At 41.7% G+C, this 68,778-nt stretch overlaps 14 protein-coding genes across 14 annotated transcripts; 9 read left to right on the top strand and 5 right to left on the bottom strand.

Annotated features, from left to right (window-relative positions):
* Positions 1-14,233: 14,233 nt before the first annotated feature.
* On the top strand, positions 14,234-14,828 carry BCR41DRAFT_159322 (hypothetical protein). Its single transcript, XM_022019644.1, has 2 exons — positions 14,234-14,554; positions 14,674-14,828. Exons 1-2 carry the CDS (start codon positions 14,284-14,286, stop codon positions 14,715-14,717), a joined length of 315 nt encoding a protein of 104 aa, XP_021877994.1. The 5' UTR covers positions 14,234-14,283; the 3' UTR covers positions 14,718-14,828.
* Positions 14,829-22,383: 7,555 nt separating this feature from the next.
* Positions 22,384-23,107, bottom strand: BCR41DRAFT_326404 (cytochrome oxidase c subunit VIb-domain-containing protein). The gene is made up of 3 exons (XM_022021616.1): positions 22,857-23,107; positions 22,695-22,713; positions 22,384-22,539 (listed from the first exon to the last, which is right to left on the bottom strand). Exons 1-3 carry the CDS (start codon positions 23,046-23,048, stop codon positions 22,424-22,426), a joined length of 327 nt encoding a protein of 108 aa, XP_021877993.1. The 5' UTR covers positions 23,049-23,107; the 3' UTR covers positions 22,384-22,423.
* Positions 23,108-23,213: 106 nt separating this feature from the next.
* On the top strand, positions 23,214-24,175 carry BCR41DRAFT_388861 (hypothetical protein; the record flags this gene model as incomplete). The annotated part of the gene is made up of 3 exons (XM_022028053.1): positions 23,214-23,348; positions 23,452-23,662; positions 23,748-24,175. The coding sequence occupies exons 1-3, from the start codon at positions 23,280-23,282 to the stop codon at positions 24,170-24,172; spliced, it is 705 nt and encodes a 234-aa protein (XP_021877992.1). The 5' UTR covers positions 23,214-23,279.
* A 153-nt stretch (positions 24,176-24,328) lies between these two features.
* On the bottom strand, positions 24,329-27,017 carry BCR41DRAFT_388860 (hypothetical protein). Its single transcript, XM_022028052.1, has 2 exons — positions 26,296-27,017; positions 24,329-26,169 (listed from the first exon to the last, which is right to left on the bottom strand). Exons 1-2 carry the CDS (start codon positions 26,995-26,997, stop codon positions 24,412-24,414), a joined length of 2,460 nt encoding a protein of 819 aa, XP_021877991.1. The 5' UTR covers positions 26,998-27,017; the 3' UTR covers positions 24,329-24,411.
* Positions 27,018-31,531: 4,514 nt separating this feature from the next.
* On the top strand, positions 31,532-32,530 carry BCR41DRAFT_388859 (hypothetical protein; the record flags this gene model as incomplete). The annotated part of the gene is made up of 4 exons (XM_022028051.1): positions 31,532-31,831; positions 31,879-31,975; positions 32,070-32,237; positions 32,282-32,530. The coding sequence occupies 4 exons, from the start codon at positions 31,532-31,534 to the stop codon at positions 32,365-32,367; spliced, it is 651 nt and encodes a 216-aa protein (XP_021877990.1). The 3' UTR covers positions 32,368-32,530.
* Positions 32,531-35,475: 2,945 nt separating this feature from the next.
* BCR41DRAFT_310848 (hypothetical protein) lies at positions 35,476-37,161 on the top strand (the record flags this gene model as incomplete). Its single annotated transcript, XM_022021005.1, has 2 exons — positions 35,476-36,132; positions 36,184-37,161. 2 exons carry the CDS (start codon positions 35,476-35,478, stop codon positions 37,159-37,161), a joined length of 1,635 nt encoding a protein of 544 aa, XP_021877989.1.
* A 438-nt stretch (positions 37,162-37,599) lies between these two features.
* BCR41DRAFT_412214 (hypothetical protein) lies at positions 37,600-38,990 on the bottom strand (the record flags this gene model as incomplete). Its single annotated transcript, XM_022029468.1, has 1 exon — positions 37,600-38,990. The coding sequence occupies one exon, from the start codon at positions 38,988-38,990 to the stop codon at positions 37,746-37,748; it is 1,245 nt and encodes a 414-aa protein (XP_021877988.1). The 3' UTR covers positions 37,600-37,745.
* A 2,945-nt stretch (positions 38,991-41,935) lies between these two features.
* BCR41DRAFT_388858 (hypothetical protein) lies at positions 41,936-42,934 on the bottom strand (the record flags this gene model as incomplete). The annotated part of the gene is made up of 4 exons (XM_022028050.1): positions 41,936-42,184; positions 42,229-42,396; positions 42,491-42,587; positions 42,635-42,934. 4 exons carry the CDS (start codon positions 42,932-42,934, stop codon positions 42,099-42,101), a joined length of 651 nt encoding a protein of 216 aa, XP_021877987.1. The 3' UTR covers positions 41,936-42,098.
* Positions 42,935-44,771: 1,837 nt separating this feature from the next.
* BCR41DRAFT_360067 (hypothetical protein) lies at positions 44,772-46,639 on the bottom strand (the record flags this gene model as incomplete). Its single annotated transcript, XM_022025299.1, has 6 exons — positions 44,772-45,030; positions 45,113-45,258; positions 45,345-45,757; positions 45,845-45,931; positions 46,120-46,278; positions 46,482-46,639. The coding sequence occupies 6 exons, from the start codon at positions 46,637-46,639 to the stop codon at positions 44,875-44,877; spliced, it is 1,119 nt and encodes a 372-aa protein (XP_021877986.1). The 3' UTR covers positions 44,772-44,874.
* Positions 46,640-47,680: 1,041 nt separating this feature from the next.
* On the top strand, positions 47,681-50,103 carry BCR41DRAFT_424752 (hypothetical protein; the record flags this gene model as incomplete). The annotated part of the gene is made up of 4 exons (XM_022030485.1): positions 47,681-47,807; positions 48,460-48,570; positions 48,671-49,042; positions 49,455-50,103. 4 exons carry the CDS (start codon positions 47,681-47,683, stop codon positions 49,610-49,612), a joined length of 768 nt encoding a protein of 255 aa, XP_021877985.1. The 3' UTR covers positions 49,613-50,103.
* BCR41DRAFT_159233 (hypothetical protein) lies at positions 49,497-50,371 on the top strand. Its single transcript, XM_022019643.1, has one exon. The coding sequence runs from the start codon at positions 49,776-49,778 to the stop codon at positions 50,235-50,237; it is 462 nt and encodes a 153-aa protein (XP_021877984.1). The 5' UTR covers positions 49,497-49,775; the 3' UTR covers positions 50,238-50,371.
* A 1,362-nt stretch (positions 50,372-51,733) lies between these two features.
* On the top strand, positions 51,734-52,502 carry BCR41DRAFT_360063 (hypothetical protein). Its single transcript, XM_022025298.1, has one exon. The coding sequence runs from the start codon at positions 51,860-51,862 to the stop codon at positions 52,436-52,438; it is 579 nt and encodes a 192-aa protein (XP_021877983.1). The 5' UTR covers positions 51,734-51,859; the 3' UTR covers positions 52,439-52,502.
* A 2,610-nt stretch (positions 52,503-55,112) lies between these two features.
* On the top strand, positions 55,113-56,110 carry BCR41DRAFT_388853 (hypothetical protein). The gene is made up of 2 exons (XM_022028049.1): positions 55,113-55,446; positions 55,617-56,110. Exons 1-2 carry the CDS (start codon positions 55,207-55,209, stop codon positions 55,902-55,904), a joined length of 528 nt encoding a protein of 175 aa, XP_021877982.1. The 5' UTR covers positions 55,113-55,206; the 3' UTR covers positions 55,905-56,110.
* An 8,774-nt stretch (positions 56,111-64,884) lies between these two features.
* On the top strand, positions 64,885-68,145 carry BCR41DRAFT_159137 (hypothetical protein). Its single transcript, XM_022019642.1, has 4 exons — positions 64,885-65,500; positions 65,554-65,634; positions 65,747-66,021; positions 66,152-68,145. The coding sequence occupies exons 1-4, from the start codon at positions 65,341-65,343 to the stop codon at positions 67,964-67,966; spliced, it is 2,331 nt and encodes a 776-aa protein (XP_021877981.1). The 5' UTR covers positions 64,885-65,340; the 3' UTR covers positions 67,967-68,145.
* Positions 68,146-68,778: the final 633 nt, after the last annotated feature.

Here is a 68,778-nt window from a genome sequence, read left to right as displayed (position 1 = left end):
CGGAAAAGAAAACAATATTAGAGACCTTGCGAAACTCACAAATGGAACCTAATTTTGGCTACAATGACTTTTTGAAAAATTTGTGCTTGTAGAGACATTCTACAAAAAATGTAGAACAAAAAGCAATGTAGAGAATTGGTGCCATTGATGGCCTATTTCTCCGATTTGGAAGCGAAGTAAGAATAAAAGTTGGCTAATTTATAAATTTACGTATAAACCCCATGTTATACGTAAAAATTCTAAATTTTGCCTTTGTAGAATGTCTGTAGCCTACAAGAGCAAACTTTATTTCTACAACAAAAAATGTCTCGCAAGGTCTCTATTAAACTACAACCAAAATTGAAGTAGAAGGTGAGTTAAATAAATAAATAAATAAATAAAAATCTGTACAGTGGGGAATAAAGATAGTTTTGTTTTCCTCATAGAAAAAGAAATAATAATAACGAACTGGGACTGTGGCTTCGTCATGGTCGGCGCTTGTCTTGTTAGAAAAATCATGCTTTGCTTCATGACAGCAACATAGAAGGAAACTTTGTCTGTGACAGTGTCAGTAAACGACAACAGAATATTAGTGTTTTTCGCACATGGACTGGAATGGTAAATATAAACATGGAGGTAATAAAAACATAAAAAAAGAAAAAAAGAAAAAAAGAAAAAAAGAAAAAAAGAAAAAAAAAAAAATATAAAACAAAGTGCATCAAATAAATGTCGACCTTCTGCTGAAGAGACGTACTCAATGAACATTTTATGGGGACGAGAGGCTGCTGTCTGTTTATTGGCACCATATAGATTGCGCCCTGTTTTACTACGTTCCCTGTTTTGAAAGCTGATGTGAAGGACATGGAAATGGAGAGATAGCTGAATAACCGGAGACCAAAAGACAATATATTTGCTTTTGCACAGGTCCTTCGCTTTTGTCAAGGTCATCAAGGTTAATGCTCCGTCTGCGGGCCATCGCAGACTCAAATCGATTTTGAGTGGGATCTGTTGCGATTGGCAGTCATTTTTATGGGTTTTTACTACAGCTAAGATTTTTACCCCTTATTATTTAACGAAGATCCCTGGATCGTTCTCGTTACTCACTATCATCCTGGCATCTTTTAGGATCCCCTAACGAATGATGTAATTCCAGCGCAGACTGAAATAGTTTAGGGTATTAGCGAGGATGACAAAACCGAAATATTGAATATAGAGCTCACTCTTCTGTACTTCGGTCTTTCGGTCGTATCCTGAGTTATCGCAAATACTACACGTCCTCGTTCTAGAGACGCTATCAGTAACAACGATGGAGGGTTATAAGTGAAATTAGCTTACATTTGAGGACAGATCCATGTGCGTTTTTTTTTTTTTATCGCTGTTGCGCAAACTACAAATGCATTTTATCTTGAAATCAACGTTTGGTGCTGAGAGGATTAAAGACGAAAGATATTGCAGTGAATGAAAGAAGGTGAGAGGAAGAAGAGAATTTCAACTTTAATAGAGGGCTGATAATGTCTCATTCCTCCCATTCTAGACTAGCACTTGGCCCTTGTTACTCTCTTACAATCTCGGGCAAAGTCATTTCCTGCAGACAACTATAAAATAATAATAAAGTAATAATAATAATAATAATAATAATGACGACGGACGTGTGGAACGTGTTGCGACCATGACATTATAAAAAATATATAGGTATAATAAATGAAAGCAACGAAAGCAAAGGTCCAAAAGAAAATGGAAGCAAGAGATCAGAGATTTAGGGTGTGCTGTGGAATTTTAGGACAGTAAAACAAAGAGATAACAATTTAAATAAGAATGTCCAGGGATGGCATCCAGAGTGTTATTCTCACCCAGCAGCTACATTAATAAAAGGTATAAAAATATAAAAAAGACTAAGGCATCATTGATCAGCAGACTCTTTCTTGATCCTACTTCCATGGCTTGAATACGGTTCCGAAGAAATGATGAGCACCTAAATGTTCACCTTTGCTTTTATTCTCTCATTCGTGCATACATTCTTAATGAATGAAGCTATTAGGTTTGTGTAATAAGGCACGCAGTATTTTCAAGCCGATGATTTGCAAAACAGTAAAAAGAAAGTATATGTAGTTTTTTTTTTTTCTTTTCCTCAGCAGTCTGCTTGCTTGTAACTGTTTTCGAAAAGGGGAAGAAGGGGTTCTAGGAAGAGAATAATCTCTATATATAGTTCTGGGTGGGTCGCCAGGGCAATAGACTGAAATGGGATCAATAATGCCTAGAAAGAGTACATATACAAACCTTGCACCTCGTCAATGAAACACTGCTATGTTGACATTGTCCGAATCAGATCTTTTCTACAAGTTAATTAACTGTAGCTCGACCGCTCATCAACTCGAGCTACGTTGACGTGTTCTCCTTGAATGAGTCATTCATCACTCGCACTTTTTTTTTTTATTCAATAGTTTTAAACCTACTACAGAGACATCATTTTACGTGATGAAGCTATGCAGACATGAACTTCGCTTGACACTCTGTCTTCATACTGGCGCCCAATATGAAGCATTGATTTCCCCCCTGTTACCCCTTCGAGGATAATGTTAGTTCCTTGTACCTTTTTCTCTTATTTATCTCTTTTAATTTGCTATTTATTTTATTATTTCCTTATTCGTCTTGAAGAGAATCCAATGGATTCCGTCAACACAAGTTGCTTTAAGCGGGGTTTAATACAGAGCAATAAGTTAAAAACAACAGATATCTCGTCTTGTGTGGTGCTGGCAGAGACAAGTGTGGTACTCAACGAAATAAGCCAAAGGTAATAATGAATCGCTTGTAATTTAGTTGAATGGAAGGTTATCTCCAATCGAAACAACACAACATTGGATGTAGCGTGAGCAGTTTCCACATGCAGAGAGAGCACATTTTTCACCAAGATGAAAAAATAAAGATAAAAAAATATTGAACACTATTAAGTTGGGTTGAACACAGGCAAATACCTCCAAGACATCAAAAAGCGGGTAAGCATACAGCAAGTGTATTCCTATTTTGTATGACGGCTTATTAGCAAACACCCTTTTGGGTTTATTCTTTATTCTAAATGCAATGCCGCCCTGCTTATTAATATCTTTAGTAGCGCGACCTGCATGAAATAACATGTGCAAATCTACATTCACTGCACATGCTGTATTTGAATCGGTAGTCATTGATCGATTCACTTGCTGCTGCCACTGTTGTCAACGGCATTCCTTCATTCAAAGCTTCTGTCTCTAAGAGTGCCTCTGCTGATAGGACTTGACGATAAATAGCCTGGTTTGAGGTTACTTTGGACTTGAATGCCATTGGTGATGCTGTCACAATCTGTTTCGATGCCTCATATGTGGCCAAAGGAAGGGATTGCTCTTTTATTTCTCCTCGTTGCATCAGAAGCTTCCTGTTGACTTCACTCAACCCAGTTACATCTTGAATACAAGTGCTGTTAACATTAAGAGCTGTTTGTTTGGTGCTCCATTTCAGGCGATACTGGTATTGACCGTCCTCCTTCACAATCTGCCACATCCGAACAGAAGCATCTCTTGATCCTGTGACCAAAAAGTGGCCTTCTTCAAGGGCATTCCATGCAAGCGTTCTAACATATTCGCCTTCTGATAACATTTTAATCAAACATTCGCCTGTCTGTGAATCCCACACTCGCACTGTCGTGTCTTCACTAGCCGAGGCAAAGTAATTTCCATCAGGGGAATAAGCCATCTCAGTAATCAAATTGGTATGCCCTTCAAGCGTATGCAGTACTTCTCCCGATTTCATGTCTAGCACATTAATTTGCCCATTTATACACGCATCAGTCATCCGTTGGCTACATGGCGAAAACGGGCCTTTTCCTCCATAATATCCAAACTGAGTTATGTAGCAAAGGTCGCCTGTTTCTGTGTCCCGTACTTGCAGCTCGTTGGAGTTATTGCTGCGATAAACCAATAGCTTCCGGCTGTCGGGGGTGTATCCAATGTAATAGCCGATCTTTTCTTCCTTTACTTCATATTGAAGATCCCCTGAATGAGATGACCAGACTTTGGTATTACCCCCTTTATCATACGTGGCAATTTGATGGCCATTGGGCGAGAATATCACAGACGCTACATTTGTATCGTGCCCCTGTAGAATGCGGATGAGCTCTCCCGTCCGTGTGTCCCACATAGTCACCTTTCCAGATCCATGGTCGCAGGCGATTTGGTGACCGATGGGCGAGAAATCGACAGTGTAGATGTTATCGGTTTGTTCACCTTGCAGTTCCAAGGTGTGGGCTACTTGACCTGTTTGAGTGTTCCAAAGGTAGGTGCACGGAGAACGGTGACAAGAAGCAAGTAACTGACTGTCTGGTGTATATTTGATGTCATATGCGTAGCCACCATGACTTTGTAATACATGGATAGAGTGTCCTGTTCGTGTATCCCACACTCATACTGTCCCATATTCACCTAATGAAGCTATTTACTTCCCGTCCGGCGAACTCCTAACACGGTTGATTGGTGTCGAATGGCCATGTGAGTCATGATTAGATTGCTGTGGTCGAGTATCCCAAAGACGTATCGTTTTGTCAAGGCCGAAAGATGCAACTTGATGGCTGCTTGGCGAATATGCCAAACAGCATAAAAAGGCAGAATGCCCATAGAAGGCATTCGTAAGCTCTCCTGATCTCGTGTCCCAAAGCCGTACTGTATTGTCTTCACTGCAGGTGGCCACCTGTTCTCCATTTGGTGAATACTTTAAGTCCATAATTTCACCAGAATGTCCTTCAAGAGTATGGGTGAGTTTCCCTGTTTGCATATTCCATTCATATACAACCTCCGAAGCGAAGGAAAGGGCATGTTTTCCGTCAAGCGAGTATTGAACACCTAGGACGTCGTCGTCATGGCTCAGGATCAGCTTTTCTTGGCCAGATGCGGCATCCCACATATGCAGGCAACAATCTTCGTCACAACGAGCTATAATATCCTGGCCATTAGGTGAATAGACAATTTGCTGGATCCCAGAGTCATGGTTCATCAGGATTAGCTGCTGTCCTGTTTTTGCGGGCCTCAGCCGTAGTGTATTGTCATCACCACCAGTTGCAATCTGCGATCAATCAGGCGAATATGCCACGCTTCTCACCGCGTCGGTATGGCCCTCAAATATGTGTTTGAGCACGCCCGACTGAGTGTCCCAGACTCGCACTGAGGCATCATCGCTAGCTGTGGCAAGATCGTTTCCGCTCGGGAGTACTCCGCGCACAGGACAGGTGCTGTGTGACCTACCAACCTATGAACTAATGCTCCTGACGGGGCATCCCAAATTAGGACTGCAGTTTGCTCATTGCCCCATGAGATGATGCGTTGGCTGTCTGGTGAGTATATAAGGTAGTCGCCGAGCTCATCGTCGTCCAGAGTGAAAAGCTTTTCCCACGTTGATGTATCATAGACGTTGATTGAACACTTGTATGATTCATCACTGATGATTGCAGCGAGTGTCTTGCCATCAGGCGAATAAGACCCTCCATATACCTCACTGATTGCTTCGAGAAGTGGCCATTCTCCGAATTGTACATCTGTCATCTTCGCTCCGCTCAGGTCCGCTTCACGAAGCCAACAGTTTCGTAAAATGGCCTTCCTCAGATCTGCTCCCTGTAGCTGAGCATACTCAAAGACCCCATGGCTAAGATCTGCTCCTGGAATCTGGATGCCTCTTAAGTCTGCTCCGATGAATGACTCACCTGCTCGAACCAAGATTGTCATCGCATTAGCTGCTGCTATCCACCATTTGTTGTCACTCTTCGAGAGTATACAGTTGCTGCTTAAACACTGGCTCGAGACGGACGCGGTCTTCTAGGGATTGAAGGATAGATGGCTCATCTACGAAGCTTCTCCATACCAAGGGTGAGCTTTCATCGACGTCAATTAGGTTGGCCTCTTGCTCGCCTTCCTCGATGTCCATAGCTTCGAAACTATAGGCTGAACTAATACTGTGTCGACGAGAAGGCAATATTCTTGCTTCCGCTCCCCCATCGCTCGTAAAGGTGTTCATTGCCTTCTGCGGCTCAAAAATTGCCTGTGCCAGGCTGTACTCCAGGATAGATCGGTGGATAAAGCGGTGCCGATTGCCCGTACGAGTGAGCGGAGAAGCTTCACGTAGGAGGTTCTTCCCATCATCTTTGCTAAAATACTCTTCCTTCCATGTACCTTTATCTTTGAATGGTGAGTAGCCCACAACTGGATTACCGTCTTGATACTTGTAGATTGCTATGGCTAGCTCGGCCAGGTACCTGATCCCGTTCTGTGCAAAACCTTCATCCAATAGTTTGTGAAACATTCTTCTGTCTTCCGGCGCTAATATCCCGCTCAGTCGCTTCTTGCCTCGTTCAAGCCATAGCTCAACGAACCGGTCATACAACGTGACCCGCTTGACCTTCGTGTTGGAATTGTCTTGATTTGGATCAACCATCCGTGGAAGTACTTCTAGCGACATCGACAGCATGAATGGGTTCTTCACAAGTTCCTGTAGACTAGGGACCATTTTGAGAGCACGCTGGTACACCTCCACAGGCCACAGTGGATCCATAGCTGCGACATAATGCTTGATGTAGTCCTCGATCTGAGTCTCGGAGAATGGTACAATCACAGCCTCTTGAAACAGTCTAGCATCTGTTTGGTGATTACGGTCCATAGGTTGGAAACGATCTCGGTAGTCTAACCCAAGGTACTCACTGCGGCAACTGACCACCATCTGGGCCTTCCACTCGCCAGGTTGATTCAGTTGGTTGGCAACATACAGATTGTTGGTCTGCATACTCTCATCGTATCCATCACAGATCAAGACAAATGACCGATTCATCTTCAGCTCCTTGATCTGCGTGTCTGTGAAATCATAGTCTCGCAGCTGCTTTGTAACCAGATCCTTCTCTGGCTTATCAATGGCTGGAAGATTGATATACAATGGAATCCGTCCACGCCTCTTTTGATATGTCTCCCAGAGTGTGCGCTCCAGAGTGCGATTGAATGTGGACTTGCCCGCCCCTGAGTTACCTTGGACGAGTAGCACTTTCTGATCGCTGTTTAGGAACTCTTTTACCTTTTCCATCAGCAAGAACAGCTTATCATCGCTTGCTTGAGGATTTGCTTTGGCATATAGTTGGATGTAGAATCCTTGATCATTTCCAACCTCCATCCGCTGCCTCTTTAGTTGGCGTAGACTATTCTCGACACCAGGCTTCTTCTGTACACGGTCAAGTAGCTTTGAGGATGTAGGCGGAGGGAGTGTACCAATGAAGGGGTACTGGATCAATGCCCCTTTGAGACAATTCCTGTATACCTCTTGCTTCTTGAGGTCTCCATCTATTTCTAGCTCATTTAAGAGAGTGCTTGTACCTGAAAATAAAAGAAGAAAAGAAGAAAAAGAAGAAAACAGGGTATGTGTGGAGTATTAGAATTAATTATTATACACTGAGTGATCCCGAGGATTCCAAACATGTCCATAGGAAGGAAAGAAAATACATACATTGTAGTCCATCCAATGATAGCGAAGATAGTTTCCTTAGGATATGTACGATCCACTGCTTGATATCTACATGACAGCCCCACTCCTGGTCATTCTTGTAGATCTCTCCAAGTAGTATGATGGCATCCTGCCGAGCATCCATAGTCCACTGTGTGCCACCTGCAATCTGTCCTAATCTCTGACATAGTCCCCATTGGAATGCTGCGTCATTTCGGCAGGGTGCTTCACACACAAGGGTCTTGAATTTAATGAGCTCGCCTGTCTGGAGTAGTGCATCCGCTCCACGAAGTGCTGGGTACCATGCTGACTTGCGACTAAAGCTGAGTCCTTCTTCCATACACTGTTTGAATGTTGCTCCACTCGTATATAGTGAGGCTATACCTGTGTACATTTGTAGACCCGTGGCAACGATATCTGTTACATATGGAAGCTCTTTATGGATGCTGCTTATCTCGCCTATGAAGGCATTCAGATCCATGGCTTTAACTGCGCTGACTGCTCCAAATGCTCCTCGGAGTATATCTGATGTCCGTCGAAGCATGGCTTGCATTGCTGTTTCATCATCTGGAATATACAGTAGAGCTTGGAACCCATAGGCTGCTTGATAGACTAGATGTGGCTCAGAGCTGTCTTTCAGCCCTTGGAGATATGCTGCAAGTGGCTCATGGAGTTGTTCTCGCCTCAACCCCTTGACTTGGTTGTTGACCATGGCATCAAGCACATCTGACACTGTAGCTGACAGTCGGTAAAGATGGTCGGTAGATTGTCCATGTGTGCCTTGTAGGCGGGAACTGAGGGTGTTGAGGATTGAGACAAGGTCATCCGAGTCGAGGTATCCAGAAGGTGCACTCTGCATCAGCTGGGCTAGTCCTTCCAGCAAATGAGTCTCCAACATGACGTTCTGCTTGATTCCATTGACCAAACCCATAAGCAATGTCCTGAATTGGACTCGGTCCAGAACTGGAGCCAGAGATATAACCTCCGCGACAGTAGTCTCGGTCTTGGCGTTGTCATCGATGAACATCTCAATCACATCCGATACCAGTTTATGCAGTCGCTCTTGTTCATCCTGATCGTTTGATATGAACTGGCGCCATTCATCCTCATGGTCATTCAGGTCCGTTGTTGGGATAGGAGCATTAGGAAGCAAACTAAGACAATATACAAGCTGGTGGACACTATTCAAGTTTGCATCAGCATCCGGCAAGCTATATCTGATGACTGTTGGAGGAATGTTTTGATTGAATATGTCCTTTGAGATAGTTGCTATGGTATGCACTGGCATAGGTTGTGCTGCTTTTGCCACCTTAGTCAGACTGCGACTATTGGTGCTGTTGACTCTGCATTTGATGGTATTATTGATATTGTCGTTGTTGCTGTTGTTGTTACTGCTCTGTTTGATGTAACCCCATTTTTCAGCTTTTTTCTCACGACCTTGAGCAACATCTGGGTGACCTAGCTGTTCAAATAAGCGAGCGAGTTCATAGCAGGCTGAAGCAACACCTTGACGCAATGCCATATCCTCACTAGAAGCTGAAGATGGTGGAGAGGTTGAAGAACTGAGTGACTTTTTTGCAGGTCGTTGGATTCGAGACAGCACAGAATCAGCATCAAGACATAATTCCATCACTATATCGCTGTCGTCGTCTAAGGTACGAGCGCCCTTCATATAGAAATCGAAAAGTCTTAAAGCCTGTGCCGGCAAGAGTGCACTCCGGGATGGAGTACTGGTCGTACCAAACATTGTTTCCTTTTTTTCCTTTTGGACTGTAGGTTCCAATTCAAATGTTTTAGATGAAAAATGCCTGTGTTTATTTGGGTGGGAAAATGTTTTTTTTGTTCATGCGTCCTCTGCATGTATGACTGTCATTAAGACCCAAACCTAAAAGTGGCGGGATTGTGACGTGAGGGAAGAAAGAAAAAATGATCTCTTTGAAAAAAAAAAGCCTCCTTAAGAGAAGCTTTGAAAACCAGTGGAGCCTGATTCTCAAAACCTGAGATGAAAATCCTGCCTGTTTGTAGCAGCACAAACATGCCCAATCGACATGACTAATATAGCCATCCATACAGCCTTGGTCACGCCCGAGCTTCTGATAGATTGGTTAGATCATCCAAACAAATGCACAATGTGGCACCGCTGTTACTGCTTTTGCTAACAGTATGTTGAAGAGTATGGATATGAATGACAAATGATAATACGAAAAGCAATGAAGAGGAAGAGGAAGATTAGACTCACCAACATGCCTCAGACTCATGGTGACAGGGGCTCATGAAGCAGATTCTGGAGAGGTGGTCACGTTAGGCGAGCAGCACCGTATGGCTATGTTCTTTCGAACAGTCTCCCAACCTCCCTTCCCGTCTTTTTGCTCCCCCTCTTCTCCCCCCTTTTTTGTCTTCATAAGACGGGCGTTAAAAGGCCCGCGAAGTTCAAGAGCTCCGTTTCCCGCAAATTGAAAAACTAATCCCCTTGAGCACGTGGATAATTGGGCGAAGCCTTATTTGTGTTCATCTCTTCCCATTGGTCATGTTGTCTTTGATTGTGTTCACAAAAGGAGTGTTGTGGTATGTGGTATTGGTGTTATGAGCAACGTGTTTTGACTGGAGATGGTGAGGTGAACAAAGAGACAGGGGATTGAAAGAACGTTACATTACTGACCTATTGGATACAGTTCAAGGGAGTGTGTCCGTTGTATTAAATATTGATTCCCATCTCTCTTCTTTTCTTTCCTTTCCTTCTGCTGTAAACAGATCTTGATTAAGTAAAAAGGGATGTGGTCAACCTTTTTCCCAGTCCATACTGAACCCCTTTTTCAAGCTTTTTTTTGATCTACGCGACGATTGGCCCGATCCAAGAATTCCCGCATACATCTTGCAACATCCCCTTTATTTGTTGTAATCGGACGGTGCGCTGATTTTTTAAAAAAGTCGGTGTGCTAACTAAATAAATGCACAATGCAAAACGCACCTAGTTCCAACATCAGCATGAACTAATCAGCAACTCTTATTTTTCTCTTTTCCTCTTTTTCGTCTTCCCTATTTTTTCATTCTCTTATACCCTCACTTGCCTACCTCTTTCTTTCTCCTTGTCTCCTGAATTTTTAAAAATATCCACAGAGGCAGTTGTGACAACAACAGCAGTAATAGCGGTCAATCAGTCCTTTTGAAACACAACTGGACGAAGTATGGCTCTACGAATGTTTTATAAACAGAAAAGCTTGTAGCGTCGTTATTAAAGTTCTCTCGCGCATTATTATTATTATTTTTTTTGGTTGCCATGCGGTGCTACACTTCCGAGGATGAATAGCATGGATTTGAGAGTAAATGATCAAGAATCCAGGGAATAAAACAATGCCATGCGCCCTTTGATCTTTTGTAAATAAAAAGACGAGCAGTGTCCTCTTCAGATGATCTATTGCTGTTCTATTTACTGTCGTCAAACGGTCATTGTTTCTGTGCGACAATGAAAGTCAAGGCAAAAAGTGCGAAAGTGAAAGGGTTCGTTGCCACGCCAACAGCTTGATGGTTAGTATAATGAAAGAAGACAACGGGGTAGGCAAATGAATAAAGATGTGCTCAGATGACTATCTCTTCCGGACCTGTGGCATCCAAAACAATGTCTAAGTTTTTTATTTTTATTTTTGCTTTTTGTTTTATTGTTGCAAGGCATTTCCCTAATTGATAATTCTTTGCTTTTATTTTTTTTGGCTTTTTTTTGTTTACACCTGCCTATCCTTTACATTCACATCCACGCATAATTCACATCTAATTCGCCCCTTGTTCCTTGACACGGTCTGTTCAACAACTCTCTCCTCTTCCTCTTCTTTCTCTTCTTCCTCTTCTTCCTCTTCTTCCTCTTCTTCCTCTTCTCCAGGCACATTCGTCTCAAACCTACACCTGAACACGGATTGTAAACAACACAAAGACAAGTTCTCCCCGACTTTGCAACTTCTCTTTTTTATTTTTTTTTATTTTATTCTATTTTATTTTTTATACACAAATATATAAAAAAAAGCTTGCAGTCACTCCATTCACATTCATTCACTCCATTTCCATTAGTCACACTCCATTTGTTTCCAATGCCCATCCCATTTTCTACAACGCAGAGCCCTATCCCAGTAGTCAACAGTAGTTCTTCTGGTGGTAACCGCAATGCCAACAGTTCAGGTGTCAACTCCGACAGAAATATTAATGGTAGTAATGCTGAGGGGAACCATAATGTCAGCTCCAACCATCTTCCAAACCAACTAGGTCTGAATAACGGCCCTAGTGTCCTCCGGCGTTGGAGCAGGCTGCAGCGTCGATCTCCCTTTGATACTTCATCCACACATCATCATCACTCGCCGCGGACGCGCTATTACCCTGTTACACCATCGAGTCATCCCAATAGTCGTGCAGAGCGTCTGAATCAGTCTCAGCTGCTCTATTCCCACCGTCACCCATCTGTTTCTGGATCACTGATCTTAAACCAGCAAACCTTTGATGCTCCAATATCCTCATCATTATACCAAGAACCACGGTTAGGGCCCCATGACCACAACATCGCTACTAGCCGACAAAATGCAGAAGATACATCTTCTCTCACTTCTTCGTCATCACCAGTCTCAGCAACTGTGACGATGGTCTCAACATTGCCATCAATACCCCCCACACTACCCTTGACAATAGCAGCAGCAACAACCACAACATTGGTATCATCATCACCTTCACATTCACTGTCTCCCCCTAGCGAGCGCTCAACAACATCGATATCAAGAGCAACTGCACCTTCTCCTGACTCCTTTCCTCCTCCTCATCAGCTGCAGCAACAAGCATATCACCAGACATTTGCTCCTTCTATAATGTCAATGAGCAGTTCTGATCCCGCCACAAATATTTCCACCTTTCTTGCTTCTGGTGGTAATGCAGTACTCAGTAGTCACCAGCAAACACTGTCTCCAGCCCACATTAGTCTTGCAAGTCAGCGACTGTCACAGCTTCCGTCTCAGAGAAGTTCCGTTAGCACCAGTATGCTCACATCTACACCAATGCAGCGATCCTTGACAAACAATCCTGTTATGGACTCGCTTTCCAACTCTACTCTCTCTAGCATTGCAACTGTGACACCAGATTCGGATTCTATATCCATCTCTGTCTCTTCTTCATCCCCAATAGCATCTGTCCGTATGCCCTCACTCTCCATTCCCAGCCCGCCTTTGAGCGCCACCTCCTCCAGATTTTCAAGTCAGACGTCTGTGTCTATGGCCGTTGATCGTGGTAACGCTTCCAACTTTAATTCAAATAGCGCTCCACGTGGATCAATTAGAAGAGGAAGACTAACGCCACCAAATGAAGCACGGTATGAGGTCGATGAACGCATCCATTTTCGACAGCTGAATAGCATGTATTTTTCGACCTCGAATAGACTATCTCGCCATGACGAAGGCCAAGCCATGAGAGCATCTGTTATGTTCCCACATGGGCTTCGGCATCAAAGAAGGCGTTTGGATACCCAAAGCGACCCTTCAGACCAAGAGGACGAATACATACTAGAGGACGAAATGGATGGTATAGACTATGGACCTTCACAATCCTCTAGCTCCGCGCTTACCACTCGAGGAGATGGATTTGCATCTCTGATGCTTCACACACATCCTCACCGTCCTTCATTAATTCGGGAAGAAGAGAACGAAGACGATGAAAACGATGATTCTTATAACAATAGCGACGAGGATGACGATGATGACGATGACGATGATGACGATGATGACGATGATGGTATCGAGCAAGTCATAGAAAATAGGCAGCGACGTGGAGCAGGTGTGGCTTCTATGGACTCGGATATGATAGCCCCCTCGTCATACACCTCTCGTCTAGAGCGCCCACGACATGCTCAACTCTCGCCACGCTCTGCTGCAGCTCTCACGTCAATGCTCTCTGCTAACGGCCGATCAATGCATCCGCATCCAGCCATCCATTCATCTGTTGCCTCGGGTTTGCTTACGCTCTCGCAAATTATTCAACATGAATACGATAGCAACCCTTATTTCCGCAGACCTCTGACTTCACCGTCTCCCGTCATTAGGGACGATAGCAACAGCAACATTGGAGTCGGATTTTCATCACTGCACCGAAGCTCGATGCATCATACACCACCCAGTAATGGGCAACCAGGGTCAGTTAGTTCCAGGATTAGTACTACCACCACTACCATTACCACAACATCTAATAGAGGCACAGCTGATTTGAGACGTTCGTTCCCAACTCCAACTTTTAATTTGGTGACTCGTTATAACGGCAGCAACCAATTGTACCCTCAGGGGGGCACAGCCGCGAGTCCGGGAGTAGCGCTTGACCATAGAACCTGCAGGGAAGCTGTATCTAATGAGAACATAGAGGCTCAAGGTGATGTCTGGCCATTGAAGTTTAACATGTATTATGCTGATGGTGGTGAATTTAATGCTGCACATTCAGTCGAGAATGTGCTCAAGAATGACTCCTCTGTTTATTGGTAAGATTCGTCTCTTTGAGTCCACCGCATACTAGCCTTTTTACGTCCCTGTACAAAAGGATAAAGAAAAAACTAATTGAAAAAAAAAAAAAAAAAAAAAAAAAAAAAAAAAAAAAAAAAAAAAAAACTCTTCCAGTTCCCGAAGACCTACGAATATCAACATATGCCTCAAATTGGCCGAGCCCCACAGGTCATTTGTCTTGACTCAATTCCAAGCTAAGGCCCCAACCACAGGCTTCACAGCACCTTGTAAGGAGGGGCTTATTTTTATTAGCCATGAACCCATTCCACTGGAAAAGACTACCTTCTTTGATAACATGACGCGAGATCGATATGAGGAATATATGAAGGGTATCAATGATAGTGATGGTTCAGCGTATCGAAAAATACTCCAGACTCATGGAGCTGATGCAGATGCATTGATCCCAGCAGCGTTCTTTCAAATGGATGGGCCAGATGAAACATGCACATTAGATCTAACCCCGACTCGGTCTGGTCGGTATGTGTTGATCAAGCTATTGAGGTCACGATGTTCAAATGGACTGCAACGACCCGAGAACATTGATCTACAATACCTTGGCCTCATTGGTAAAAAAAAAAAAAAAAGAACAAAGCTGACATTATTGTCAATTTGTAAGCATGCATTGAAACAAAAACTAATAATACAAAAAAAAAAAAAAAAAAATTTAAACGCTTTGTTAACCTAGGTTTCACTGGTGCTCGCTCCTTTGCTCTTGCCAGTTTTCTGTAATTGAAAGCGTTCATAAACATTCTTAAAGTATTTTATTACCACCACTGCCGTATCTTTATCATATCTTAATCATATCTTTGTCATATCTTTATCATATATTTAATACCATCATTCTAATTATCCCCCTCTTCAAAAAGCGATGGCCACAACCATAGCTTTCTCTATGTTTAAATTTGCATTTTTATCATGACTTTTTTTTTTATTATTTTACGGCTAAACATGTCTTGCATCTATTATTAAATAGTATATACAATACAAATGAATGACATCTCTCTTTGGCCACTTATCCATCAAATGATGATGGGCCCTATCCTTGCTGTATTTTGAAATGCTTTATGATTTAGCGGTCTAAGCGCCTTGCTTTTTTTTATATTTATTTATTGTAGTTACCTTAATTGTTACATGTGATTTCACCAAAGCCCAGTGCTTTTTTTTTTCTTTTTCATCAGTGACTTTAGTTGGTGTAATGTACAGTTACTGCTGATGTATCAATAATAGTATGGTGGCAAATATACTACTATATCGACGGTATACCACATCAGAAACCACCAACGGTGAAAATCTTCCAAGTAGCACTGAAAAAAAAAAAAAGTTTCCCAGGCTAAACATGAAAAATAAAATAAAAACTGAAATGGAAATGGAAAATAAACGCAAAAAAAAAAAAAAAAAAATGGCCCCAAAGACAAAAGAGGAGACACAGCTAGTCCAAAAGTAAAAAAGTGCGAAAGTGAAAGTGTCTTTTGTAAGCTTACATTCGGAGACATACTCGTGTCGGGACAAAGATTGGGAAATAGAGAAATCAGAACAATCAATCCTGGTTACTTTAATCAACCCTATTATTCCATCCAAACTTTATTTTGCGATACTATCCAAGTGCTGCGCCCAAATCTCTTTTTAAATCCCGTGCTTCAATCTTTCATCAAGAAATTGGCTATTACCTTCAGACAGATGCTAAACACTATGCTCACGGCTTCATTCGTGTTCATCATCAGCTATTCCAGACCCAAATGCCGTTCCTGATAATACTACCCATTCAAGTACTGTAAATACATGAGTATTCCAAAAAGAAAAAAAAAAGAAAACGCATCGCTTAAGGGGGGGGGGAAGAAGTTATATTGTATGCATGCATTCTTTCATTCTTCCTTCACGTCACACAATCCACTTGGGACCAATAAAAACGTTATCGTTCCGGGCATTATCGTTTCAAACATTTCGTCTTTCTCTCTTCTCTCACACCAAAGGAAATAAAAAGAAAGTGACAGACAATGCTCGGCATAACGAATACTCCATCCCGGAGTGCACTCTTGCCGGCACAGGCTTTAAGACTTTTCGATTTCTATATGAAGGGCGCTCGTACCTTAGACGACGACAGCGATATAGTGATGGAATTATGTCTTGATGCTGATTCTGTGCTGTCTCGAATCCAACGACCTGCAAAAAAGTCACTCAGTTCTTCAACCTCTCCACCATCTTCAGCTTCTAGTGAGGATATGGCATTGCGTCAAGGTGTTGCTTCAGCCTGCTATGAACTCGCTCGCTTATTTGAACAGCTAGGTCACCCAGATGTTGCTCAAGGTCGTGAGAAAAAAGCTGAAAAATGGGGTTACATCAAACAGAGCAGTAACAACAACAGCAACAACGACAATATCAATAATACCATCAAATGCAGAGTCAACAGCACCAATAGTCGCAGTCTGACTAAGGTGGCAAAAGCAGCACAACCTATGCCAGTGCATACCATAGCAACTATCTCAAAGGACATATTCAATCAAAACATTCCTCCAACAGTCATCAGATATAGCTTGCCGGATGCTGATGCAAACTTGAATAGTGTCCACCAGCTTGTATATTGTCTTAGTTTGCTTCCTAATGCTCCTATCCCAACAACGGACCTGAATGACCATGAGGATGAATGGCGCCAGTTCATATCAAACGATCAGGATGAACAAGAGCGACTGCATAAACTGGTATCGGATGTGATTGAGATGTTCATCGATGACAACGCCAAGACCGAGACTACTGTCGCGGAGGTTATATCTCTGGCTCCAGTTCTGGACCGAGTCCAATTCAGGACATTGCTTATGGGTTTGGTCAATGGAATCAAGCAGAACGTCATGTTGGAGACTCATTTGCTGGAAGGACTAGCCCAGCTGATGCAGAGTGCACCTTCTGGATACCTCGACTCGGATGACCTTGTCTCAATCCTCAACACCCTCAGTTCCCGCCTACAAGGCACACATGGACAATCTACCGACCATCTTTACCGACTGTCAGCTACAGTGTCAGATGTGCTTGATGCCATGGTCAACAACCAAGTCAAGGGGTTGAGGCGAGAACAACTCCATGAGCCACTTGCAGCATATCTCCAAGGGCTGAAAGACAGCTCTGAGCCACATCTAGTCTATCAAGCAGCCTATGGGTTCCAAGCTCTACTGTATATTCCAGATGATGAAACAGCAATGCAAGCCATGCTTCGACGGACATCAGATATACTCCGAGGAGCATTTGGAGCAGTCAGCGCAGTTAAAGCCATGGATCTGAATGCCTTCATAGGCGAGATAAGCAGCATCCATAAAGAGCTTCCATATGTAACAGATATCGTTGCCACGGGTCTACAAATGTACACAGGTATAGCCTCACTATATACGAGTGGAGCAACATTCAAACAGTGTATGGAAGAAGGACTCAGCTTTAGTCGCAAGTCAGCATGGTACCCAGCACTTCGTGGAGCGGATGCACTACTCCAGACAGGCGAGCTCATTAAATTCAAGACCCTTGTGTGTGAAGCACCCTGCCGAAATGACGCAGCATTCCAATGGGGACTATGTCAGAGATTAGGACAGATTGCAGGTGGCACACAGTGGACTATGGATGCTCGGCAGGATGCCATCATACTACTTGGAGAGATCTACAAGAATGACCAGGAGTGGGGCTGTCATGTAGATATCAAGCAGTGGATCGTACATATCCTAAGGAAACTATCTTCGCTATCATTGGATGGACTACAATGTATGTATTTTCTTTCCTTCCTATGGACATGTTTGGAATCCTCGGGATCACTCAGTGTATAATAATTAATTCTAATACTCCACACATACCCTGTTTTCTTCTTTTTCTTCTTTTCTTCTTTTATTTTCAGGTACAAGCACTCTCTTAAATGAGCTAGAAATAGATGGAGACCTCAAGAAGCAAGAGGTATACAGGAATTGTCTCAAAGGGGCATTGATCCAGTACCCCTTCATTGGTACACTCCCTCCGCCTACATCCTCAAAGCTACTTGACCGTGTACAGAAGAAGCCTGGTGTCGAGAATAGTCTACGCCAACTAAAGAGGCAGCGGATGGAGGTTGGAAATGATCAAGGATTCTACATCCAACTATATGCCAAAGCAAATCCTCAAGCAAGCGATGATAAGCTGTTCTTGCTGATGGAAAAGGTAAAAGAGTTCCTAAACAGCGATCAGAAAGTGCTACTCGTCCAAGGTAACTCAGGGGCGGGCAAGTCCACATTCAATCGCACTCTGGAGCGCACACTCTGGGAGACATATCAAAAGAGGCGTGGACGGATTCCATTGTATATCAATCTTCCAGCCATTGATAAGCCAGAGAAGGATCTGGTTACAAAGCAGCTGCGAGACTATGATTTCACAGACACGCAGATCAAGGAGCTGAAGATGAATCGGTCATTTGTCTTGATCTGTGATGGATACGATGAGAGTATGCAGACCAACAATCTGTATGTTGCCAACCAACTGAATCAACCTGGCGAGTGGAAGGCCCAGATGGTGGTCAGTTGCCGCAGTGAGTACCTTGGGTTAGACTACCGAGATCGTTTCCAACCTATGGACCGTAATCACCAAACAGATGCTAGACTGTTTCAAGAGGCTGTGATTGTACCATTCTCCGAGACTCAGATCGAGGACTACATCAAGCATTATGTCGCAGCTATGGATCCACTGTGGCCTGTGGAGGTGTACCAGCGTGCTCTCAAAATGGTCCCTAGTCTACAGGAACTTGTGAAGAACCCATTCATGCTGTCGATGTCGCTAGAAGTACTTCCACGGATGGTTGATCCAAATCAAGACAATTCCAACACGAAGGTCAAGCGGGTCACGTTGTATGACCGGTTCGTTGAGCTATGGCTTGAACGAGGGAAGAAGCGGTTAGGCGAGACATTAAGGCCAGAAGATAGAAGGATGTTCCGGATACTCTCGGACGAAGGGTTTGCACAGAACGGGATCAGGTACCTGGCAGAGCTAGCTATAGCAATTTATAAGCACCAAGATGGCAATCCAGTAGTGGACTACTCACCATTCAAAGATAAAGGTACATGGAAGGAAGAGTACTTTAGCAAAGAGGATGGAAGGAACCTCCTACGCGAGGCTTCTCCGCTGAGCCGTACAGGTAATCAGCACCGGTTTATTCATCGAACTATTCTGGAATATAGTCTGGTACGAGCGATCTTTGAGCCACTGCCAGCAATGAGTGCTCCTACGAGTGATCGAGAAACAAAGGCGGCAACATCAACTTCTCGTCGACGGAGTGTTAGTTCAGCATATAGTTTTGAGGCCGTAGATGTCAAGGAAGACGAGCAAGGAGTCGATTTAGTCAAGGCTGGTGAAGGCTCACCTTTAGTATGGAGGAGCTTTGTGGATGAACCATCAATCCTTCAGTTCCTAGAGGATCGTGTCCGCCTTGAACCGATATTCAAACAGCAGCTGTATACCTATGTAGAGCTTTCGAAGAACGATAGCAAGTGGCGCATAGCAGCAGCTAATGCGATGACAATCTTGGTTCGAGCAGGCGAGTCATTCATCGAAGCAGACTTGCGGGACATTCAGATCCCAGGAGCAGACCTTAGCTATGGTATTTTTGAGTGTGCTCAGTTACAAGGAGCAGATTTAAGGAAGGTCGTTTTACGAAACTGTTGGCTCCGCGAAGCGGATCTGAGTGGTGCGAATATGGCAGGCGTACAGTTTGGTGAATGGCCACTCCTTGAAGGAGGCGGTATGGTATTGAAAGGAATGTACTCACCTGATGGCAAGACACTCGCTGCTGTTATTAGGGATGGGACATATAGGCTTTCAATCATTATGTATGATACATCAACATGGGAGAAGCTTTTGACCCTAAAGAACCGTAGGGCCGATGACAGCCTTATATACTCTCCAGACAGCCGAAATATTGCTTCCTGGGGTGGTCAGCATGAAGTTTTTATATGGGATACAACATCAGGAGTATTAATTCACAAGTTGGTAGGCCATACAAGACAAGTTAACTGTATAGCATATTCACCAAGTGGAAATCATCTTGCCTCGGCCAGCGATGATAACTCAATACGAGTATGGGACGCTCAGTCAGGCATGTTCCTGTTTATGACAACAGGTCATACTAGCGGTGTGAGAAGTCTGGCATATTCGCCTAATGGACTTCAGATTGCAACTAGCGGTGGCAAGGCGATACGGTTGTGGGATGCGACATCAGGGCAGCAACAGATGGTGATGCTAATGGACCGTGAGTTTGGATCTAGGATTGAGCAAATCATATATTCATCTGATGGTCATGAAATAATATCTCGTTGTCACGAGGATCGCTGGCTGTATGTGTGGAACGTTGGGACTGGTCGAAAAATGTGGACCTTAAAGCATGATAATATTGTCCAAGGCGTCCGGTATTCACCTAAAGGAAGGTTCGCTGCTTCATTCGCCTCAGGGAAGGCATACCAATGGGATACACAAAGAGGAAAAGCCATTCATACCTTTGGAGGACATTCCAGTGCGATCAAGGACCTAAAGTATTCACCGAATGGAGAGCAGATAGCCACCTGCAGTAGGGACACTACAGTACGGCTTTGGGATGCGGGGTCAGGGCAGCTCATGAATATCTTTTATGGCCATTCTAATGATATTAATTGCGTGGCATATTCACCAAACAACCATCAGATTGCATCTTTCAGTTTATATGGGACGATACGCCTTTGGGATACTCGGTCACAGCAGTCTAGCCATGGTTCACAGAGTCATTCAAACCCAATCTATCACGTTATTAGCTCGCCAGACGGACGGCAGGTAGCCTCAAGCAGTTATGATGGGATAGTTCGTGTGTGGGATACACAAACAGGACAGTCCATTCATGTCTTACAAAGCAATGGCGGGCGCGCATCCGACATCAAGTATTCACCTGATGGTCAGTTGCTTGCTTCTTGCCATCGTAATTCTTCATGCGTCTATCTTTGGGATGCTCAAACAGGTCAAGTCGTCCATACCTTGGGAATGCAAGGAGAAAAAGCTGATAACATCTACATTTTGGACTTCTCGCCTACCGGTCACCAAATTGCCTGTGGTCATAGATATGGAGACGTTTCCATGTGGGACGCACGGACGGGAAACCTCAATCGCATTCTACAGGGCCATGACAAGCTTGTGAAGTGCGTGGTTTTCTCGCCCGATAGCCGTCAGGTGGCTTCGTATGATAATAGTGGCAGTATTAGAGTCTGGTGCGCTCAATCAGGGGATCTTCAGTATGTAGTGAAGGATAGAACAAGTGATAATTCTTTTATCGTATACACCCCTGACAGTCGAAAGATAATGTATAATCGCGGCAATTACGGTAACAGCTTACAAGTACGGGACGCAGAAACGGGTGGGATATGTTACGAAGCTCAGTTGGAAGGTAGTACAGGAAGTATGGCATTTTCACCAAGTAATCAACAGATGGCCGTTGGATTTGAAAAAGGGTTGGTTGTTGTGATGGATACGGAATCCGGAACAGTTGTACAGTCGCTTGGAGGACATACTGCGTGGATCACTGGTATGGCTTATTCGCCTAATGGAAAATACATTGCCTCCTGTAGTTTGGACAGGACAGTGCGAGTGTGGGATCCAGAGTCAGGCCGGTGTTTGGTTATTATCCCATTCACAGCTGGATATGTTGGAACGCTTGTATGGAGTGTCTCTGAAGAAGGTTACTTTCTAGTCACGGGATGTACGGATGTTTCTGTTCGAATGTGGCAGATTGTACAGGAGAATGATCAATATCAATATCGCCTGAAGTGGAGCACCAGGCAAACGGTCCTTAATGCGAGCAAAATACGTATTCAAGATGTTGATGGATTAGGTGAAGCCAACAGGAAGCTTCTGGAGCAGCGTGGAGCTATAGGCGAACATGCCCCTCCTTTGACCGTATATAATGCGTCCAACCAGATCATGACAGCATCAATGGGATCCAAACCCAAGACAGCCTTCAGTCAAGAAGATCGCTACCAAGACCCATCAGCAGAGGCAATCTTAGAGACAGAATCACTGGGAGAAGGGGTACCATTGACAACATTGATAGCACCAAGTAGATTGATCAGAGACTTCCGGTTCAAGTACAGTGTGTGTAGCGAATGTAGTTTTGCACATGTCATTTCATGTAGGCCTCGCGATTAAGAGGATGGATAAGCAGGATGATATTTAGAATAAGGAAGAAAGTGTAAGGAACGCTTGTTTATATACCGCAATGAGGTTAAGAGATATCAAATTACTTTCTAGGCGTATGATGCACCCAACCAATCTTGACTAAAATCCTGAAAGCAAGCGTTTAAACCGACTGGCGAGGGTGTTTAAGTTTTGGATGGCCGAAATTTCGATGAATTCCATTTTTTTTTTTTTTTTTTTTTTAATACTACACAATATCTATGCCTATGCCTATGCCTATGCTTTATGCTTTATGCTGCCTTTGGTGTTTTCGCCTTTGCAGTTTCAGCAGCACGATCTTCCGCAGCCTTGTGTTGTGCTCTCATACGTTCCAGCATCTCTTTTTGTTCAACTTCCAATACTCGACCTGGAAAAAATATAAAATATAAATAAAAAAAAAATGATGATAATTCAGAGAGTCAGTTTTCCCATTATCAATCCGTGATAGTTTTTTTTTTTTTCTGTATAGGGCATAGCCAATTCAACTGATCTTGTTCCAAATGTTTTGATATTGAACATTACGTTTATTGAAATATTCGACCTAATTAGTAATAAAAAAAGAAAAGAAAAAAAAAAAAGGAGACTAAGTAAGACTGCTCATATCTAGCCATGTTCTTACAGAAAAAAAAAAAAAAAAAAAAAAAAAAGAGAGAGAGAGAGAGAGAAAGAAATCGGTTCTATTACCCAGCTCTTCATGCATGCATCATGATAATTTTTTCTCAAATCCTGACAGATATTAGCAGCTTCTGGAGAAGAAGGGTCCACGACGTTGGATTGGTCTAGACATGCAAAGAATGCATCACGGACCTTCCAGCACTTTTGGCGATCAGCTCTTGAAGGATGTTGTACTTTTTCTTCCTGTTGTTGTTGAGTCATTGGAATCTACTTTTTTTCTTTTCTCTTTCTTTTTTTCCAAACGAAAGTGCGTGAAAAATGAGATAGACAAGGCTGTCCAAGGAAGTCAAAGGATGTGTGACTGCCGATTTGGTACCTGTAGGTTTTCAATCAAAACAGAACAAAATGACAAGCTCATGATTCCAACCTTCACAAACATTGCGGGAGACAAGAGAACAGAAGTAATTTCATAGACGGGAATAGAATATAATAATGACGGACAATAATAATATCGAGGCTTTTATTGCAGAGCGGCTAGCGACTATTAGTCTTGAAGATGAGGTACTTTTTTTTCTTTAATAAGCGGACCAAAAAAAAAAATAAAAAAATAAAGAATATGTACAATATCTTTAATACTCTCTTTTTTTTTTTCCTTTCCCTCAAGGCCATTACAGAGTATTTTGCAAGGATTGTGGAAGAGGAAACAATGGAAGAACCCGAAAAAGTAGAAGCTATCACAGAGTTATTGGCAGATGCTACGGAACAACCCACACAAACCGTAATTGATGAAGTTTTTCAATTTTGGAATAAAATGAAGGAAGCAGAAGCAAAGAAGGCTCAAGAAGAGAAGGAAAAAACACTCAAAGCAGCCAAAGGTAATTGAAAATAAGGAAGAAAAAAAAATCGCACCTCTAGATCAAAAGATTAATAATAATAATAATAATAATAAAACGCGTGTAGAAAAAGAACGGGCTGCTCTCAAGGCAGAGTTTGAGAATCCAAGTGGTCGTGAGGTTCTATCGATGTCCTCACGACATGTTGTCAAGAACATGACCAAAGAAGAACGCAAAAAACGTGAGGCTCTATTAGCTCAATATGCATACGATCTGGATGAAATGGTGGAGGGTGAAGATGGAGAGATGGAAATCCGTTATAAAGATCGATCCGCTAGTAGTTCAGGGCCCAAAACCTCGTCCTCCGATCCTTTACTTATGGCCAATACCAACGCTGACATTGTGAAACAGAAGGAGGCTCAACGAAGGGCAGAGATGAAGAAAGCGAGCGAGAATGAAAAGGAAAGGAACAAATTGGCTTTGGAGAAACAACGGCTGGCACAGGAAAAAGAAAGGCGACGGACACAAAAGCAAGAAAAGCGTAGGATGTAAAATAATAAGTAAATAAATAAATAGATATAAAAAGTAAAATAATTTTCATAGCCGTAGAAGCCGCAGTGGGAGCTTTTACTAATTGACAACATTAGTATACTACATTTTCTTGTTTGAAAAAAAAAAAAAAAAAAAAAAAAAAAAAAAAGATGGGATAAAAATACTGTGAAATATATACTGAAGCGAATTATAGTCGATATTATACAAAGGATGCGGCATTGTTGTTCTTTTTTTTTCGTTCAAGGTGCCCAAGTTTCACGATTAAAATCGACGACCCACGCTGCCTTCTTGACCTGGTTCTCAATCATGTTAACAAAACCCTCGGGCCCACCAGCAAAGACAGTAGTCAGCCCTTCTCCATTTTCTTTCATACCCACACCCTGATCCACCAGGGCTTGGATCTGTTTACGGACATCCATACGGCCTCGTGTGTAGACGACATCTCCTTCATCCCAGTTACCGCCCTCAACCGATTGCTTCTCGGAATGAGCCCCAGATATTTCAATATCCTTGGCGATGTTGTTAGAAGCACACTGGTGGTGACGCATATGGATCTTCTTGGCTACAGCAATGCCAAAGTAGCCAAGAGCAAGCATGGCGATTGTATGAACAAGACCAGGGACTAAGGCATTTGTCCAATGGCAGACAAAGATTGTCCACTTGTCTTTGCTCTTGGTAGTTAGACACCATTGCGGTTGGCCCTCGAACCGGGCAGCACGCATACCATAGTAAAAGGCCATGGGCACAAGAACTAACAATGCACTTGTAAAGAGGTCCAGTAGGGCCAGCCTCTTGGAGACTGCATCCGCATTCGAAGCCTGAAACGTTGGCAAAGCTTGGTCATGGTATGTCATGGCTCTGCTGGGCTTTTCAGAAATGGGATTTATTTCGATTGAGGGTGAAGATGATGGAGACATGGATGAAGGGTCAATCATAACAGCAGCAATTGAAGGATTTCTCTTCATGTCGTCTAGTGTTTCAGCAGTGGGCTTTGCAGAGCTGAATCGCTCCAAACTTTCGCCAGCATTCTCCACTACCACAGACGTCATGATGGGTGCGGGGGCATTGACTGCAGTACGGCCCGAAAGAGCGCGCTTTAGTCTGGTTCCGGTACGCTGGAGGAAATTCTTGCCATCTTTTTTCTTGATTTGGCTTGGAACTTGGATATCGTTCTTGACAACGTAAGCATGGGCACCCATCAGAGTCTTGGGCTTGTCAGGGCGAGAGACAAATATTTGAACATGTAGCCAAGAGGTAAAACGAGGATCGCGTGTGATCTGATGCAAAAATGACCCGTAGGCATGGAGCTCACTGCGGGTGCGAAATGTACAAACCAAGTGAAGCTGCATGCGGAGCGGGTCATTTGAAGCAGCTATTTGGGCAGCAACGGCTTTGATCAAGGCCATAAAGGTTGTGATGGCAGCGCCGGCAACGAAGATGACCATGGTTTCAGACTTGAGATAGTCATGACGACGGTCACCAAAGACACCTTCGACATTGGTATGGATCAGAATGGGTCTGTCATCCGTACCGCAGCGTTCGGAAAGCTTCTTGGTCCAGCTCCATTTGGAGTCATTAAAGACACGCATATACAGGGTCATGGAGTAAGGGTCCTCGGGCCAGTACGAGGCAATAGTGAATGGATGAAAGATCTGGCCCATACCAGGGATCTGAACTGTAATGTAATCACCGGGATAATATGGCTTCATGGGTTCTGGTGATGTAAACTTGACACGGATGATGTCGGCGTCAGTGTTAAGAGCACAGGTGGCCATGGGATCGATTGTACGTGCTTGGATGATCCTAGGGACGAAGCGGTCGATAAGGAAGAGGATGAATCCTGGAAGCATGTAGTACCAAAGCATGTACGAAGGGTAATGCATAATGAGACCAATGAAGAAAACAAAAGTGCCTGCCCGATGGACGTAGACGAAGACTGGATAAACCCATCGACGGAATTGGGGCAGCGCAAAGAAGGACATTATAACGACTCCGATCTAGCGGATCAAGGTGAACACCAATTCGTATATTTTGCAAGGGAAGAAAGTCAGATCAGGATTAATAAGTTGGAGCCCAATACGGAAAAAAAAAAAAAAAAAAAAAAAAAAAAGTGAGATACATACCCATGCAAAGACTCCAGGCATGTTGCGGGTACCACGGGACTTATCAGTGAATGCAATGTCGCTGACAAACTTGCCTTCCATGATCAGCCAGGCGCTATAAAATGCTACATGGATTGTAGACCAGACAAGCATGGAAACACCAAGCCAACGATGGAGAGGGATAATCTCTGGATAAGTAAAGCCGAGGGCATGAAGCATCGACCGACGGAGCACCAGGAAGAGGATGAGGGATGTATCAAGCAGTACAGCTTGAGAACTACCATAGGCGATGGAACGGAGATTGCCCTGGATATAACCATAGGTCTCGACGTACGCATCCCTGCTCAGGACCGTTGTCAGGATGAACCAGTAAATGTTCATTGTGACGACCAGACCGACCAGCCACCAAAACTTGGTCGTGTACCCAAAGTATGAATCATGGCGCTCCCAGAACGAGATGCGCTGCTTCTCTGTTGCAGGAGTGGTGACTTTTGAGATTGAATGCTGGAAATGGTTCGTTGCGCGGAAGTAGTTCCCCCAGATGGTGATGAAGTGACCCAATAGGATAGGTAGCAAACAGACAAGGGACCAGTAAATGTCCATCTCGTTCCAAACAAAATGTGACTTTATCTTTGCTCTCCAGAGAATAAAGTAATCTGCAAATAACCATACTGAGAACACAGCCAGACAGGCGCTGATAATGAGGGTTGAAATAGAGATCATGGTAGTATTTGATTAATCTCTCTGTGAATGAAAATCGTTAAAATTATATACAAATGACTGAGGAGGAAGAGAGAGTTATGGCTATATTTGTACAAGGGTCGTTGCCGAAAAAGAAAGCGAGGTAGAAAAAAAAAAAAAAAAAAAAAAAAAAAAAAGAATACGACCAAAGAGAAGAAACGTAAAGAGGATGCAAGAGCAAAATGAAGAGAGATGTTCATGAGCGCTTTATATTCATTTTCGATAAGAAAAAAAATTAAAATAAAATAATATAAAAGAATATATACATGAACATGCATACAACAAGTAAGTAAGCGAGCAGCCACAGTATTGCAACGCCGCTCTGCCCTTGTCGGACATTGTTGCATTGTCCATACCCTTGCTCAAATCATAAGGTATGAATTATAGACTAGCAAATGCACATGGATGTACGCATGCATGCAGTAACAATTGTTTATGATGATGGCCCTGGACGTGGATAGATTATTGACGCATTATTAACATGTATATTATGTCCCTATCAGATCGGGGTCTAATTTTTTCTTTATTCTATGGCAAACATACTTTTTCAAGAGCAGAGTTTCTGTTTACTTTACTCACTGGACTAGATGTGTTACCATATCCAGGCTAAAGAGCATGGCCCCTCTAGGCCTTTTTCGTTGTAATTGCGGAATGCATTGTTCCAATCGGTTTTTGGCTGCTTTCACTCGAGTACGAGCAATCTGTTAAAAATTTTTTCTTAAAAAACTGATTAAGTCCATCTCTCTCTTTTTTTTTTTTTTAAACTTTTTGCCACGGACTCTTGGATCAATCCATCTTTTCTTTTTTATATTTGTTTGATGGACGAAATCAAAAAAAAAAAAAACTTTTGATAGAATGATCGACCTTTGTCCATGCTAGGTCTTTTTGAGCACGCTTTTAGGAAGGAGATCTCCGAGTAAATGGCTAGCCATAATGTTGTTTACATTTAACAAAAAAAAAAAAAAAAAAAAAACACCGCGCGGGAATCATGAGCCAGAAAGGTATGTCGTCCCTTGCTTCTATTGGTGGTGTAAATGTAGACAATGAATCCTCCTTTTTGCTCTCTTTTATTTTATATACGAGATAAACCATTCTCCGCTTCCACCGGTCGAAGACAATGTCACTTTCTGAACTAACCAATACTGCTTGAAAAATTCAGCTATAGTATATATATATATATACATATATACACTTCCTCTTACTTATCATCTACCGAACAAGCCATCATGTCTACAAAGCAGAAGATAAGCAATAGGGCTTTATATACAAGGATCAAGAGTCAGTGACATGCTTGATAACATTGAACTGTATAACAGACCCTCGTAAGGGTCTCCTAACACAAGGCTTTATTTAAATGAACACTAGCAAAAATAGGTTTAGAAACCCCATCATTGCTTTGGTCGATCGTCCCTCTAGGGCTTCTGTTACGAGGACAGCGCATTTTACCATACTTATGGGTGATCGTAATCTTAAAGGCAATGCTGAGGTGCTTAGGTGTTTATTGGCAACCCTGTATACTGGTAGTTATCAATAGTTAATATAATATGTGTGCAATTCAGCTCAAGGACGTAGAAGTACAAACGCCATCGCCATTTAATACAGAAAACCTCAGCCTGTAATAAAAACTACCCATATACCTTTATCCAAGTTCCTGCCACACTTACCGTACCTTGCAATCCTATTATCTGTCTTTGACAGACCCTAAATAAATATATACAATCACACCACAAAGATTGAAAGTATAATAGAATGTAAACAAAAGATTAGTTTACCTTCGCCTTCACACAGGTCTTTCACTTTCACCAAGGCGGCCAAGGTTAACACTCCGCCTGCAGACCGCCATAGGCTCGATTCGCTTACAGGGGACACTAACTATGCCATTGCAACAGAGAATAAAAGTTTAGGATTAATAAAAATGTATTAGCGATGATGACACAATTGAAATATTGAATATGGAACTCACCCTTCATTGCCTGGACATGTGCTTCAGTTGTGTCCTGAGCGATCACAAATGCCACATGTCCTCGTTTAGGCCCGCTATCAGCAACAGCGATGGAGGGTTAATAAAAAATAATAATATTCATAAAAAGGTAAAACAAATAAAAACAGACCTTGTATTTAAGGGCTGTTTGTCATGGTTGCCACTATTGCACGGAATGCAGATACGAGTCATGTAATTGCAATGCTGCAATCAAATTTTGGTTCTGAGAAGGTCGTTGAAAACAGAAGACAGGAACATGAGAGTAAGCAACTTAAATAAAGGTCTGATAACGTCACAATGACCTCTCGTTACTTTTTTTACGTCTTCAATAGACATTTCATGTTGCGGTTAATTTAAGCAAGACAACTGCTAAAATAAACAGCTATGAAGAGCAAGCACAGGGTTATGGCCATTTCAGTCTTTAGATGGATAAAGAAGAGGGGTTTATTGAGAGCCAACGCTTGGCTCCTCAGCGTCTACTACCGATATCTGTATATCTAAAGGGGAGAATTCAAGCTCCAAATATCTACATTTTGGCCGCAACTCTGCCCGAACAATTGGGCAATTAATGTACAGGATCTATGTTAGCAATAGCGTGATATTTATGGGCTTTACCCCTTATTGTGGAGGAGGCTGTGGTCCAAAGTAGGCTGATAGAGGGGTTGGAGTGGAGGGTTTAGCAGTAACTTAATGATATTTTCTGAACCACTGTGGGGAACAGATTGTTGGTTGGGAGCCTCAGGTCGTCGACTCAAGTAAGCTCCTTGAGCTCGCTTTTTGCATCCTCAACAACAATATCTTTCCGGCCTCAGAGAAATCGCCATATCCATTGTAAGCCCCTTCGGGTTTTAATCGCAAGGCCCAGATCCTGACTATGGAGGCAGGCCTTTGTTTTTGTAAAAGCTCTGAATACTTCTTCAATGGTCTGATTATCCGAATTGAACACATCTAATAGGAGCTGAGCTGGTGATTTTTCGTTTACTTCCATCGCATTAAATATCCCGTGCAGGTAATCATCCTTTGGACGATACATAAAAGGAATTACGATACTAATCAGCTCATGCTGCTGCTTTGACGTAGCAGCTTCAGTAGGCTGTGTTTTTTCTAGCGCTCACCCTCTGTGCTAAAAGTGAGGGATATGAACAAAGATATGGGAGATAACTGCAGGATCCATGGACACTTTGATGTTTAGTTCTGGCATTGGTAGTAAGGTCTTCCAATTATAAATATATAGTATACGAACTTATGGCGGCATTACTTTGGCAGCGGAGATGTCTTACTGGGACTCGTCGCGGATTGGTTGTAGAGAGGCGGCGTGCAAGAAGTGAAGAGAGAGGTGGTTAAGAGAGACAGATCAAGAAGCGAGAGAGAAGCGAGAGAGAAGCGAGAGAGAAGCGAGAGAGAAGCGGAAGAGAAGTGACCAAGTAAGACCAAGAGGTGAAGAAAGAAGCGATAAAGTCCATTCAGCTTTACAGAACATTATTGCAGCGGATCCACTTCTTGGTCCAAAGCCTCATGAAACAAAAACAAAAATACATAAAGGACTATTTTCTTTTTCTACAATCAATGCAATGAGACAGGAGTGAACAAATGGCAATTGCATGCTAATTAAACATTTAGCGATGATGGTGAAGAAGGTTCAGGAAGATTAGACCTGAGTTTAGTGCTTTGATTTCTTTTGCCACCAATGTTAGACGAGAAGTGGATAGGCAACTTGGTATGTAATTTTTTTTTTTTTTTTTTCTTTTTCATCCGCAGTCAATTGTTGTGAGTTGTAATCAAAAATGGCTTGACGGTGTGAAATATCTAATAAACATGGTGCAATGCTGCGATACTGTCTACCTTTTCTATCGCAATCCTAATAATCCTAACAATCCTGACAATCCCGACCACCCTGACAATCCTGACAATCCTGACAATCCTGACAATGCAGTTCCTCAAAGCAGTAAGACAGGCAAGACAATGTGTTTCTCGGGATAGCTTTGTTTAAGGTTGCGACTACGCACATCTACATCTCTGCGTCATAGTGCAGTAAAATATATTCACCCCACTCCGCCCACTCTCTGCTCTCTTTGTTGTCTTGCAATCTTACCAAAACAAGCAAACAAACAAACTCTGTTGGTATGAGAGCACAGACCACGCAGCAAAGAGCTGCAAACGAAAATAAAAATAAAAAGAGCCAGGATGCTGTTGATTGTCAAAGGCAGATGGGATTGTAGCCAGATGGATGCTTGTTGGATATTTCAGAGGATGAAGAGAAATTAAATGGGTTTTCATTCAATAGCATTAGAGGGGAAATGGGACTGCACTTTGTTGAAAAAAGATGAAAAAACCTCCAAATTGCGAAGCGCTTTTCATACGGAAAAAAGGTCCCACAATCGATCGACCATGTCAAAGGTTGGTGACAGATGAAAGAAAGCAAGCCACTAGGTCCTGACAACGTATAAAAAGGCCTCTCTTTCCTTTCTCTTTTGAATCTGTAACGGTGTAACGGCCTCCAAAGCGTTGAGTTAGTGCGCTCGAGAGTACTAGCCAATGTCCAACGGACTCCATTTGCAGCCTGCAGGACGCTGTAGGTTGGATGGCGGGTTGGGCCCTGCGACGGGCGTGTCGGTAGACTGCTCTAGGGTTTATGGACCGGGGGGCGCGCAACCAGACCACCTCCACGTGGTGCGCCCTGGGCTGTCTGCTTCGCGGCAGACAGGCGAAGAGTCTGGTGTCTTTTTGTTATTTATTTATGCACAACTACCCATCAACACTCTACTGCCCATTATGGGTGTCAAAATGGAAATAAAAAAAAGATCTTTCTGGCATCGTCATGTTTATATGGCAATGGTGACTTCATAATGAGAAAGCCGCAGCTTTTATTGTCCTTTCTCTAGAGTCCAAGTCTTTGTCGCAAGGCCAGCATGGGATCTCCTTTTTCTGCCCACTTTCTTAGACCTGCAGAACTGTGTATCGAGCTCGTTGTCTTGTCTCGTTTGTCTTGTCTCGTTTGTCTTGTCTCGTTTGTCTTGTCTTGGCAAGTGCGCCACCAAATTGAAACATCTGCACTCATCAATAACATCTTCAGCCTTGTTCAGGCGATTTTTTCTTAAAGTCATTGAATGGGCGCCCCCATTTCAACAATGCCATCGCAACATGCATCTTCAGCCATTGACCATTTCTGAATTAGTCCAATTACCTGAAAACATGAGCATTCTTGTTGACGAAAAATATTACAGAAATTGTCAACGTGTCTGTAAGGTTTTCCACATTGCTTTGCCATGGCTCTTATCATTATAGTCTTTGATCAAGTACCACGTATCATACCATCTCGACGAATGCCTACCATTGCCAGGGTGTGGCTCTTCAGATCATACAGACCATAGCACTGTCGAGTTTGTTCATCTGACTTACTCATCTAACCAAGTTCCATAGCCCCATACGACAGACTGAATGTTCCTTCAATGACCGAGACTCATAGTTACCCTTGGGATTGGAGCTTTGGAGAGTCCCTATATTATCACCTTGCGTGCGATAAATAAAACTGGTCTGTACTTGCTGCTTTGTATCAGTTTGAAGTAAATGTCTTTGAGCGACACAAGTATCTTTACTCTATTCTGCATATGGCCAAAGACCGTATCACTTCGCAGGCCTCTTAATCCTTAATCAACGGCGCTTGTTGGGGGATACTAGCTCGAAAGTGTCTAAAGTTGCAGAGCTTACATCCCAATCCTCATAGCTGCAGGGCCAACGGTGAAGACGACAGGGCAGTATCTACAGAATGGAGCTCCTTCAATATTCATGTGCATTTCCGTGTCTGAAGGGTTTAAATTTGAAGGGCGTCTTATCAAGCAGTGAAGAGATGGCAGTTATCCTGGGACACACAAAATCGTGGACGATGTTAGGATTAAGCAGGACTTTCTCAGCTTGATTAGATAAACTATCAGAACCGAAAGACCTAGAACATCTAAAAATCCAGCCATGATCGTCGTGGAGCGGAAGGACTTGAAGAAGCGATATGGATTGTAGAGCAATGGCTTAGGATCAACGAACCGAGACCACATAGAAATTCTGCTTGGTAAAAGAATGTGGTGTCTTCGGTAAGAGAAAAAAAAAAAAAAAACTACAATAGAATAAAAAATAGATGCATTTATTGAGCATATCGTGGTCTTTAGTAACCGTCGAGTTTTGGAGGGAAACTGTGTTTGCTCTCCTATAGTCTCTCATGAAGCCCAAGCACGCGATCGCTTAAGTTTTGGGTTATGAATAGCTGAATGGATGTATATAAAACTACTTTGCGTCCGATTCAGATATCTGACAGACAACTTGAGACGAAAGATCAAGAAATGCCTCTCAAGAATGTCTTCAAGATGTCGCCCACGAAGCAACTGCCGCAGTGAAAGGCTTCTGCAAAAGGATCTAGTCTTGAGAGACACACATGAAGCTTTGGAAGGCATATATTTTCTCACTCTTGTCATGCGGTGGCGAAGATTTTAAGAAAAAGGATGCATATGTTACTCAAAAGAGAAATGAGGGAGCCTTGCATTCTGTCCTCATCCATCCAAGTACCACCGACATGGCGGAACATCAATACCAACAATTTCGAAGGGCTGGCATTATTGAGAGAGTTTGTGTCAGAATTGCTTCTACCTTTGCAAACAATGGCAGCTCGTCCTGCCATGTGAGTCTGCAAGACATTCGAGACGTGTTTCCAGATGCACAACGATTCAAACTGGAAGGACTTCCCATTCCATTCCTCATAGACCCTAATGGGAACAGGTGTGTTACTGATTATGGAGCGCTTTAACAATTATCTTTGGAATATAAACGAAAAAACTCAATCTAGCATATTCTGTCTTCTTATCAGAGTCGAGCCACCATGCATTGCATTCTATCCTTACAAGATTCTGGATGTCATTACAGAAGCGCCGCAGTTAGGAAACAGCAATAGCAGCAGCAGCAGCACTGAAGCTAGCAGTACCAACGTCAGCAGCACCAACACCAACACCAACACCAACACCAACACCAACACCAACACCAACACCAACACCAACGCCAACACCAACACCAGCACAAATACCAACACCGACAATACCAACTGCAGCTGCATTAGCAACAGCAATCACAGCACCGCCATCCACTTGCCTACATTGAGAAAGTCAGCAAAGTATGGGCGGGATACTCCTTCACCATTATCAAACTTGATTCAATCTTTCAATTCACTCCTTACTACTCGCAACAATGCACATATCGAGGCGGTCAACTTTAACCTTGTGAAGGTTGCGGATTTGCTCTTGGAGGCCGAAGAGAAGGACGACAAGGTGGCTAATATGCTTTTGGAAACCAAAGAAAAGGACAGCGAGCTGTTTGAACTGAAAGATAAGGTGCTTAGTCTGGTATTGGAAACCAAAGAGAAGGACAGCGAGATGTTTAAACTACAAGAGAAGATGCTTAAACTGCAAGAGGAGATGCTTAAACTGCAAGAGGAGATGCTTAAACTGCAAGAGGAGATGCTTAAACTGCAATTGGAAGCTACGGAGAAGAATGAAGAAATGCAGCATCAAAGCCTCAACAAACTTGCCCTGCTTCTACAGCATGTTGATGCTATTCTCACCCAGAATACCGGACTTCACGAATATCTATTTCCCCGACTATTTATCATTTTACCTGTCGACCACACCAAGTGGGACCCAATGAATGTCTTGAAGAACAAGTTCCGTGTTCATTTCCTATGTGAATGTGGAGACCACGCTACAATGGCAAGCAAGAGTAGTCAGAGTCAACTCCATATTGTCAATCATGATGGGTACGAGATCCGAGACAGCGCGGGATTCTTCCGCAAGTATGGAAAGTACATGTTCATCCTCTTACAGTGGTTCAAGCTAGGAATGTCTTCGTCTGCATCTCTGGCACTATCCCCAGATTCGATAGATGCCGGTATCGATTGTTCAATCGACTATATGGAAGCACTCTCTAAAGAGGACCCAGCTTTGAGCAACATTGCTACAATCGATGACTATGATGGACCGAAAGGATCTGATTTTCAAAATGTGAGGACATTCCTTCGAATCAATGATGAAGGCAGGAAATTCGGGGATTTGTACAGGATCATGACCGAAACAGGCCGGGTCAAATGGGTTTGTCTCGAACACTGTCGCTCGATGTATGAAGAAAAAGGACAGAAGGCATTTATAAATGCAGTGAAAGTGAATAATGGCGAATATAACTGGCATCTTGGTAAAGTAACTATCACATTGGGGTACAGAGAGGGAGCTAAAGAGCTCTTCGATGCACTAACCAGTTCAAGACGAGTTTACGAGTTGGATATCACATTTGGCTGGGATTGGACGGAGATTGATCTTGAAGCATTTGAGAATGCTTTGGCAGTGTCGAGTGTATCGAATCTTCGACTTGGCCTTGTACCGACCGACATAAAAGTATCCACAACGTCTGCGCGATATGAAAGCCTTATTCGCATTATAGAGCTCAGTAATATGAAAACAATCCATATTACTCTAACTCAGGACCACATAAAGCTTCTCAGTTTACGGCCCAGAAGATCGTCATGTCTTCAAAAGCTGACGTATGAGGTGAAGGCTCAATGGATTGGAGTCATTGAATTACAAGGACTTGTAAATTCACTCAAGACTGGCGCGCCATTGACGATTTTGAACTTGCGTGACGGCTCAATCAAGGATGAAGGGGCTCTGGCACTGTCAGAGGTACTCAAGGTTAATACTAGTTTGACGACTTTGGACTTGGGTTACAACTCAGTTGGGGATGTAGGGGCTCAGGCATTGTCAGAGGCACTCAAGGCTAATGCAACACTAGCAACTTTGGACTTGTGGGACAACTCGATCGAAAAGGAAGGAGCTCTGGCATTGTCAGAGGCACTCAAGGTTAATACTAGTTTGGCGACTTTGAACTTGGGTTACAACTCAATTGGGGATGAAGGAGCTCTGGCATTGTCAGAGGCACTCAAGGCTAATGCAACACTAACAACTTTGGACTTGTGGGACAACTCGATCGAAAAGGAAGGCGCTCAGGCATTGTCAGAGACGCTCGAAGTCAATGCAACTTTAACGACCTTGACCTTGGGCAACAACAGAATTCGAAAGGAAGGAGCTCTGGCATTGTCAGAGGCACTCAAGGTTAATACTAATTTGTCGACTTTGGCCTTGGATGGCACCTCGATTGGAAAGGAAGAAGCTCTGGCATTGTCAGAGGCACTCAAGGTTAACACTAGTTTGACGACATTGGACTTGAGCAACAACAGAATTCAAAAGGAAGGAGCTCAGGCATTGTCAGAGGCACTCAAGGCTAATGCAACATTAACGACTTTGATCTTGTGTCACAACTCGATCGAAAAGGAAGAAGCTCTGGCATTGTCAGAAGCACTCAAGGTTAACACTAGTTTGACAACATTGGACTTGAATGAGAGCTCGATCGGAAAGGAAGGAGCTCAGGCATTGTCAGAGGCACTCAAGGCTAATGCAACATTAACGACTTTGAACTTGTGCCACAGCTCGATCGAAAAGGAAGAAGCTCTGGCATTGTCAGAGGCACTCAAAGTTAACACTACTTTGACGACATTGGACTTGTGGTACAACTCAATTGGGGATGAGGGAGCTCTGGCATTGGCAAAGGCACTCAAGATTAACACTAGTTTGACGACATTGGAGTTGGGCAACAACAGAATTCAAAAGGAAGGAGCTCTGGTATTGTCAGAGGCACTCAAGGTTAATACCAGTTTGACGACTTTGAACTTGCGTAGCAACTCAATTGGGGATGAAGGAGCTCTGGCATTGTCAGAGGCGCTCAAGGCCAATGCAACTTTAACAGATTTGACCTTGGGTGGCAACTCGATTGGAAAGGAAGGAGCTCTGGCATTGTCAGAGGCACTCAAGGTTAACACTAGTTTGACGACATTGGCCTTGTGGTACAACTCAATTGGGGATGAAGGAGCTCAGGCATTGTCAGAGGCACTCAAGGTTAACACTAGTTTGACGACATTGAGCTTGAGCAACAACAGAATTCAAAAGGAAGGAGCTCAGGCATTGTCAGAGGCACTCAAGGTTAACACTAGTTTGACGACATTGGCCTTGTGGTACAACTTAATTGGGGAAGCAGATCTGGCAATTTCAGAAGCACTCAAGGAAAACGCAATTTTTACTCAATAAATAAGAGCGTCTTAAGCGTCAAATAAGGGACACTGATGCTGTTGGACATACTCAGGACTGCCTGGCCGACTTTTGGGATACTTGGTTGATTGATGGTTGAAATAGCTCTAGAATAGTTAAAGAAAATAGTTTGGTTTAAATAAAAACCTTGCTTGTAGCAGCCAAGCGACAATCTTTTCTTTGGGCTCCCTCAACTGACTTGATTGAAGTCCCTGTTCTAAGGGAGAACAATTTACCGTCTTTACATTTTGTAACTATGCTCTACGTAGCTTAACATTGGAGAAAGCTTTGTACGAATCTTCCACTGAACTGATATTGATGTGCTGTCATTATAAGGAATGAGCTTTCAAAGGGGAAGAGCTGACATCAAAGGATTAAAAGCCAACGCTGTCATGGCCGCTTGGCCGCTACAAGCAAGCCTTTTATTTAAACCAAACTATTTTCTTTAACTATTCTAGAGCTATTTCAACCATCAACCAATCAAGTATCCCAAAAAAAGATCCAAAGTCGGTCAGTCAGTCCTGGGTGTGCCTAACAGCATCAGTGTCCCTTATTTGACGCTTAAGACGCTCTTATTTATTGAGTTAAAACTGCGTTTTCCTTGAGTGCTTCTGAAATTGTCCAATTGAGTTGGGCTCCAAGTCCAATGTCGTCAAACTAGTGTTAATCTTGAGCGCCTCTGACAATGCCAGAGCTCCTTCATCCACAATTGAGTTGCTACGCAAGTTCAAAGTCGCCAAACTAGTATTAATCTTGAGTGCCTCTGACAATGCCAGAGCTCCTTCCTTTCGAATTCCATTGTTGCCCAAGTCCAATGTCGTCAAACTAGTGTTAATCTTGAGCGCCTCTGACAATGCCAGAGCTCCTTCATCCCCAATTGAGTTGTACCACAAGGCCAATGTCGTCAAACTAGTATTAACCTTGAGTGCCTCTGACAATGCCAGAGCTCCTTCCTTTCGAATTCTGTTGTTGCCCAAGGTCAAGGTCGTTAAAGTTGCATTGACTTCGAGCGTCTCTGACAATGCCTGAGCGCCTTCCTTTTCGATCGAGTTGTCCCACAAGTCCAAAGTTGTTAGTGTTGCATTAGCCTTGAGTGCCTCTGACAATGCCAGAGCTTCTTCCTTTCCAATCGAGGTGCCATCCAAGGCCAAAGTCGACAAATTAGTATTAACCTTGAGTGCCTCTGACAATGCCAGAGCTCCTTCCTTTCGAATTCTGTTGTTGCCCAAGGTCAAGGTCGTTAAAGTTGCATTGACTTCGAGCGTCTCTGACAATGCCTGAGCGCCTTCCTTTTCGATCGAGTTGTCCCACAAGTCCAAAGTTGTTAGTGTTGCATTAGCCTTGAGTGCCTCTGACAATGCCAGAGCTCCTTCATCCCCAATTGAGTTGTAACCCAAGTTCAAAGTCGCCAAACTAGTATTAACCTTGAGTGCCTCTGACAATGCCAGAGCTCCTTCCTTTTCGATCGAGTTGTCCCACAAGTCCAAAGTTGCTAGTGTTGCATTAGCCTTGAGTGCCTCTGACAATGCCTGAGCCCCTACATCCCCAACTGAGTTGTAACCCAAGTCCAAAGTCGTCAAACTAGTATTAACCTTGAGTACCTCTGACAGTGCCAGAGCCCCTTCATCCTTGATTGAGCCGTCACGCAAGTTCAAAATCGTCAATGGCGCGCCAGTCTTGAGTGAATTTACAAGTCCTTGTAATTCAATGACTCCAATCCATTGAGCCTTCACCTCATACGTCAGCTTTTGAAGACATGACGATCTTCTGGGCCGTAAACTGAGAAGCTTTATGTGGTCCTGAGTTAGAGTAATATGGATTGTTTTCATATTACTGAGCTCTATAATGCGAATAAGGCTTTCATATCGCGCAGACGTTGTGGATACTTTTATGTCGGTCGGTACAAGGCCAAGTCGAAGATTCGATACACTCGACACTGCCAAAGCATTCTCAAATGCTTCAAGATCAATCTCCGTCCAATCCCAGCCAAATGTGATATCCAACTCGTAAACTCGTCTTGAACTGGTTAGTGCATCGAAGAGCTCTTTAGCTCCCTCTCTGTACCCCAATGTGATAGTTACTTTACCAAGATGCCAGTTATATTCGCCATTATTCACTTTCACTGCATTTATAAATGCCTTCTGTCCTTTTTCTTCATACATCGAGCGACAGTGTTCGAGACAAACCCATTTGACCCGGCCTGTTTCGGTCATGATCCTGTACAAATCCCCGAATTTCCTGCCTTCATCATTGATTCGAAGGAATGTCCTCACATTTTGAAAATCAGATCCTTTCGGTCCATCATAGTCATCGATTGTAGCAATGTTGCTCAAAGCTGGGTCCTCTTTAGAGAGTGCTTCCATATAGTCGATTGAACAATCGATACCGGCATCTATCGAATCTGGGGATAGTGCCAGAGATGCAGACGAAGACATTCCTAGCTTGAACCACTGTAAGAGGATGAACATGTACTTTCCATACTTGCGGAAGAATCCCGCGCTGTCTCGGATCTCGTACCCATCATGATTGACAATATGGAGTTGACTCTGACTACTCTTGCTTGCCATTGTAGCGTGGTCTCCACATTCACATAGGAAATGAACACGGAACTTGTTCTTCAAGACATTCATTGGGTCCCACTTGGTGTGGTCGACAGGTAAAATGATAAATAGTCGGGGAAATAGATATTCGTGAAGTCCGGTATTCTGGGTGAGAATAGCATCAACATGCTGTAGAAGCAGGGCAAGTTTGTTGAGGCTTTGATGCTGCATTTCTTCATTCTTCTCCGTAGCTTCCAATTGCAGTTTAAGCATCTCCTCTTGCAGTTTAAGCATCTCCTCTTGCAGTTTAAGCATCTCCTCTTGCAGTTTAAGCATCTTCTCTTGTAGTTTAAACATCTCGCTGTCCTTCTCTTTGGTTTCCAATACCAGACTAAGCACCTTATCTTTCAGTTCAAACAGCTCGCTGTCCTTTTCTTTGGTTTCCAAAAGCATATTAGCCACCTTGTCGTCCTTCTCTTCGGCCTCCAAGAGCAAATCCGCAACCTTCACAAGGTTAAAGTTGACCGCCTCGATATGTGCATTGTTGCGAGTAGTAAGGAGTGAATTGAAAGATTGAATCAAGTTTGATAATGGTGAAGGAGTATCCCGCCCATACTTTGCTGACTTTCTCAATGTAGGCAAGTGGATGGCGGTGCTGTGATTGCTGTTGCTAATGCAGCTGCAGTTGGTATTGTCGGTGTTGGTATTTGTGCTGGTGTTGGTGTTGGCGTTGGTGTTGGTGTTGGTGTTGGTGTTGGTGTTGGTGTTGGTGTTGGTGTTGGTGTTGGTGCTGCTGACGTTGGTACTGCTAGCTTCAGTGCTGCTGCTGCTGCTATTGCTGTTTCCTAACTGCGGCGCTTCTGTAATGACATCCAGAATCTTGTAAGGATAGAATGCAATGCATGGTGGCTCGACTCTGATAAGAAGACAGAATATGCTAGATTGAGTTTTTTCGTTTATATTCCAAAGATAATTGTTAAAGCGCTCCATAATCAGTAACACACCTGTTCCCATTAGGGTCTATGAGGAATGGAATGGGAAGTCCTTCCAGTTTGAATCGTTGTGCATCTGGAAACACGTCTCGAATGTCTTGCAGACTCACATGGCAGGACGAGCTGCCATTGTTTGCAAAGGTAGAAGCAATTCTGACACAAACTCTCTCAATAATGCCAGCCCTTCGAAATTGTTGGTATTGATGTTCCGCCATGTCGGTGGTACTTGGATGGATGAGGACAGAATGCAAGGCTCCCTCATTTCTCTTTTGAGTAACATATGCATCCTTTTTCTTAAAATCTTCGCCACCGCATGACAAGAGTGAGAAAATATATGCCTTCCAAAGCTTCATGTGTGTCTCTCAAGACTAGATCCTTTTGCAGAAGCCTTTCACTGCGGCAGTTGCTTCGTGGGCGACATCTTGAAGACATTCTTGAGAGGCATTTCTTGATCTTTCGTCTCAAGTTGTCTGTCAGATATCTGAATCGGACGCAAAGTAGTTTTATATACATCCATTCAGCTATTCATAACCCAAAACTTAAGCGATCGCGTGCTTGGGCTTCATGAGAGACTATAGGAGAGCAAACACAGTTTCCCTCCAAAACTCGACGGTTACTAAAGACCACGATATGCTCAATAAATGCATCTATTTTTTATTCTATTGTAGTTTTTTTTTTTTTTTTCTCTTACCGAAGACACCACATTCTTTTACCAAGCAGAATTTCTATGTGGTCTCGGTTCGTTGATCCTAAGCCATTGCTCTACAATCCATATCGCTTCTTCAAGTCCTTCCGCTCCACGACGATCATGGCTGGATTTTTAGATGTTCTAGGTCTTTCGGTTCTGATAGTTTATCTAATCAAGCTGAGAAAGTCCTGCTTAATCCTAACATCGTCCACGATTTTGTGTGTCCCAGGATAACTGCCATCTCTTCACTGCTTGATAAGACGCCCTTCAAATTTAAACCCTTCAGACACGGAAATGCACATGAATATTGAAGGAGCTCCATTCTGTAGATACTGCCCTGTCGTCTTCACCGTTGGCCCTGCAGCTATGAGGATTGGGATGTAAGCTCTGCAACTTTAGACACTTTCGAGCTAGTATCCCCCAACAAGCGCCGTTGATTAAGGATTAAGAGGCCTGCGAAGTGATACGGTCTTTGGCCATATGCAGAATAGAGTAAAGATACTTGTGTCGCTCAAAGACATTTACTTCAAACTGATACAAAGCAGCAAGTACAGACCAGTTTTATTTATCGCACGCAAGGTGATAATATAGGGACTCTCCAAAGCTCCAATCCCAAGGGTAACTATGAGTCTCGGTCATTGAAGGAACATTCAGTCTGTCGTATGGGGCTATGGAACTTGGTTAGATGAGTAAGTCAGATGAACAAACTCGACAGTGCTATGGTCTGTATGATCTGAAGAGCCACACCCTGGCAATGGTAGGCATTCGTCGAGATGGTATGATACGTGGTACTTGATCAAAGACTATAATGATAAGAGCCATGGCAAAGCAATGTGGAAAACCTTACAGACACGTTGACAATTTCTGTAATATTTTTCGTCAACAAGAATGCTCATGTTTTCAGGTAATTGGACTAATTCAGAAATGGTCAATGGCTGAAGATGCATGTTGCGATGGCATTGTTGAAATGGGGGCGCCCATTCAATGACTTTAAGAAAAAATCGCCTGAACAAGGCTGAAGATGTTATTGATGAGTGCAGATGTTTCAATTTGGTGGCGCACTTGCCAAGACAAGACAAACGAGACAAGACAAACGAGACAAGACAAACGAGACAAGACAACGAGCTCGATACACAGTTCTGCAGGTCTAAGAAAGTGGGCAGAAAAAGGAGATCCCATGCTGGCCTTGCGACAAAGACTTGGACTCTAGAGAAAGGACAATAAAAGCTGCGGCTTTCTCATTATGAAGTCACCATTGCCATATAAACATGACGATGCCAGAAAGATCTTTTTTTTATTTCCATTTTGACACCCATAATGGGCAGTAGAGTGTTGATGGGTAGTTGTGCATAAATAAATAACAAAAAGACACCAGACTCTTCGCCTGTCTGCCGCGAAGCAGACAGCCCAGGGCGCACCACGTGGAGGTGGTCTGGTTGCGCGCCCCCCGGTCCATAAACCCTAGAGCAGTCTACCGACACGCCCGTCGCAGGGCCCAACCCGCCATCCAACCTACAGCGTCCTGCAGGCTGCAAATGGAGTCCGTTGGACATTGGCTAGTACTCTCGAGCGCACTAACTCAACGCTTTGGAGGCCGTTACACCGTTACAGATTCAAAAGAGAAAGGAAAGAGAGGCCTTTTTATACGTTGTCAGGACCTAGTGGCTTGCTTTCTTTCATCTGTCACCAACCTTTGACATGGTCGATCGATTGTGGGACCTTTTTTCCGTATGAAAAGCGCTTCGCAATTTGGAGGTTTTTTCATCTTTTTTCAACAAAGTGCAGTCCCATTTCCCCTCTAATGCTATTGAATGAAAACCCATTTAATTTCTCTTCATCCTCTGAAATATCCAACAAGCATCCATCTGGCTACAATCCCATCTGCCTTTGACAATCAACAGCATCCTGGCTCTTTTTATTTTTATTTTCGTTTGCAGCTCTTTGCTGCGTGGTCTGTGCTCTCATACCAACAGAGTTTGTTTGTTTGCTTGTTTTGGTAAGATTGCAAGACAACAAAGAGAGCAGAGAGTGGGCGGAGTGGGGTGAATATATTTTACTGCACTATGACGCAGAGATGTAGATGTGCGTAGTCGCAACCTTAAACAAAGCTATCCCGAGAAACACATTGTCTTGCCTGTCTTACTGCTTTGAGGAACTGCATTGTCAGGATTGTCAGGATTGTCAGGATTGTCAGGGTGGTCGGGATTGTCAGGATTGTTAGGATTATTAGGATTGCGATAGAAAAGGTAGACAGTATCGCAGCATTGCACCATGTTTATTAGATATTTCACACCGTCAAGCCATTTTTGATTACAACTCACAACAATTGACTGCGGATGAAAAAGAAAAAAAAAAAAAAAAAATTACATACCAAGTTGCCTATCCACTTCTCGTCTAACATTGGTGGCAAAAGAAATCAAAGCACTAAACTCAGGTCTAACCTTCCTGAATCTTCTTCACCATCATCGCTAAATGTTTAATTAGCATGCAATTGCCATTTGTTCACTCCTGTCTCATTGCATTGATTGTAGAAAAAGAAAATAGTCCTTTATGTATTTTTGTTTTTGTTTCATGAGGCTTTGGACCAAGAAGTGGATCCGCTGCAATAATGTTCTGTAAAGCTGAATGGACTTTATCGCTTCTTTCTTCACCTCTTGGTCTTACTTGGTCACTTCTCTTCCGCTTCTCTCAAACTTCTTTACCTGCCTCTCTTGGTCATCTCTCTCTTCACTTATTGCACGCCACCTCTGTATTTGAACTGGTAGTCTTTGGTCGATCTAATTGACCTTATCACTGCTACCGATGGTAGCCCCTCACTCAAAACTACTGTCCCTAAGAGCGCCTCTGTTGATGAATTTTGACAGCAATCCACCTGACTGAGGGCTGCTCTAGGCTTGAATGCCACTGATGATGCCGTCAGAATCTGTTTGGACTCCTCATGTTTGACTAAAGACGGAGATTGCTTGGCTATGGTTCCATGTTGCTCTAAAAGCTTCCTGCTGGTTTCACTCAATCCAGCCACATTTTGAATACAAGCGTTGCTCGCATTAAGAAAACGTCTGTCTGTGTGGCTTGACATGGCGCCAGTAATCCCACGTACTACGAACAAGTGTTACAGGAGCAATAAGGGAGGGTTCGATGGATAAGAAATCCATCCAAAGTGATAGCCCTAAATTAATAAGACTATAATGGCGTATGAACACTCAGTGCCAATTCTGTGGATAATCAGGGGCAAGTATGAACAAAAGGCGATAAAGAACAAAGTCAAATGCACAACCACGGAACTGCCAACAACTCTTGTATCTTAAGGGTATCTAACTGGATCGTGATAGCAATCTTTTCATGCATTTCGTGGCACCATCAAGGTCTCAGAGTCACGTTAATCCATGCGAGCAATCAGTTTATTTGATGACAAGTTGATATAACTACTGATACAAGACTCTAGTTCCTTCTTCATGCTGAAGACCTTGCGGTATTGATGCAGAGCCTCGACTTATATTGGTAATCTTCTGTTCTTCGTAGGCGAGATTTGAGCCTTCATAGAAGTGGTATGAATTTTCATGTTAAAATGTCCTTGTTCTTCCTTCACAGTAGACTCGATGGAATTGTCAAACTCGACACAGACATCCCAGTTGTCCTCCATAATAGTCTGTGCTGTAGGTCACAAAGTTCAGGATCAGAAACAATGTAACAAAGATAGTGTGAGTGAGAGCGGTAAACAATAAACATACCTTAATTGCAAGACAAATCTTCAAATGCACAAGTAACTTGGAAAGATATACATCTCGACGGACATGACACTTGTCCTGGAATACCTTCTGCACTAGATACTCGTTCCTGTCCAATATGCTGACGGTGTAGATCGAGATATCATAACCTGGAATAGAGTAGGCGCATCATCAAACTATATGTTAGTCGATGCCAAGCGCAAGATCCAAATGCAACAGTATCAAGATAACTTACCAAACACAATGACGCATACGATCTTGTAGCCCTTGGCAATTTCGAAGGAACCGGACGAATTGTAGTATCTTTCTAGTAAGGCATCCACGGCATTGCGCCATGTTTTTTCTTTGTCATCATGGTGTTTTGAATGGTTGGTACAGGAAGGGGGACTGATGTTCTCGAAAATTACGTCCACATAATCATCCCTTCCGATGAAGTACGCATCCACATTCGTACCTTTCGACGACTGTGTGCCTCTTGCGAGGGAACGGCGCCAAGCAGAAGGCCCAAAATGGGATTCATTGACGAAACCAGAGCTGATGAGACCTTGTACGCTGGTCTGAAGAGCGAAAAAATCAGGTGAGACCCAAAACGAGGTGTATGTGTTTTCGTCGACATTTGGGTTGAGTCCTGCACGTAGGAGTATCAGTCTATTGATGATGACGGTAAGAACAATAATCAATAACGTACTGCGCACATGTCGAATACGTTATAAATACCAAAGAACGGACCGTTACCTGTAGTAGAGCAGATCGTGAATCCAATCTTCTTGGAAACGTGTCGTTCTCATCTCAGCTATCGTCAGTTCAGTTGATGTCTTAATTCTTTGCCTTGAACCATTTGCTGGCATCGTCTTATAGACGTTGGTCAGCCTCACGTAGTAGGAAATTTTCGGAGATACCAACGTGTCTAAAAACAGCCTCAAGGCTATGAAAATATTGAGACGGAAGCCATGAGTTAGAGATTGTGCGGCAGTCGTATAAACTCAAGATCTAAAGAGGATCCCACTTACTCTTTTGCAAGAGGAATCTCCTCACAGTATCCCTGAACATTACGTGGTGGTGTTCTGGCTCCATCATTGACATCATGCTCTGGGGGTTGATGGCCACCATGCCTTGCAGTAATTGGAGCAATACCCGACTTTGACGTCCTGCTGTGTCTCAGTAGCACTCTGGTTGGTGGGAGAGACACGGATTAGCGCCCTTCAAATATCAAAACAAAAATTTGCCATTTGCCATTTTTAGGCGAACGCAATAGTCGAAATGTCACATTTTTTGTTTTGATATTTGAAGGGCACTATTGTTCCTATAATGAAAGATGTTTAATCAAGGACCTCACAGATCAGTGGGGGCCAAATACAGCACCTGCGCGTACTCTACCCCATTTTCCTTTTGTATCAATGAGCATGCTTCTGAGATAATTTTCGGTCGGTCCACAACAGCCACATCGCTTGCATCACCATGCTTATCTGTGGTCTCAGTACTGTCCAGACTCTCTTCAACGCCGGCATACTCGTCCCTTGACAAAGTCATATTGCTCCTCTCCTTGTTTGTGGTCTGTAAAGATCCAGTGGCGGCCCGCTTTCCCTTTAAATTTGATGACAAGGCCCACATAGACGGACTGGACAAGGCATCCTCCTCTACGAATGGATCAATATAGCTATTCTAGCAAATGCAGAAAGAATTCAGAGGGGCCGGCAATGACTCTAGAAAACTCTCACTCATTTTTTAGAACAATACACAACTTACCTTATTCTGGATGGTATGAGCAATCCGCAATGAGGTCGACGTGGTACCAGGAAATCCTAATCCCGAAGAAATAAACAATCAAAATGAGAAAATAATTGAAGAAGCCAAAGTGGAGGGTTTGGGCAAGGGAGAACACAACGTATCTCAATATAATATTGTGGCATACCCTTGATTTGTTACATGTACAAGTTGAAGTTAGTCTAAGTTTCCATAGACAGAAGAATGGCATTGCTCGAGCATATGAAAACTAAGATCCTTTTACTTACAAACTTGTGAAGGTGTGAAGGGAGAGTCGATCTCCCCAATAATTGCTTTCTCGAGCGCTTCGCGAGGCGAACGCGGAAACCCCTCACAGTTCTTGCTGCCATCCTGATGAGTTTAAACTTTCTAGGCCACATTTGAGATGCCATATGCGCAAGGCACTTCCCACCGTTTTTTTTTTTTTTTTTTTTCAAAACATTTTTTAGATCAGTATGGAGGCTGACTCGGCAACATACCTCAGCATAAAGAAACCAAGATGGAGCTAGAGAATAATAAAGATAGACGCTTGTTTATCTTTAATCTGGGTAGAAGAAGGTGAATTGGGAAATGCGCAGAGGGGCGGAGGCCTTTTAAAGATGGCCGTGGTAGCATCGCGATGACAAAGCTTGATAAATGGATTCTAATGATTTTTCTACTGATTGATTTTTATTGATTGATTTTTGCTGGCTTGTTTTTGCTTGGTTATTGCTAGTTGTTTTATACTGCTGATTGGTCATCCTTGGTATGCAAATCGGGAGGCCGGAACACCGACGTTGCTCCTATGCACCATAACTGTGGCTTCACATGGGTGGCAAGAATCCAATAGCTGGCTGTTTTCTTCTTGTAGGAACTGGACCTGGCCTGCATGAGTTGATGAAAGCTAAAGGGGCAAATTTGCTCGTTCCACGGTCGTTCTCTGTGTGGCTGCTGGGTATGTTTATAACTACACACACCCAAATCACTGGTCTCTTTTTTTTTCTCACTTTTTCTAAGCTTATCACCAACCTAGCGGTGCAGAGAGGATCTGTGCACGCACCAGGCTTGGCGGGTACTAGGACGACAAATTCTTTCTATAATATAATTGTCGTCCTAGCACCTGGCTAAATATCTATCGTGGCATGGCTCCCCTTTTCTTTACACGAAACTATTGGGAACCCCTCTTTCCTAAAAGATATGGCTGGCTTTGACGTCGCAATGATCAAGAAAATGGCATGGTCCAACTTTCTTTAACTTCATTTATGCACTCACTTGCTTTTTAGTCGCATCCCTTTCTTCTTCTTCTTCCTCTCTTCCTCTTTCCAAGCTTTCATTCATTATTTTTCCCTTCCTTTTTTTTGCCTTTCTCATTTTCTCACTTATCTTAATTAACAATGGTCACTACAAGAAACCTAGTACAAAAAAGAATGGCTTGAAATGATTCCACAAGGAGCCAAGCACAAAAAAAAAAAAAAAAAAAAAAAAACGACTACAAATAAGCCTGAGGATACCTCCACACTCAATAAACGAAAAAGAGAAAACCAACAACCACAACGAACAAAGCGCCATCTCACTGCTGCTGATTCTGAACTGCGTCGTTGAGTCAGAAATCGTGTCGAACGAGGCTCTCACACCCGCGCCAAAGAAGCTTGGGGACATATTTAATTCTGAACTTCCAGAGGAAACTATCCATGCTTTTGTCAAGCCACCACAGCAAGGTATGGTTGCAATTGAGTTTTTTTATTTGTTATTGGAGAGATGTGTCTCGGCTACGCTATTTAACCGAGGGCGACCTTGGATATCATCTCAAAAAAAGAGGCCGAGATCAGCTAATGGAGGCAATTAATGCGGCAGGACTTACCCAAAAGGGTTTAATAAACGGCGCCCCACGTCTCCGTGCCCTTATGAGTAAAGAGCTGGTTTCAATACTTAAAAATGTTGGCATCATGGTGAGAGAGGAAGACCACTACTATTCAATACCCCAAATGGCCACCTCTCTCCAAAACGCATCATTTCAAGAAATCGACGTGATATCCAGCCCTTTGGGGATAAGATTTCCTATGCTCAAGATGCCAGATTTGTACGTAAGATCAGCTTTCAAAGAACTCTACGATGAGAACATCAAGAAGTTTGGTGTAGACAGAGATATAAAGGCCGAAGACCCCCAAATGGTTCTCACAAGGACAGTCGGTATAGGAAAATCATCCTTTCTCGTATACTTTGCCATCCGAATGCTTGCCATTAGCAGTGAGGAAGACCAGTGCTCCTATTCGATTCGAACAAATCGAATTCGAATGGCTTCGAATAAGCCCTATCCTGGATCGATTCGAATAGTTCGAGTGATCCGAATGACGCGAATGGTTTGAATGGTTTGAGTATCGAATGGTTTGAGTATCGAATGGTTCGAATTTAGATATCTATTCGAAAACGAATCGAATTCGATAGCAGTGAAATTCGATTCGAATGGTTCGAATAGGAGTACCTGGAAGACCCACGTATTATTATCATCCAGCAAAAGGAAGACCCAATGTGCTATGCTTTCGGTGGGATCATAGAGGATTTCAAACCTCTTTCCTGTGGCTACCTAATACTTGATTCCTAGTCAACAGCCCACCAGCACCAAGGCTCTTGACTGCCAGGACTATCTTTTCAGTGTCTCCAAAAACTTTTAATTCTGACAACAATCTGTATCAAGAAATCGAGGAGGAAGTCCCATGGAAATACTACATGGCACCGTGGGATCTAGATGAGCTGAAATAATGCAGAGACAAGGTTGAAACCTTTCATAAGGTCCCGGAAGATCTTATGGAACTCCTGTATGAGATGATTGGTGGACTCCCCAGAGGATCGTTGTAAAAATGAAGCGAGAGCAAAAGCAGAAAGCAGTGCACTTGAGCGCGTTAATGAAGCCCTTGACAAGCTCATGAACCCATTGAAGATACTTCAAAACTTTGAACAAAATAAGGGTTCACTATATTACATCAGCTGTCTTCTTCACCATTATCCGACAGAAGATAATCGCTGCTTTAAGGCTAGGAACTTTGATGACAATACTGAAATAACCATCGATATCGAAGCTAGCCTGAAGGTTGAATGGTTCAATACTCTTGGGTGTTACAAGGACAAGAAACAAGGGTCGCTATGGATCCCAAATAGTAAGACCTTTGCCTGTGTGGAAATGTTAATTGCTCCGAACTATCACCTTCAAGTTACGACGAACAAGGATCATCAATACCGTAAATTAGACAAATGGACAATCCCAGTATTTATAAATAGAACTCATCTAGACTTCTTCTTGTCTTACTTTACTTTTTACATGCTTTTGAACGCAGAGTATTTACATTGGGAGCTAGTATGGCATCATTGCTCTATAAATGTCACTTAGCTCCGTGGGATTATATTTGCTATAGCTTTGACCGATTTGGTTGGCCTTGGATTCGTTGATGTTGCCGTTAGATAGTTTAGCCAGATTCTAGAAACGACAATTTGAAAGAGTATGTCATCCTAGCGCCCGCCAAGCTTGGTGTGTACGCTCGCTGGAGAATGGACGCAGGGTGGGTTGAGGAAAGGCAGAGTTTAGGCAATAAGCAAGAACTCTATCTCAGCAAGCACAAGGCGCGAATCCAAGTCCCCATAAATCGAGCAGCGCCCGATTAATGAAGCAGCATCCGAGATTTTCGAGCAGCATTGAGAGTGGTCCATTTAGAGTGTGAGGTGAGGCGACCTGTTGGGCCATCTTGAATCTCAATCCGCAAATACATCAATGTATTAATACGGGAGGTGTCAACGAAAATATGAGGTCTCTTGAAGTTTGGTCGAAAAGTGTGAGAGTAGTGAAATGAGGAATGGAGGGATGAAAACTGAATGGCAAACAATTTATGTCCACAATCATCCATCCATCCATCAACATCTTTTTCTTCATTCTCATTCGTTCCTGACATTACTAATCCACATGATCTTACTCGACCAATTAACATTTTGCGAATTGCAGTGGTGACTTGAAGCGTCACGATCTCCAACCAATCATCAATGTCTCTTCCTGCATGTGGTCTAAAAAAAAAAAAAAAAAAAAAAAAAAGAGAAGAGAGAGGGAGAAATAATGGTCTCTAAGCAATCAGCATTTTTTTTTTTCTTTTTCAGCACAGCCTCATATGCTCTGTACCTGAACCACGAACTCATGCTTCGTTCTCCTCGAGGAGGGAGAGAGTTGTTGCTTATTGCATATCTGATCACACGTACAAATGTACACGTACAAAAGGATAATATAATTTACATTGGGATATCAATTTTATATGTAGAAAATGAATGAATAAATACTCGGACAATGTGGTGCTGCGATCCACATTCAGTTCTCGCAGCACTACACATACACACACACACAAAAAAACATGTTCTCCTCCAATACAAACACCATTACTTCTGGCCAGTCCGTCCGCATGATACCGTCCAAGAATAATGAACGAAAGGATGATTATGTTCTGACCGATCTTGAACAAGACATGAATATTGATGACTTGCTTGAAGAAGAGCAGGTCATCCCCAGCAGTCCTCTCAGCGACGAAGAACTGCTCCTGCAACTCCTCGCCGAACACAAGGCCCTGGTGTTAAGAAAGAGAGCCATTGCCAGTCAGTTGGCACGCTCCGCCGACCCTTTAGCGCCCAGCAACAATAAGCAAGTTCTGGAAAAAAAAAAAAAAAAAAAAAAAAAAAACCCAAGCTGAGCTCGACGCTGTTTCGTACAAGATTTCATTGTTGCAAGATACTGAGAGGGAGGTGTTGGCACTCTATGCAACTCCATCCAAAACAACCCACAGTTCTGGCAGCAATGAGGTCACCCTCAAGGTCACGGATGACATGCCGCGTTTCTATGAAGACTCAAATGCCCGTACGTTTCTTGATCGACTAAAAAACTATCTTTCCGCGCTACTAGGCAAAGATCGATTTGAGAAGCTGTGCAGTCGATACCTCCAGCTCCTTATAGTGAGCGAACATCATAAAGAATTATTCATGCGCGAAATGAAGAAGCACGAGGCACACGAGCTCACCTGGGAAAAATGTGAAATACTGTTCCTGAGTACTTCGCTCAATGAGCAAGAACGCACCACTGAGATGAAACAGATGCTGGAGACAGGACGGAAAAGAACGGAGACCTTCCAGCAATTCGCCATAAGATTTTCAAAAGAGGTAAGGGTTTATGGCATTAAGGATGACAATGAGATGGTACTTGGTTTACTCACATCCGCGATAGACTCGGAGACACACAACGTAATGGTGAGTCGTCTCTACACCCTCAAAGGAAGGATGGTGAAGAAGTTCATCTCCATCAGGGACTTTGTTAAGATTCTTAGCGATCTAAGCGGTCCCACTTCTGCTCTCCGAGCACAAAAGGAGCAGAAGTCTCCACAGGACTCTACCACTGTAGGGCCTCTTAGAAGCAAGAATAATCGTAATAACCGATTTTCTGCTTATAAAAAATCCTCGATCAAAGAATCGACACGGTCTGCTCCTGACTCTTACCAGTGCAGTCGCTGTGGGGTGAACAACACCCATAAAAGGAACAACGTATTTGTAATTGGGATCATTTAATCTATCCAAATAAATTAACGACATGTGTGTCCTCATCGTCCATTACGTTTCGTTCCTCTTTTTTTTTTTTTCTTTTGTCTTCAATATGTACATGTAGACTAAATGGTTCATTCTTTTCTCTTTGTCCGTGTAGACTATATACATGTACTGCATGTTGTTGTTGTTGTTTTTTTTTTTTTTTTGTTGTTTGTTTGTTGTTGCCCATTATCGCAATTGATGTCAATGTATTGGAGTCAACTAATTATGCGTTATCATGCATATCGATGAAAGATATTCCTCCCCCCTTCTCCTCTCCTCTCCATTGTCGTGTGAACAGTATTGTATGTATCTAAACTCCCTTTTCAACACAGTTGCGTGATATCGCCTTGATCTAAACCATGTTTTTTTGATAAAGAAAAAAAAGAAAGAAAGTGAGGAGGCCTTTTTTCTTTTTCTTTTTCTTTTTCTTTTTCTTTTGAACGAATGATGATTATTGTACATGTAAACAAAAAAAAAAAAAAAAAAAAAAAAATGAAATTCTCAGAAATCGGTCGCAAGGGATTTGAAAGATTGGCTCACGATAATAAAGATAATGAAGTTAAAAGAAAAAAAAAAAAAAAACAAATCAACAACATAAACATGCGGATTGATATTGTCATGCAGTGATGATGTGATCATTGATGGTTTGATGGTACGATAAGAGAGTAAAGTAAGAGGTCATAGGAAAGTAAAGTAAAGGCGCAAGCAAGAAAGCTGGTCAGAAGGGAAAAAAAAAAAAAAAAAAAAAAGATAAAAAAGAGCATGAGGACCCTGTTATGCTGGACTAATGTTTGTCCACGGAACAGAGGGCTTTGCTTTGTCCAACATTTGCTTTGTACCCTCTACTTGCTCACACAAAAAGGCGCAGAGAGAGGGAGAGAAAGAGAGAAATGCTCCACGGACAATGCAGACAAGTGAATATGAATTTGTCAGACATCAAGAAGTGGCTGAGAAAGAGAAAGAGAAAGAGAAAGAGAAGGAGAAGGAGAGAGAGAGAGAGAAAGGAATGAAAAGACTTGAAGAAGGCACAGGTGGAGTGATGATAGAGGACAAAGCAGAATCAGAGGTCGCGTCGTACTGCATACTTATCTAGAGCTCATTTTATTGTGTTGTGCAGCTCCTTTCTTATATAGTTCAATCCTTTGAAGCGCGGAGGACATCTCGTACCAGGTGGTGGTCAGCCTATCTCTAGGGAGCTTTTTCTCTTTTTCTTTTTCTTTTTTTTTTTCTTTTTTTTTTTTTCCTTCCGTATCGATGAAGACCAAGAAAAAAAAAAAAAAAAAAAAAAAAAAACTTTTGTCCTTGTAGCGATGGTTCCTGTTTTGCATGGGGAACAGGTCGAGGTAACACTTGCATCCACAACAGTTGAATTTGCTATTGAATAGTGCTTGTACAAATATATACATACAGCATTGCATAACATTAACCTTAAAAGACAAGAGATGAAGGCCCGCTGGACACTTCCAAAAATATTCACAGGCGTACAATTTGAGAACTCAGTCCTTCTTCTTTTGGACCATCCAAGCATGTGGATTGCCACGGACCGCACTAGACCTTTAGCCCCCTCCTCCCCTTTCAGGTGAAAACTGACAGAATTACATACAGTCTAGTCCTCTTTTCTTTCTCTCCTTCTACTTGAAGAGGCTAGATCACAACGTCTTGGGAAAAAAAAAAAAAAAAATCTGATAAGATGCTGGCACAGGATTGCCAGAATCTGATAAGTTTGACTCGGGTCAGGTTGTCATCATCTTTTGACTAAAGAGACAAAAGGTACACACATATTTGTATACTGCACATGTATATATTACAGAGGGTAACCAGATCTAGTCTCTTTTTATTTACTCCGCCAATACACACGACAAGATAGTAAAGCCAAAAAAAAAAAAAAGAAAAACTCACGCACATACATCCAAAATGATACTAAACTCAGCAAAACTTTTCTTGAAAGTATTCCATCTAGTCTGTTGGACCTTTTTTTTTTCTTTCATCTGATAGATAGATGCTTCCTTTTCCTTCTTACTCAGCGTCATTTACTCTGCATCACAGACTAAAACAAGGCGTTTCTCAAACAGTCCAGTCCTGGCCAACAATGCCACGCGGATTAAGAAAAAAAAAAAAAAAAAAAAAAAAAAAGACCATTGGGGTCGAATCTAGCACCTTTTCATTCAAGATGCACTGATCTTTCGGTGCTGCATGTCTGCATATACATATACAGTATATATATTTATTTACACTTTGGTGCATAATTGAAGACTTTTCTCCATAACAGCTCTTTTTTTTTTAAAAAAAAAAAAAAAAAAAAAAAAAATTATATAATTAATAAAGCTATCCAAGGGATCTTCAAAAGAAAAGAGAGAAAAAGAGAGATGGAAAGTACATGTATACATGAATATATACATTTGCCCTTTTTTTTTCTTGTTGCATTTGGACCGATTAGTTACGAGTTTAAATGGACCGATCTTTTTGCTCAGAGATGAGCACTGAGCAAAAAAGTTTCTCCTTTCCGCTTCTCTCCGTCATTTCCCTTCCTCCCCCCTAGAATGCTTTATCAGATCGAAATTTCAAATTTAAAAAAAACGCGCGATTGGGAAAAACCAAACGTGTCACGTTTCAATTTTTTTTTTTCTTTATTGCAGATGGGACATGTACACTGTTAGTGTGAGTAACTGCATGATGTGCACAGTTCACATTCACACCCTCACCTGCTCATCACCATTGCTAGAATCTAATTCAAAAAAAAAAAAAACAAAATGTCGCAAGCAACTAGACAAGAAGCTGAACCCCTTCTGCAGCCACAACAGGGACATGATGTAAACCATGCTGCTCCTACTGCAACTATTGTGAATATTCATGATCAAGATGGTCCTAGAGTCACCCCTGGTACTGCTACCCATGCTCCCAAGCCGAGGGACGAGCGTCTACAGCACCATCGTGCCATGGTCCGTTATCGATTCAGTGCCAACTGGTGGATAGAATGGATTATTATCTTTGTAAGAAGAATCTCAAAAGGAAAGAAAAAGTTATAAAGGCATTTTTACTTTATTGCGCTCATTAATCCTAATTCCCCTTCACTTTTTTTTTTTTTTCCTCTTTCTTCCTCTTCCTCTTCTTCTTCTTCTTCTTCTTCTTCTTCTTCTTCTTCCCACGTCTCAATATTTAGATCGTGTTTTCAGTTACAGGGTCATCTACCATGTTGGTTGTTAAGCCTTTGATGAAGGCATTAGGACTGACAGGATCCTTAGGCCAAGGACCATGGTCGTTCAGAATTGCCTATGTTGTCCTTACACTGCCACTGTACAGCTGCATGCTCCTTCTTATATCATCGATCGTATGCAGAAGACCCTATTTCGAGAACCTGCTCATTAGAATGTGGAGTCGATTAATACCATCGTGCATATGGAACAAATGTGTGCCTGAAGACGCGAGAACAGAGCAAGATCAAGCCTAGAGACCACGACTAGGGCGGATTAAAAAAAATAAAAAATAAAAACATTTGATACGCGTATTACTTTCTTACTATAATTCCTATAGTGCTAGAATAAATACTAGACCACAATCTTTGAAAACGTGGTTATCTTCATTGACAAATAAGGGAGCTCTTATCTCTTCTTAGGGTCAAAGAGACGAATTACGCCAAAAAAAAACAGATTTCGGTCTTCTTTGGGACAGAGTAAACATTACCATGTCCTTATCTTGTTTAGGTTGTTTAGGTTGTTTAAGTTGATTAGGTTGTTAAAGTGGTTTTTTTTTTCTTTTTCGAAAAAGGAAAGATGAGTCCGATGCAGATGCTGGAAAAGGCGTTCCTAAACCTTCTCCCCCTTTCCCCGAAAGGTACAGTAGACTGAAGTTCGACTCAATCTAGATGCGCCATCTCCATTAGCATAAAGAAAGTCTCTAAACATTTTCTATACACAGAGTATAACACAAACACTATTGTAAAAAAAATCCTTTTCAATATGTATTTCATCTCCGAGGCCAACATCAACAACACCTGCATGCTGCATTGTTGTTATTTGTACTCATGCCACACACACACATCCGTGTACGTTTTTTTTTTTTTTTTTTTTTTTTTTTCTCGAAAAATGAGCCGTGGACATTTTAGCTCCTTACGCATTTATATTTTATTGTTATATATATATACTATACATCTGTAATACATATTGGACTCTACTTCTTGGTTACAGCCGGTTATTGTAATACACCAGTATACAAATATAAATGCAATTCATCTACTCATACTATATACTCATAAAGTATACTCATTGCTGCTGTACAATGACGCTTCCGATCGTTTTTTTTTTTTTTTTTTTTTTTTGCAATATAGACCAATAGTAAGGAAAAGAAAAAAAAAAAAAAAAAAAAAAAAAAAAAAGTCATCTCGGATTTCCGAATCCAAAAAAGGACCATTAAAAAAAAAAAAAAAAAAAAAAACATGGGCATAGCACCTGCATCATTGTTTTTCCATCTCATTATTCGCGCATGTCGCGAATGCACCGGGCGTCGAGAGCCAAGAGTCAAGAGCCATATTAGTTCATCATTTTCCGAACAAGATGTATATATAACATAATATATTATATATATAATATGTTTTCTATTAGTAATGACCAACTGGCCTTAATAATAATAAGTATATATATACTAGCCAAGGATTTCTTTGTTGTCAACAACAATAAAGAAAAATGGCGCGATGCGGGTAGCACAGTTATTTAGCACCAATGGATGCCATCCATGTATTATATACATTATCAGATGAAAGGAATGAAGCAGCAATGCATCCACTCTGCATCTTCTTCTAATACCTTTCCTTTCTCTTCTTTTCTTTCTTCTTTCTTTCTTTCTTTCTTTCATTCTTTTTTTTGCTCTATGAGGCGTGGGATATTCATTATAGTTCAATGCAAGCTGAGTTGGAGGATTCCTTTCAACTCGTCGGACGAAAAAAAGAAAGCAAAATAGCGGGCAAAAGATAGGTCTGGAAACTAAAACAGTGAAGGATAAAATATTTTTTATTACTATTATTATTATTATTCAGTTCCTTTACAAAGGTATAGATTAATATATAACTACAGAGAAATGAAATATCAGATGAGAAATATCAGATGGGAAATATCAGATGAGAAATATCAGATGAGAAATATCAGATGAGAAATATCAGATGAAGATGCATTCGGCTTTGTGGGTACAGAAAACAAAAAAGAAAAAGCAGAGGATGTGAAGAAACAAAAAAAAAAAAAAAAAAAAAAAAAAAGAGCTCAGTTCGGAGATGGTGCTACTTTTTTGGCAAGGCCAAAAAAAAAAAAAAAAAGTCATCCAGTAAACTCATGCATGTGGTTTTTTTTTTTTTTTTACATGTACGAATAAATACCACAACCGTCTAGGTCATGATCTGATATGTACCATGTTTGGAAAGCATGATGTCTAAAAAAGAAAAAAGGCATGGACATGGAAAAAACAAAAAAAAAAGATGCGCATGTACAGGATAGGTACTTTAGTCGCAGTACAAGTTACAAGTTCTCAATACAACAACAATAAACAATATATACATTTATATACATTTGAATACTTTTTATTGAATATATATATTGTGTATACCAAAGAGATATCAGATTTGAGTTTATTGCCATTAACGCAATTAAGAGTCAAGGAAAGGAGCAGATCCCTAGGAGAATGCATTATCCTTGTATGCTATGCAGGTGTATAGTCGTTTGTGTAGAAATTAAAAAAAAAGAAACGAATTATTTCGGCAGGGAATTTTAGCTAGAAGAAAAGAAAGAATCATATAGTACGCGTCTGCATTTATTTTCTTTTCCTCTATATTCTCCAACGTAACAACTTTGCAATCGAAGCAATAGGAAGGACAAGAAGAAAGCAATAGAGCACTATAATGCAATGATGACTACAAAGTACATGATACACCAACATCCTTAATTCTCTCTGCCAATTACACTTCAATTTATCATACGACCTGCGCCGTTAACCTGGAAAGACAAAAGACACAGCTGAAAAAAAAAAAAAAAAGATAATAATAACAATAAAAAAAACAACAACAACAACAAAGGAGACAGACAATTGACAAATCAAACGTAATATGTAATCCATATGATCATCATGAACAAAAAGCATCCGACCCATAGGAAACAAGGGTTAAGGCGCAGAAGATAACCTTGATCGTTCATCTTTTGACACGAACGAATGTTTGCGTATAATGTAATATACAACTATACAGACATACAGACATACATTCCTTTTACGTCTTTTATTTTGTATCATGCATAGAAACAGCCAGAACAAAAAAAAAAAAAAAAGAAGAAAGAGAAAGAGAGAGAGAGAGAGAGACACAGATTGATAATATATTTACGCACATATTCGCACATCGATGCAGAATAGCATGTAATCAAGTACTACAGAACATCCAAAGTAAAAGCTGCTGAACGCAGCGCCATAAAATGGACGCCAGGGCTCACAAAGCTAATTCTCCTCTTCCTCCTCTCTCTCTCTCTCTCTCCTTTGTTCTCGTTTTTCTTTTTTTTTTTTTTTTTTTTTTTCTTTTTGTTTTTTGTCCCACCGTCTCATCGATATCAATGAGCTGATAATGGGCTGCACATGCATGAATGAAATGTCATCAAAAGAAATCGCGACGCGTCATTGGCGAACTAATCCATCCTTATCCGATTATCCACAACTCTTTTTTTTTTTTTTTTTTTTTTTTTTTTTCTTGTTATTACTATTCTCCTTTTTACACATACACATACACCCCAAAAACCTTTTTTTTATTTGCTCCCTTCATTCCACGGACATGGGGATTTTTTTTTTTTTTTTTTTTTTTTTTTTTTCTAAAGAGGACCCTTATTGAATTAGAACACAGTTTTGTCATCTTGCGTAAAAAAAAAATAAAAAAAAAGTAAGGCCATAAACACGAGGTAAAAAAAAAAAAAAAAAGCAATAGCGCGGCGTGATCGATAACTTTATGATCGATTGACAATGGTCTACTCGCTCATTGTCCTGTTCTAGAATCTTAGAGTGCATACTCGATTCATTCTTTGGCTTTTTTTTTTTTTTTTTTTTTTTTTTCTCCCTTTCTTCCTTTCCTTTCTCCCTTCCTTTTTTTTTAAAAAAAATAAATTGTCGATCCGTGCCACAAGTAACAAAGACGTTCTATGCAATTGCAATTGGTAAAGCAAAAGGAGCATAGAATGGCTCTAGATCATTATTACATGTTTTTCTTTTTTTTTCTTTTTGGACAATGTTTGTCATAGATAACTCGACTCAAGTCAGCTGTCTCCAAAAAACACGTCTTTGTTGGAGAAATTGCATATCTGCTTATTATTATATATTATCATTGTTATTATACATTATTATATATTAGTATATATATATAGTTCAAACATTGTTATCGACTTTTTGATCAGTTTATGGATAACCACTTACGAGGAGTGTAAACATCCTATATCTTAGTTTTATATCCTTAATACCAAATATTAAATGCCACATAAAAAAAAAAAAGAAGCCAATCTAGGCCTGTGAAGGACAAGGCATGACTATGGAGCATACATATATAGATAAAATAGATAACATGTAGTATATATTTGTATATACTATGCTATGTTATTCAAGTTCTCTTTTTTTTTTGCTTTTGCATTTGCATTTGTTTTGTTTTCTACACATCTACGCTTTTACTACGACAGAGTGATCTCTCTCTCTCTTGGACCAATCCTATGTCGGATGAAAATAAAAAATAAAAAAAACGTGATCATAGCCTACGAAGGCCCTAGAAAGTCTCAAGTTTACGGATTTCTAGAGCAACTAGAGTCGCGTCTTGTTTATGTGCTATATGCAACATTAGTCGATTTATAATACATATAAAAAGTATCGACTTTTTCTTTTTCTTTTTTTTTTTTTTTTTTTAAATTGCATGATCTATCAGTTTTATTCTTTTCGATAGATTCGGGTCTCTCTATCCTTCCAAAGTGTAATTTTTAAAGTATATATTATATATATTCAATAAAAGAACAAGATACAGGTTTACACGTCTACCAAAATCTATTATCTTTTACATATTATATATATATATACACTATCAACTGTCCTTTCGCGTCTATATAATACATTGCCTAGAGAGATGGATGTGTAACTATAGAACACATCTTTTTTTTTTTTTCTTTTTTCTTTTTTCCTCATTCCGAGTTACGAGTTACGAGTTACGAATAAATAAAAGTTGACCAAAGTCAGATCCTGCGTCCGAACCAACGATCTCATCAACTAAATAGCAAGTACATATATAATTACACCAATGTCCTTGTGGTCCGATCTATTTCTTTTTCATTTTTATATATATATATTTTTTATTTTTTATTTTTTATTTTTATTTTACATTATAAAATAGAACAGTAAAATGTTCATCTACATTACGTGTAAAGAAAAAAGAAAAAAAAAAAAAAAAAAAAAAAAAGGGCGGGGGAAAGGGGAGATGTTCGTGTATAATATACATGACATTATACAGTATATATATACATGTACATGAGCTGCATAGAGTCGGTCTATGCTGTGCTACCATGCATCTGTACCCTGCAGCCTCCAACTGTGGGATTCCGAGATTTGAAGGGGAAAGAAGATCCCTTATTAGAACAGAATAGATACAAAATAGGAAATAGAAAAAAACACGTTCTAGGCTTCTGTCAAAACAAAAAAAACAAAAAAAAAAAAAAAAAAAAAAAAGATGGAATAATAGTAGATTTCCTTTGTGTTCGCAATATCCCTTTGTACATGTACGTGTATAGGTAATATGCGACTAGCTTAAACAGTTTAAGAAAGTTGCGATCATTTGTTTTGTTTTTCTTGTTTTCTTGTTTTCTTCCAAGAATTCAAAAACATAGATGGAAGGGAAAGAGAAGAAAAAAAAAAAAAAAAAAAAAAAAAAAAAAAAAAAGTATGGGCTGAATATCTCTCCTCCTCTAATCGTATACGGAAAAAAAAGTACTTTTTAAGAAAAAGATGCGATATGGACTTGTGTGTAGGACCGTTCAGAAACTCAGATATGCTGTGCGAATAACAAAAAAAAAAACACGCACACACACACACACACACATACACACTCGTTAAATAAAAGAAAACTTGGTTTGCTATATATCTTTGCTATCTTCTATTAACGATGCAAAGACTAAAAAAAAAATTAATGCATAAAGGATGGGGAAAAGAGGGATCCGTTTCATAGATGCTCTATACAATGTATCAGATGGAGAGAGATGGGACCTATACTAGACAGAGACCTTTTGAGTGCAGTTCATCTAAAACGGACGTATCCACAACCTTGCATTATTAACATCATCACCATTAACATCATCATTGCATTTACACCTCCGCCTTGTTCTAACCTTTTCTTTCTCTCCGCTCAACCTTGAGAAAATTTATACATGTATAAAATAATAATAATAATAATAATTTAATGTTAAAGCTCGCTAGGGCTTGCCTTATCTTTTCGGATCGCTTGTCGTTTCGCTTCGATCTGTTTTCACTACCTAAAACCATAAAGGTATATATCTCAGCCAGAGCAAAAGAAGAAGAAGGAAGTGATGACAGCACAAACAATGAAAAAAAAAAAAATAAAGAACTTGCATTAGGTTGGAGGCTAGGCTTTTTTTTTTTTTTTTTTTTTTTCGCAGATGCGGCTCTGCCGTTTTTTTTTTTTTTCTTTTTTTTTTTATCAGATCAGAAAAAAACTTTTCTTTGTTTCTTTATTTCTTTATTTCAGAGAGCAACAAGAAGATGCTCGAGAACTATCGAGTCCAAAGAAGTAGAGAAAAGAAAAAAGAAAAAAAAAAAAAAAAAGAGCGATCGGGGAAAACAATGGCTCTCTTTAACCCAATGGCAGCCCGACCATGAATTAAAAAAAGGTTTACCTTTTATCCCTTATCAGATTTTTTTTTTTTTTTTTTCTATCTGAAAGAAAATTTTTTATCAACCAAAAGGAGGAGGAGAGGGGACTGATTGACCGGGTCGCCTGTGAATGTTTTCGATTTCCGCATAGGGAGCAGGTACCCGAAAAAGGGTTCCACGCGCCAATTGTGACTAAATACGTAAAAAAAAAAAAAAAAAAAAAAAAAAATCCAAAGCCAGGCCAGACCGCCCGATCCATGCTTAAACGAACCTTTTTTTTTTTTTTTTTTTTTTCTGATCGGTCGGGTGTAAAGGCTAGACTAGGCTAGGCTAGGTTAGGGATATGACTGAACTATTTTATTTTTTAAAAGTCAGTGCGTTTTATTTAACCTAGACGCTCAATCCAAGTAAAAAGAAAGAGAGAAATGTAAGAGGAGTGAAAGAGTGAGCGATTTGTACATAAAAGTGTATATGCTTGTCTTTATTACTCTTTTGTCCTACGAAAATGAAAAAAGAGATGATTCAAAGTCCACTACTCTGGTGTGTACCTTATTATTTATTTATTTATTTTTTTTCCTTCTTGCCCCGGGGTCATTAAAAAAAGATGTGTGTGTGTATACATGTGTCCCGTTGAGGGAAATAAAAAAAAAAATGAGCATTGGGGGTATGTGTGTCCATGTTTGTTTCCATCTGATAACACAAAAAGGTCGAATTTGGAAAGGCCATTCAGGATCTGATATTACTCATTCTCTCATCTCATTGGATCAGTTTCAAAAGATTTTTTTTTTCTCTTCGCTTTAACACGCGCAAAAAAAATTTTTATTTTTTATTTTGACCATTGAAAAAAGAAAAAGCATTGTCCACAGGCACATCAATACCCGTGTCTGTCAATGCTCATCCCATATTTGTCATTTAGAGACACACTCCAGAACCACATATGTAATCTTTTTTTTTTTTTTTTTTTATTTTTTATTTTTTCTTATTTCTTACTTTACATGAACAGTAAACTGAATTAGAAGTCAGTCACTCTCTGTTCTCTGTCCCCTTACCCCTACATGTGCATTCCCACCTTCAATCCTTCCTTACTACCTCATCATTGGCCCATTAGCTATCCTATCATAACGTATGGATTTGATAATGAACTTTGTAAAGTCAACTCAATGAACTTTAGATGATGCAACCGGACTCTTTTAGCTACCAGCCAGGGGAGGAGGGCGGACAAAAAAGATGAAAACTAAAAAGAGAGCGGGTGGTTAAGGGCAGACAGTAGGGGATTGGAGTAAAGTAAAAGTGAAAAGATTTCATCGAGAGAATAAGAAAAAAAAAAAAAAAAAAAAAAAAAACTGAGCCTGGGCCCTTCGGGTCACGGACACCTCCGGACACGATCAAGCGATTGAGAACACTCGAGCCAAAAAGAGAGAAACGATATATATATATATATATATATATTTTATATTTTAAGGACTTTTTAATAAATATAAGTAAATGCAAATGTATAAATGTATATATTCTGTCTATCTAAAATGTAAATGTAAATGTAAATGTAAATGTAAATGTAAATGTAAATGTAAATGTAAATGTAAATGTAAATGTAAATGTAAATGCAGAATAAAATGTCAATTCAATTGAATGTTGAATGTGAACCTTAATTTATATCATTGCACATCGTGGCATCAATAAAAAAGAAATCAGCATCAACATCCATCGATGTAAACACATCTATATATCAGCACTCATTCAATTGCATTCTAATGCCCCTATATACAATATATATATATACAATATAAACAGTTACAGTTATATATATATATAAAACAGTTCACTCAGACCACTCTTTTGTGATGTTTACATTCATATTATACACTTACATGTATCTAATATTATAATTGTTATATAGTTGCAAGGCAAGGATCAATGATCTCTATTAACTCTCTCTTTCGCATGCATACTGCTCTTAATCTCAGGGTGAGATGCGTAATTCAGTCCTTACAACTCAATAATTCAAAAAGCTATTCATCAGATTACAGTAGATTACTCATTACTCACGCGCACTTGCATACAATCTGTCCCTCCATTCCTCTTTCGTCACTCCATTCATTTATCTTTCAATTAGACATTCACTACTCTCTCTCTCTTTACTCTCTTGGGAAAGCAACTGTCGTTGATAGGAAAATATATAATACATATATTATATTATATATATACATATATATACTAATCAGTACGCACAATCAATTGAAAAAAAACCATGTCCATGGTCTGTGAATCATCATTCAATACTCAATTCAATTGGACCCTCGCTCTCCCTTCAATCTCATGATGCTCCATCCATCCCCATCTGTTTTCCTTCTTTGTTTTGGTCCCTGTTGCTTCTGTCGTCGCTGTCATTCGCGTTGCTGAGTATCTCGGGGTTTTCGGTCTCCTCCTTGCTCGATCCTGTTATGTTGATACGGATTATCGGGTATGGCCCAGCCCTTACCTTGTCCACCCTCATAAACTCGATCCATCTTGCAATGATCTGATATAAAAGGCCTCCGTTTCTTGACCATCCCCCCCCCCCCCCCCCTCCTCCTCCATCCTTCATTCCAGCTCATCACTCAACATTGGCTCTTGAAGACTAAAGTCTCTTCTGACCATTTACCCTCTATCATTCATCTCCTCTCCTCTACCTTTCATCATCCTTCGTCCACTCTCGTCATATACGCATAATCTCTTTTACTTTTCTATATCTCTCTCTTTTTTACTTTTCCTTTCTGTCTCGGCCAGTGTTGACCTTTTTTAGTCTCCTCTAATTACAGCCGTCGTTTCTCTTTTCTTCATTACCCTATCGGCGCCGATATAGTCTCCTTTCCACACCATGGCGTTCACATTCAAGCGTCCCCATCTCCTCAACCCCTTCTTTATCTTCATCCTCATCTGTATCCTAATCCCAATTGGCTACAACTTTGTTGATTATGAATTGACATGGCACACCAAGATCGGTCCCAATTACTTTTATAACCAACGTGATTACTATGTACTTGGTCTTTGCATTGCTCCTTCAGTTTTGGGCCATTTCGCCACCATCTGGGGTCACTACTACCGCGCCGAGCGTGAATTCCAACACAGTATCGCCAAAGTTACTGCCCCTGCCTCTGTCAACCAAAAGATCTCCCTTTGGGAGCGTCATATCTGGTGGGGCTACACTGTCAAGTACTGGATCATGGTCCTTGTTGTTGTGCTCCTGAATTTAACCTTCTTCATCGTCCCAATGGTCTATGGCACCGGAAACATGGTTGCACGCTTTGGAGTGGTTAGCGGTGTTGGTCGTAAGTTTTTTTTTTTTTTTTTTTTTTTTCCCCCTCTTGTGAACCCTTTTCCCATGCATTTAAAGCCCTTCCTTTTTTACTCACATTCCTTCTCACTTGTCATATTGAACAGGTATGATTGGTAATGCCAGTGGCTATACTATCGTTGCATGCTGCGGCATGATCTTGTTCTTGGTCCTCCGTCGCTCTATGCTTCATGCCATTGGCTTCACCTACTCAGAAATCATCCCTCTTCACAGATGGTTGGGTGCTGCCATCGTTGGCTGGAGCACCATCCACGCAATCGGATACATCACTTACCTTGGTAACGAGGGCAAACTCCAGAGTGACATCAACTTTTATGATCGCAATCGCGGTACTATGAATATGATGGGTGTGTTCGCCTATGTAAGTCTACTTCCCCCTTTTTGATCACCCACCCCTGGTTTACTCAGCCACTCCAAATTACTGCCCACATATTAATCTTTTTTTTTTTTTTTTTTTTCATCAATTCTTTTTGTAATACTATATCATAAAGGGCGCTGTCTGTTTTCTTGGTCTTGGCGCAATCCCCCAGGTCCGTAGACGCTGCTACTTGCTTTTCTTGAGCTCGCATCGTTTCATGACCGCTGTTTTCTTTGTCGGCATGGTGACCCACTACCCCAGCCCCATGCTCTGGTACTACCTCTTGCCCACCATCGTCCTCTTTTTGGTCGATCGCTTCGTCCCCAAGATGATGATGGCCCGCACTGTCGAGCCCGAGGCCACTTGCTCCCTCAATGCTGATGCTGATATCATTCGCTTGACCTTCACTTCACCCGAACCCATGAAACCCTACTACCCTGGCGATTACATTGCAGTTCAGATCCCCCAGATCGGAACTCTTTACCATCCCTTCACCATCGCCTCATACTGGCCTGAGGACCCTTACTCCATGACTTTGTTCATCCGTACCTTCGAAGACTCGAAACTCAGCTGGACCCACGCACTTGCTCGTCTCTGTGGTAATGAGGATAAGCGTATCCGCGTCAGGGCGAATGTCGACGGTGTCTTTGGTGACCGCCGCCATGACTACCTCAAGTCTGAGACTATGATCATCTTTGTTGCTGGTGCTGCCATCACAACCTTTATGGCCTTGATCAAAGCCATCGCTGCCCAGATCGCTGCTTCAAATGAACCTCTCCGCACCCAACTTCACTTGATTTGCACATTCCGTACCCGCAGTGAGCTCCACGCCTATGGTTCGTTCTTGCATCAGATCACACGTGACCCTCGCTTCACTTCCTGGTTGCATGTTGAGATCTATGTCTCCCGTCCTGATAAGCCCAAGACCCTGATGGGTGCACACGCACATGTGATCAAGAATGATATCCAAGTCACTCTCAAGAATAAGAGACCCGAGAAGAAGAAGAAGCGCTTCGCAAGCCTTAAGCGTACCGGTACCATATTGAAGCGTGCTCTTTCCGGTCGCACGATTGTGGCCGAGAACGAAAGGGAGAAGGAAAAGTCTCCTGTTCCTGAATCTGCTCTGACTGCTGTCTCATCCGACGAATCAGGTGCCAGCAGCACTGACTCTTCTGTCCGTCGATCCGGCTCAGTCCACACCGTTGTTAATCTTGAGGTCATTACTGAGGAACCCGAACCAACCAAGGCTTCTGGCTCCAGCTCTGAAAAGGCTCAGTTGGCTGCTGCCGAGAAGGCTGCTGAGGCTGATGAGCCTATTGCTACTTCCCCTACCCGTGCCATGACTTACCACGACCAACCCCTTCCTACGTTCCAGGCCCGCAACTCTGTCTCTGTTGCGACCAAGTGGGCGAAGCTCGATCTTGCTGTCACTGCCTTTATCATCCTTGTCCCTCTGGCTGGTTGGTGCATCGCCCGTACTGTTGCCTGGGAGGGTCCTTCGAACTGGTGCCCAACCACCAAGCTTCGTGGAACCTATGTTAGTGCCAACTGCCGCTGGACCTATGCCTTGATCCCTGGTACGATCCAGATCGTTGTGGCCTCCATCATTGGTTACTTGGCTGTCTGGTCCGCCCGTGTCATGCTCAGCCGCCGTGGTAAGGATGTTGAGAAGGGCTTGCCATACCCTGACTTTGCTACTGAAGACGAACGCTTGGCCACTGAGGACGGTAACTGGGATGAGGGTGATGTCGTCTACTCCCGTGGCCGCCTTGATGTCAAGAAGGTCATCCAGGGCTTCGTCGATGCCGGTGTTGGTTCCAAGGCCAAGGGTCAGGGCTTGGTCTCTGTCTTTGGAGGTGGTCCTGATGGCTTCGTCGATATGATTGAGAAGCAAGTCAAGAAAGCCGACTGGTCCGCAGACTTCCACCGTGAGACCTGGGCTCCTTAAAGCAATTCCCATTTTTTTTTTTTTTTTTTTTTTTTTGCAAAAAAAAAAAAAAAAAAAAAAGAAGAGTAATTCGGTCTCTATTGTATATATACATGTAGTTACATAGTTTTTAGCATTCATTATCCATTGTAAGTAATAAACATGAATGTGTTTACATATTCAAAATAAGAAAAACCGATACAACTTATTTAAAAACTGATTTTTGCATTGCTAAAAAAAAAAAAAAATAAAAAAAATAAAAATAAAAAAAAAAAAACTATCGATAGTTGACAACCTTAACATGTCCATACAATAAAAAAAAAAAAAAAAAAAAACAAAGACAATTTTCATCGACTTTTTCATTCCAGAAATAAAAGAAACTATATACAAAGAGGATAGATAGGTCGATAAAACTATATTATACAGAACAGAGCACTAAAGAATAAATAAAAAATAAACAATACTATTTTTTTTTTTTTTTTTTTTTTTTTTTCGTTTCCTTAATCCCTCGAGACCAAGTTGCCAAACATGGGCATGGACCGAAGCAACAGCGACTCAATCTCACTCATGTTGGTAGATCCAATACCAGCACTAGGAGCCGTTGCAGCCCTTGCACTTTCACTGCCAACTCCAGAAAAGAATCCAGATCCTTCTGTAGAGGCTGAAGAAGAAGCGGAAGAGGGCAAGAGCGATGCTAACGAGAATGAGCTTGGCAAAGAAAAGAATGAGGAGGAAGGTGATGCTGAAGTAGGGATCTCACGGTTGGAAGTGGACGAGGATCCTGTTGTCCTGTTGTCCTGTTCCATACCACTGGTTTTCACACCCAGGCCGTT

Source organism: Lobosporangium transversale, assembly GCF_002105155.1.
Source record: "Lobosporangium transversale strain NRRL 3116 chromosome Unknown BCR41scaffold_41, whole genome shotgun sequence".
In the NCBI taxonomy this organism is placed as follows: domain Eukaryota; kingdom Fungi; phylum Mortierellomycota; class Mortierellomycetes; order Mortierellales; family Mortierellaceae; genus Lobosporangium; species Lobosporangium transversale.
The sequence above is the reverse complement of the archived record's forward strand: the minus strand, read 5'-3'. Positions and strand labels throughout refer to the sequence as shown.

Excerpts from the sequence above, each read along its gene's own strand:
- BCR41DRAFT_388853 (XM_022028049.1), top strand. The coding sequence starts at position 55,207 with ATGTCGCAAGCAACTAGACAAGAAGCTGAACCCCTTCTGCAGCCACAA. Across the intron at positions 55,447-55,616 it reads TAGAATGGATTATTATCTTT|ATCGTGTTTTCAGTTACAGG; the intron begins GTAAGAAGAATC and ends CTCAATATTTAG.
- BCR41DRAFT_388860 (XM_022028052.1), bottom strand. The coding sequence starts at position 26,997 with ATGATCTCTATTTCAACCCTCATTATCAGCGCCTGTCTGGCTGTGTTC. Across the intron at positions 26,170-26,295 it reads TGCCTGGAGTCTTTGCATGG|ATCGGAGTCGTTATAATGTC; the intron begins GTATGTATCTCA and ends TTGATCCGCTAG.
- BCR41DRAFT_326404 (XM_022021616.1), bottom strand. The coding sequence starts at position 23,048 with ATGACTCAACAACAACAGGAAGAAAAAGTACAACATCCTTCAAGAGCT.
- BCR41DRAFT_159137 (XM_022019642.1), top strand. The coding sequence starts at position 65,341 with ATGTACTTGGTCTTTGCATTGCTCCTTCAGTTTTGGGCCATTTCGCCA. Across the intron at positions 65,501-65,553 it reads CTTTGGGAGCGTCATATCTG|ATTTAACCTTCTTCATCGTC; the intron begins GTGGGGCTACAC and ends TTGTGCTCCTGA. Across the intron at positions 66,022-66,151 it reads TGATGGGTGTGTTCGCCTAT|GGCGCTGTCTGTTTTCTTGG; the intron begins GTAAGTCTACTT and ends TATATCATAAAG.
- BCR41DRAFT_360063 (XM_022025298.1), top strand. The coding sequence starts at position 51,860 with ATGCGCGAAATGAAGAAGCACGAGGCACACGAGCTCACCTGGGAAAAA.
- BCR41DRAFT_159322 (XM_022019644.1), top strand. The coding sequence starts at position 14,284 with ATGACGCGAGATCGATATGAGGAATATATGAAGGGTATCAATGATAGT. Across the intron at positions 14,555-14,673 it reads ACAATACCTTGGCCTCATTG|GTTTCACTGGTGCTCGCTCC; the intron begins GTAAAAAAAAAA and ends TTGTTAACCTAG.
- BCR41DRAFT_159233 (XM_022019643.1), top strand. The coding sequence starts at position 49,776 with ATGAACCCATTGAAGATACTTCAAAACTTTGAACAAAATAAGGGTTCA.